The sequence below is a fragment of the Lutra lutra genome, chromosome 6 (assembly GCF_902655055.1).
Source record: "Lutra lutra chromosome 6, mLutLut1.2, whole genome shotgun sequence".
Classification (NCBI taxonomy): domain Eukaryota; kingdom Metazoa; phylum Chordata; class Mammalia; order Carnivora; family Mustelidae; genus Lutra; species Lutra lutra.
The window spans coordinates 152,136,245-152,193,667 of record NC_062283.1 but is presented as its reverse complement, the minus strand read 5'-3'; the positions used below and the strand labels follow the sequence as shown (position 1 = coordinate 152,193,667).

At 53.9% G+C, this 57,423-nt stretch overlaps 2 protein-coding genes and 2 long non-coding RNA genes across 12 annotated transcripts in view; 2 read left to right on the top strand and 2 right to left on the bottom strand.

Moving 5' to 3' along the window:
* The first annotated feature begins 14,478 nt into the window (after nt 1–14,478).
* GPR31 (G protein-coupled receptor 31) lies at nt 14,479–16,430 on the top strand. The gene has a single exon (XM_047735012.1). The coding sequence runs from the start codon at nt 14,629–14,631 to the stop codon at nt 15,568–15,570; it is 942 nt and encodes a 313-aa protein (XP_047590968.1). The 5' UTR covers nt 14,479–14,628; the 3' UTR covers nt 15,571–16,430.
* A 26-nt stretch (nt 16,431–16,456) lies between these two features.
* Nucleotides 16,457–19,323, top strand: LOC125103164 (uncharacterized). The gene is made up of 3 exons (XR_007128301.1): nt 16,457–17,815; nt 18,008–18,234; nt 18,362–19,323. It is a non-coding gene; the product is annotated as an uncharacterized LOC125103164 (long non-coding RNA).
* A 12,296-nt stretch (nt 19,324–31,619) lies between these two features.
* CCR6 (C-C motif chemokine receptor 6) lies at nt 31,620–48,233 on the bottom strand. Of its 9 annotated transcripts, none has more exons than XM_047734556.1 (4): nt 48,093–48,233; nt 45,956–46,145; nt 34,215–34,322; nt 31,620–34,115 (listed from the first exon to the last, which is right to left on the bottom strand). In XM_047734556.1, the coding sequence occupies exons 3-4, from the start codon at nt 34,221–34,223 to the stop codon at nt 32,997–32,999; spliced, it is 1,128 nt and encodes a 375-aa protein (XP_047590512.1). In that variant the 5' UTR covers nt 34,224–34,322; nt 45,956–46,145; nt 48,093–48,233; the 3' UTR covers nt 31,620–32,996. The 9 variants fall into 9 exon arrangements, with proteins under 9 accessions (XP_047590512.1, XP_047590513.1, XP_047590517.1 ...); XM_047734557.1 differs by lacking the exon at nt 48,093–48,233 and adding an exon at nt 47,133–47,510; XM_047734561.1 differs by lacking the exon at nt 48,093–48,233 and adding an exon at nt 47,133–47,510 and having other exon boundaries at nt 46,051–46,145.
* Nucleotides 48,234–57,361: 9,128 nt separating this feature from the next.
* The window catches only part of LOC125103209 (uncharacterized), a 4,648-nt gene continuing 4,586 nt past the window's right edge, over nt 57,362–57,423 (bottom strand). The window contains exon 3 of the long non-coding RNA XR_007128321.1: nt 57,362–57,423. This exon is cut by the window's right edge and continues 888 nt beyond it. This is a non-coding gene — a long non-coding RNA (uncharacterized LOC125103209).

The window sequence follows — 57,423 nt, the reverse complement described above, 5'->3', positions numbered from 1 at the left end:
ATCCCAGGATCCTGAGATCATGACTAGAGCTGAAGGCAGAGGCTTAACCCACTGAGCCACCCAGGTGCCCCCCGTTTCTCTTAACACACATTCTTCAAGTCAAACCAAATGCAAAACGCCTCTCCGTCTACGTGAGCTGTCCGCACGAGTTTGCCATAATGCAGATGACGCGGAAGTAGGAGAATCGGCGTTCGGTGCTACACAGGGAAGGAGGGACGATGTTACCGTCCTTCCCCATCGATGGTCCTGTGCACAAAGTAGTCACACATCTGGGAAACCTACCCGTGCATGCTCTCTCACCGTGTAAGACCCTGGCCACCACCAGCCACCACCGGGCTGCAGGACAGGCTCCTGCTGTGACACAGCGTGCTGAGGCTGCTCCCCAGGGTCTGATAACCAGCCCTTGCTCTCCTGGACCAGCCTTTCTCAGCACCCAGTGCTCCGTGTGGTATTCAGGCTGTCCGTGCTAGAGCCCTGAGATCTCTAGGACCGCTGGCCCCGGAGAAAGGTCCCCTGCAGAGTAGCTCCTGCCAGCCACATGAAGTAGGACTCACAGAGGAGCTCCTGGAGTCCCGACATGCCCTCACTTGGTAGTCCCAGATGCCCCTACAGCTCCGTACTTGCTGGGGAGCCCAGAGCTCGGCCATGCACACAGCCATGTCCACACAGCCTCCTCCCCCATCCTCTGTAGCCTCCAGCCACAGAGGCCTCTGTGGTACCCTCAAGGCTGTCCACCTAGGTTTCGGTCTGTCTGCACCCACCATGGCGTAGGTCTGTTGACTTACAGGCAAAGCATGGGTGTCTTGAATGAATGGAGCTAATCTTGTAGGGCCCCAAGTTACTCAAATATGAGATGGTCTAAAGCCTTGCCCGTCTACATCTGACACAGTGATGTGCCGTAGACTACGCCATCTCCAAACTCCTCCTCCTCCCAGTTCCAAGGCAGAGCACCCGGTAACTTTTCTTCTTCACTTTCTGATTTCAGGTTAAGGATATGTGATTTTGAAATAAGAATTGTTGGTACTTGAATGAGGACTGTGTTTAATTCCTGACCCACAGTAGACCTTATGTTCAAGGTCGTCAACGAAACAGTCAACTTAAGGCAGGGAATGATCGTGTCCTGCGCCTGCACACACGAGGCCGCCTCCTGAGAAGCCCAGGTGTGTGCGAGCGATTTGGGTGGCGTCCGGGGACAACGGAGGCGGGGGGGCTGCCAGACGCAGGCATGTGTCCGTGGAGAGGAGCACTGATGCCCGACACGAAGCCACGTGGCTTTCTCTCTTCTAGACCCAATGTAATGAGTCTTCCGTGTGTGCTGTCTGACCTTCCATGATTTCTCCTGGGAGAGTGGAAAGCCTTCCGCCTGGGTCACGTCACACACTCCTTCAAATTCCTGAAGTATCATTTGCGCTTTGTCAACACAAATTGAACAAGCCTGTTAGAATTTCTAGGAACAAGAAAGAGAGTTTTATCTGAGCCCCAGTGAGGACAGCTGCCCAAGGTACCCCACCTTCGCAGAGATCAGAAAGCTCCAGGGAAGAACACTTAATACAGAGTTAGATGTGTTTTGGGGTTTTTTTTGTTTTTTTGTTTCTTTCTTCATGGTGAAGAACATTCCAGAAAGCTGCAGACTTTATCTTAAGCATTTAGTATGTGCAGGCTGCCTGGCTCGGGTCTCATGGGAACTTGAAGAGGTTTTACTCTTATCTTTATATTTGAAATGCTTTTCTAAATGTCATATTTCCACTAAACAGATGCACAATGTGTGCCCAGGGCAGAAACAGCCCACGCTTTGAAGTCTGGTCGAGTTGTTCTGACCTTGGGAAACGTTAAAGGACAGCCTCCCTGGGAGCCCAGGAGCAGGGCCACAGACAGTAAAGCTGAAAATCTTTCTTTTATAAGTTTCTTCTATCAAAAAACACATTAATAAAAATCAATATGAGGGTTTGTGGTTAAAAAATAAAAGCTACAGAATCTAAATTAAATAGATGTAACTATATAATTTGCCCTTGATCCAGGGACTGGGAAAACCCAACGTGGGACTTGCTCCACGGCCCTGGGGTCACCGTAGGGAGAGCTGTGATACCACGGGATGACGTAAGGGAACCAGCACCTCGTTGTCCATCACCCCCAACCCCAGCCTGGAATGTACAAGAATTGTCCAATTTCTTCCTGGATTTCCAGCAAACTTTGAAATAAGAAAAAAAAAACAGCATAAACTAATAGGGAAGTGATTTGTGCCAATATTTGGGGGTGTTGGGAGCTGGGGCTTGAGCCAAAGCCCAGGTGACTATCTTCAGAGCAGGTGCTGCTCCGTCAACAGGTGGAACCAAACACAGCCACCTGCCCTTGGGCCCCACCCCGGAGCATGTCCTGCCACACTCAGTCTGTGCTGTGGGCCCTGCCCTGGAGCCTGTGGCGTGGACACACGGAGGGGCAGCCGGACTGCACAACACACAGCTGCCTGTCCCAACCATCCCCGGCAAGCACAGGCCACGGCGTGCCGACCAGACACTCGACGGGACAGTGTGAGGACCACCTAAGCACAATGTCCGGTGGGCACGTGCACACACACACACACACACACACACACACCATAAGTTTCTTTGTTGTTTTGTTTGTTTGTTTTTTTAAGACTTTATTTATTTATTTGACAGAGATCACAGGTAGGCAGAGGCAGGCAGAGAGAGGAGGAAGCAAGCTCCCTGCTGAGCAGAGAGCCCGATGTCGGGCTCGATCCCAGGACCCTGAGACCATGACCTGAGCCGAAGGCAGAGGCTTAACCCACTGAGCCCCCCAGGCACCCAACCCCCATCAGTTTCAAAAACCAGAGAGCGATGGAAAAACAGCCCCGAAACAGTGGTGAATAACCTGTCACCTCCTCTGCTACCCCATGACTGTGCTTATCCCTGAATCTGCTTCTCTAAGTGGTGCCCTGACCAGCGGGGGACAGGCTGCCGGACTCCCGCTCAGGACGTAGGGTCGGCTCTCCCTGGGGTTCGCTGAGGCTGTGATGTGCGCAGCCACTCCTCGGTGTCCGTACGTCTGTGTGTGTTTGGTTTTCCGTGGTTCAGTTCTAAAACAAAACTGCCGTGTTCTCACGTGGTCAAGTCACCAAGACAGTGTTGTGAGTCCTTCCACCGACACTTCGTCTGAAAAAGCCCAAAACGTACAAAACATCACAAGTGGCGTTCTTCTGAGAACCGTTTGAGGGTACGGGTTTTGTTTGTTCGTTTTAAACCCCGTTTTGCCCAATGTCAGTGTCGCTCCCCCGGCTTTCTTCCGGCATGACAGGTGGACGTTTCTCTGTCCCCTGACTTCTTTTTTTAACTTATTTTATTTAAATTCAATTAATACATAGTGTATTCTCAGTTTCAAGGGTAGAATTTAGTGACGCATCAGCTGCATGCGACACCCAGCGCTCATTCCACCACGTGCCCTCCTGCATGCCCGACAGACAGTTCCCCCTGCCCCCGGAACCCCCAGTTTGTTTCCTGCAGTTAAGAGTATCTCACCATTTGTCTCTCCTCACTTTCAATCTTTCAGTCTGGAGTGAGCCTCTTGAAGCAAAAGGATTGGTCTGTGTGTGTGTCCGTGTGTGTCTTTGTGTGTATGTGTGTGTCCGTGTGTCTGTGTGTGTCCGTGTGTGCATGTGTGTGAGTGTGTGTGTCTGTCTGTGTGTGTGCATGTGTGTGTCTGTGTGTGTGAGTGCATGTGTCTGTGTGTGTGTGCATGTGTGTGTCTGTGTGTGTCTGTGTGTGTGCATGTGTGTGTCTGTGTCTGTGTGTATGTCTGTGTATCTGTGTGTATCTGTGCATGTGTCTGTGTTTTTAATCCTCTCTGTCACCTATATCCTTTGACCCGCTCAGAGTCCCACGGCTCAGGGAGCAGCCAGGGGTCCGATGTGGGGCAGACAGGCCTACAGGGAGCAGAGGCACCACAGGGAGGAACGGGGACGGGGTGGGGCAGAGCTGCGCGTCCCCAGCAAGAGCTCTTGGTCTTGGGCCGAATGTGTCTGCAGAGCTTCAGGGTTCTGGCTGGGATTTCGAGCTACTGTTGACCAGAAAGAAGCAAAAGAAAAATCCTCATACAGGGCGAACAGAACCCCTCGGGTGCCTCGCAAGTTTAGTCCATGTCTGTAATGACGAGCGTTGCAGATACGCACAAATGTGCTCTAAGTCTTTGTAAGACGAGCCTCACTGACCCGCTGTCCTGGTGGAACAGTTTCCAACTCCGTCACGTGCAAAATCTCTAACGGAACACGGCGTGTCCCCTGAGGGAGGAACTGAGCTGTGTTTCTGATATTGTATCTATTTTATGTGAAAATATTTTAGGATTATAAAGATTATTTATATTTTATCCTTATTATTAGAAAGATGATGATAAAGATTGAACACTAAATTAAAAATACTCCACAAACTCAGAGAACGTCTTATTTATTTTTAAGGAAGGAGTCGTTGATGCGAGGAACAAATCTTTGGATTTCCCAGCTTAGGAGAAAACGGGATCCAAATGCTGCATTTGTCATGAGGGAGCAGTAGAGCCCTGAACCCCAGGGACGCGCAGGCAAGGGGAAGACGGCGAAGGGGAGAGGAGCGGCCGTGGTGGGTCATCCCAAAGCAGAAGAGAAATGGACACCAGAGAAGTGTGTGTGAGGTGCGGGACGGGAGGGGTCCCGGAACCGAGTCACACCTGAGGGCAGAGAAGGACAGAGGAAGCCGTGGGGAGGGGAACATGGGGGCATCTTGGAGACTGAACTGCATCTGCTCAAGTGTGATGCTCGTGTGGGTGAAGTTGGAGAAGGTCCTTGTCCTGAGGGGCCCGAGGGCGTCCTCAGTGACTCCCACAGGCTGCATGGACCACGCACCTGGGGAGAGAGCACTCGGCCCTGCCCTGAGCAGGGATGGACCGAGGTGACGTTCCACGGTCCTGCGTGAATTATGACTCTCGGTCTTCTCCGTGGCTTTGAAATGGCCCAGAGTAAAAGGTGGGAGGAAAAAAAGCATCAACACCAGTTTCATAAATACCAAAACGCAACAGCTAAGATTTAAAAAAAGAGTAAATGGATTTCTTGTAGGGAGGGGAAGGTCTGGGATGGGGCAGTGGGTGAAGCCCTGCTAATTCTTCTCATGAATCCCACAGGACCTCTTGCTTCTGTAAGTTATGTGCATTTATAATTTGATAAAAGAAAACTGTAAATATAGATCGGGTTTTAATTTCTTTACCATGCCAATAAAAGAAAAAATTATTTTTTTAAAATCAGTTTTGAGAGCCTACCTATGACATGAAAAATGAGAAAAATGTCAACATAGAGGGCATCTATAGGTTCCTTTTAACCCCATTTTTTAACCCCAATTTAAGTTTTTTCCTATGAGATATTTAAATCACAACATTTTTAAATAACATGTAATTACTTCACCTACTACGTTTATGCAAGACCAGTAAACGCAGATTCAAAATCATTCTCGCCAAAGAAACCAGCAGCATCACACTTTTCCTGACCGCAAAACAGGGGCCTGTGAATGCGTTCATGTCCTCTGGTGCATTTCTCCTCGGTGTGTGGCCTGGACTCAGCCACCTTCGAGAGAGGGCAGCGCAGAAGAAGAAATCCCTACCCGAGCCGGCCTCCGTCACAGAAGGGTTATCTGATCTGGGGAAAGTCACATTATATAGGGTTTGAACTCAGTTTTTAGTTCCCCTTTTAGGTCTGAATTCTCAAAGAGGGCCCCAGTCTGTGACACCAGTGGAGGCCACGGTGAGACGCGGGTGGACAGCCAGTGTGCTTCCACGAATCCACCAGCTACGGTCTCGGACTCGCCCGCTTGCCGGCACCCGGGGACCCGCCAGGTGTCATCCAACCCCACACGGTCCTACTGTGCATGACAAGCAGGTAATGGTGTCTCTTACAGATACGTTTCAGCAGAATCTCGTTAGAGCTTCGGCTAAAAATCTTCCTGTAAGACACAGACATTTATTACACGACAAGAAGTCACAGTAAAGATTTCACCTCCTGGTCATTATCGAGTCAGAGCTCTGCCAACCAGCACTTTCTAGATAGTTGCAAATAAATAAGAACGAATGTTGGTCTTGAAATTTTCTATCGGATGAAGACCAATTTTCTAACTTCTTGGATACGAATTGGTTGGCAATCTCTTGGGCCGATGCTGAGCGGGTCACTGAGGGCCAAGGACAGATAGAAGACGTGGTCCCCCGTCTCTAGGAACCTCAGGCACACCTGGGCCATCGAGCCTCAGTGACGAGGGGACCGTCAGCACACAGACGGCACGGTGCTGACCAGGGTTCTTCCTCTGCAAGGAGGCGCCGGAAGAGGCCTTGAGCTGAGGCGAACTCCGAAGGACGAGAGAAAGAGAACGTGTCCAAACGGACCTGCCAAGCAGGGGAGCTGGGCGGAGGACAGCCCGCAGGCCAGCCCTGCCTCCAGCGGCGCGTGGGATGAGGCTGGAAGCCTGGGGTGGGCTCAGACATGCAGGCTGGTTGCACCTGGTGTGGTAAGCAAGTGGCCACGTCCATCGAGACAGACCTGGGGGCTGCGGGAGCGGACTCTGGCGGAAGCACGAAAACACACAGGGAGAGGGAGAGCCCATTTAGAAAGCGTTAGTAACCCAGTCACACAGCCATGTCTACGCCAATGTTTTCCACATTTTACATGTGAATGAAAATTGTCTTCAGCAGAGTAATGGTCCCCAGGAAAGCCCACAGGCCGAGCCCCAAAACATGTGAATCTGTCACCTTTCCTGGCAGAGTGACTTTCAATTGATTAAGTCAGGGCTCTCAAGATGGGAGATTATCCTGGACCATCTGGGGGCCCCCCCTTAATCACCCCTGTCCTTCAAGGTCAGAGTCCGGGAGAGAACTTGGCCCCTGAGCAGGAGGGAGAGGCTTGAGGAAGCGACGCTCCCCTTCGGAGACGGAGGAGGGGCCACGTGCCAAGGAACACAGGTGCTCTGGGAGCTGGAGAACACAAGAGAGTGGACTCTCCACGGAGCCTCCGGAGGAAGGGGACCCCTGGCTGACCCCTGGGTCTTATTAGGCCCGACGGTCACACGCTGGTCTCCTGACCTCTGGCTCCATGAGAATTGTGGGCACCAGGTCTGTGGGGATCTGTGGCAGCGGCCCCAGGAAACCGGAAGCAGGAGGACGCCGTGTAAACTGCGCACATCCAGGCCTTACCCTCAGAAGCTGGAGAGGAACCGAAATGAAGAAAAACACTCCAGCGCCTTGACGGGGAGAACACAGGTGACGGAGGGACTGAGGTTCTGATAGGGAGGAGCGGCAGGGCCGCAACGCTCTGATTTGCAGCCAGAGGAAGGAGCAGTGCTGTCCTCCTACAGATGCGGGAGAAGAGGAGGCCTGACGCTGCTGGGAGGCAGAGAGAGGGTCTCAGAGGTGGCACGCCACGGTGCGGCTGCCCGGATGTCCCAGTGCAGGAGGCGAGGACTGTGGGTCCCCAGCGGAGCCCCAGAGGCCCGCTGCACCCACAGACCAGGAGCGGAAGGAGCTGGATCAGGCTGTTGGAGGCTCGAGGAGAGAAGAGGCAAGGCCAGGGCAGGCTCCGTCCCCGGGACTGCAGACGGGGCAGGAGGAGAAAGAAGAGTGGGCAAGGAACAGCCTGAAGACTCCCAGGGACCAGACGTTGTGGGAAGCGTGTTGCCAACAGTGTCGGCCGCAGCTGGGCGCTCTGGGCACGTGCAGGAAGGACAGAGACGTTAATTGGGAAAACTTGGCCCAGGTCAAGGTCAGGTCAATAAATCTCCGGGGGGTTCGGTTTCCTCACCTGCAAAATGAGAAGTTGGGTTAATTTCTAAGAGTTCACTTGCTCTAAAAAATGCTGTGATTCTATGATTTAACAGAAAGATCATTTGTAGCTGACGACGCCCACTGAGTAACAGTTTGAAAACGCAGTAGTGACCGTGCCTAAGGTGATCCCTGCGAACAGTTAGACTGACCAGATTATAACGTTCTTCAAATACTGGAAAATGGCTAAACTGTAGCCAAGATGTCTTAGTTTGGGGCGTAACTGTCTCCCCTGCTCCACTGAGGACCTCAGGCTGAGAAACGCAGCTGGTCCTGAATGGGGTCCACTGTGAACCTCAGGTCCTCCTCTCTCCCTGTATGGACAGATCCATTGTCCCCTGGAAGTTCCCTCTCTGCCTGCTAAGCGTCAGGTCAAAGGCCTCTTGCTCCCTGGCTTCCCCAGAACTGGGAGGACTCCTGTGTGAACGTGGCTTCACTTTCTGTTTGATTGTGATAAAGGGAGAAAGGTACTTGGTTGATAAAATGTGATTCTCTCAGGATTCCTTCCCCTCCAAGTCTGTGGGGACCAGCACTCGCGCACAGGAGGACGGCTCGACCGGCAGCTCAGCAGGGGACAGGCAGGCTTGTCACGACCTCGAGCCCAAAAAAACCGGAAAACGAGGGCTTCTCCCCCAAATTCACAGCTCTGCAGCCAGAGTGCAAGGACACAGAGAAGAGAAAGGCGGCGGCGCTTCTCAAGGATCAGGCTCTGAGAAGTGTGTTTCGTTCATTTTCATTTTTTAGAAGATTTTATTTATTTATGTTTGCAAGAGAGAGAGAGAGAACACAGGCAGGGGGAGGGGCAGAGGGAGAAGCAGACTCCTGGCAGAGCAGGGAGCCCGATTCGAGGCTCGAACCCAGGACCCAGGATCATAACTGAGCTACAGCAGACGCCTCACTGACTGAGCCACCAGGTGCCCCTAAGAAGTACGTTTTAATCAGAATTACAAACACTCCCATCCCTGTGTCTGCTCCTCTCTCACTGACAAAGCGTGAGGCCCAGGTGTCTTGTAGAATAATGCACCCTGAGGAGAAACTGAGACTCCCCCGCAAGTCACCGGAGGGGCCGCCTGGTCTCTCTCTAAAACATAAATTAGTAAAAACTGCACGTTGAATGGAGGCAAAGCCCCTTGTGAGCCGCGTCTAGCAGCACCGACTCTATCTTGTCCGCACGACCTCCTGGAAGGAAATTCTCTGCACGGCAAGGTTATAAATGATGTTTTTCCTTTTTGACCCTCCTGGTGCCTGTAATTTCTATATAGAAGAGATCATTTCTGTTATTAGAAAATAATCACAAATTTAAGGATTCAATTATTAGGTTGTGAGTTTGCACTGTGCTGAGCCAGTGCTGGGCGCCAGACGGAGGTCAGGGCCTGCGGCCCGCACGGATGGCCCGTGGGCTCCACGCCCCTCCCCCCATGAGGAGAGAGAGGACGTCTGTGGGACCAGCGTGTCGCCTCCGGCCTCAGGAAAACCAGAACCTGAAGATTGCTTCCGACAGGCCTCGCAGCTACAGACACGGCCGGCGCTGGCCTATCGCACCGAGAGGGAAAGAAGCCCGGAAAGGAGAAGAGCCAGTGCGGGGGGCGGGGGGCGCATCCACACCTGGGGTCCCCGCCCTGATCCGGGAAGGGCGTGGGTCAGGGATCGGGAAGAAGCGCAAACAATACTTACGTTGGACACCATTTACGTCTTTAAGATTTATTTATTTATTTGAGAGAGAGAGAGAAAAAAAAATACCCTGTGAGCAAGGGGCGGAGGGAGAGGGGAGAATCCCCAGCATGCCACACTGAGCGAGGAGCCCGACTCGGGGCTCCATCTCACCACCCTGAGCTCACGACCTGAGCTAAAACCAGGAGTCAGACATTTCACCGACAGAGCCCCCCAGCTGCCCCGACACCATTTACGATTAAAAATACATGTGTGGGGGCGCCTGGGTGGCTCAGTGGGTTAAGCCTCTGCCTTTGGCTCGGGGCATGATCCCGGGGTCCTGGGATCGAGCCCCACATCGGGCTCTCTGCTTAGCGGGTAGCCTGCTTCCTCCTCTCTCTCTGCCTGCCTCTCTGCCTACTTGTGATCTCTGTCTGTCAAATAAATAGATAAAATCTTTAAAAAAAAAAACAAACATGTGTGCCTCTGCTTGGGGGAGGGGGTGTCACAGCTCCTGTCTTTTCCCTTTTCATCGTGCTTTTCTGTGTTTTCCACTTCTACGCATCGAGAATACGTCAGATGTGCAATCAGGTAACATTCAAGATTATTCTATGAAGATGCTTTGGGGGTCGTAAATGGGACTCGACCGTGGTCAGGGTGCCCCAGATTTGCTGAATGAGCAAATAAATGAATCGTGTACTTTAAACGATCAGTCTCAGAAAAGTCCATTTTAAAATGCCATTTCTGGCTATGTTTGATCCTTTCTCCAGCAGCGGTGAGAGGACACCCCTGAAAACCTACTCCCATCCTCCAAGACTGCCCCAACTTCTGCTTTCATCCACATCTCCCTCTCACACGTCCGCTTCGCAAGAGTCAGGGGCTTTCCGTCCCGAACTCGAAACTGTTCCATTTTAACATGTGCCCAAAAAATGGTGAAAAATTAGTTGGGGGTTTTCTTGCTGTTGTTTTAGTTTGTTTGGCTTTTTTTTTTTTTTTTCATTCCGCTAGGAAGCACCTTTCTGCACCTGACCTGTGTGGGAGTTTGAGTATAATCATTCACAACTTTTTTTGTAGGGTTAACATTTTTCTACAACAATAACTTATATCCCTAATGATTTCTCTTTTTTTTACTATTTTGTTTATTTATTTGACAGAGAGAGAGACAGCGAGAGAGGGAACACAAGCAGGGGGAGTGGGAGAGGGAGAAGCAGGCTCCCCGCCGAGCAGGGAGCCCGAGGCGGGGCTCCATCCCGTGTGCGTGAAACACTGGTAACACTCACCGTTCATTCCGTTGCTGGCATGTGCGTCGCAGGGATATTCTGAGGTCGCCGAAATTCTCTTACCCACACCCTAAATTCAGACGTGCGCTCGGGACCATCACAGGACTTGGCCACAGTCACATGACTTCCTCCCTCCAAGGCTGCACTCCCAGCTCCTTTTTCTAAAACATGACCACTTTTCTCGGAAATGACCGTTGCTCCTGTCCCCGAAGGCTCAGCCTCCCAGAGTCTGAGGTGACAGTAAGAGACGTGAAGAGTCACCGAGTCTTAGACCGGGAGTCTTGCCCCGCTGGGGTAAAGCAGGAATTCCTTAGGACGGGGAGAAGCAGGGTCGTGGGGCTGGGCAGTCGGGTACGGCCCCGAGAAAGGAAAGTGGGACGCAGTGAACTTGTGAAATCCGTAGGACAGCCAGCAGCCCGGGCCGAGGAAACAACGTGCCGTCAGCGAGTCGGGACTGGGCGCCCCCAGCCATGGGCGCGTCCCGCATCCCTGACAACCCTATCCCCATCCCGTTTCAGTCGTACCTGTTACTGAATTTTATCACGCGTTCCTCACAGATCTGTGTGTATTCCTTGGCCTTTCCTGCTGGAAGATAAGTCCTCAAAGTCAGGAAAGATTTTGAACATCGTAAGTATTTGTATCCCCAGCACAAAAGGAACAATGCTTGATATGTTCTAAAAATTTTTTTTAAAAAAGTGTCTAATAAAGTATTTAACTTTGCCCAAAAAGAGGTGTTGACCTTTGGTCTCAGCAGCCAGGAGATCATCTCTGAGCCCTTGGAAGGTCATGCTTGATGGAGATATGATTTCCCTGGGGGCTTTGGGCCAGCCAGATGGTAACACTGTGATGAGGCTCGGGGCTCTGGGTCACACAAACCAGCCGGCCCTCCAGGACAGAAGGAGCCTAGGACAGGCCACATGGAAGCTCGGCCGCCCTGATGGGACGGACCTCGACGAGGCCTTTGGATGCCAAGGCTGCAGCTCCCCCCGCTGACAATGCTTGATTGGATACTGAGAATGTCACTCCATCCCTAATCCACGACAGGACAAAGGAAGCTCCACACTTATTACTTTCCTAGACTCTGTCCCATGCACCTTCTCCATCCCTCAGTGGATTCCAATCTATGCTTTTTCTATAATAAAATGAAACTCTGAAACTCTGAACAAAATAATGTCCAGTGAGTTCTCGGGTCCTTCTAGAGAATCATCAAAACTGGGGGTGGTGTTGGAGACCCCTGACTTAACAGTCGTGTTTGAGAAGAAGTGGTCTTGTAGGGACTGTCCCTTCAAACCCTGCCATTGGCTAACCTCGAAGCGACTGACAGGAAAATCTAATTTAGTCTTCCATCTGCTTATCCTCAGACATAAAAGAAAAACTGGAAAGGAAAAGGAGAATTAAAGGGTGTGCTGGTTTGAAGCACAACCACAATTTGAAGATTCCATTTTCATTTAAATTTAGGAACAGGCGTGTAAGTAAAGCATACATAAAAACTTCTCTTTGAGAAGAGGGAAGCTTCCTTAATGAGAAGAACATTGAAGAAATAGTAATAGTGATTGAAAATAGAGTTCCTGGGGATAATAAGATTTAATAAGACAAGATCCCCAAGGGAGAAGCTGATATAGTGTACCTTTAAAAGACAGGAAGTAAAGAACAATTCAGTCTCTTAGAAATAAGGAAGATAAATGAGTACTGAGAAAAAGAAGTAGAATTTTAAATTCTGTTATTTTTATTTCCCATATTTAAAAACAAAAATATGTAATAATTATTAATTTTTGTGTTGTCTAATGAGCTGGGCTATCTATGATTTAGAAGGTGTTTGGCACACGCTGAAGTCCGCAGTTACAGGGTAGCTCTGAAAGTCTGTCAGTGTCTTCAACGTGTTGTGAGGAACACATCTGAGTCACTTGTGTCCCTGAAGAGTTAGCTGCCAGCTTCCTGGGCGTCCTCCTGTGCCGACAGCGGTCGCAGAGATGAGGCAGATGGCCTCCGGCGACCCTCCCCGGGAGCTGGCTGAAGCTGTCCACAGTGAGTGTGCCGCTGGCGAGTCCCTGTCCACAGAAGGCATCGCCACGGTGGTGCCATTGGGACACTCCCACAGTCTGGATGTTTGGACGACTCTCCACAGGTACCTTCTTAGAAAACAGAGAGACAGGTGAGCCTGCCTGATGCAGAGGTGGGCAATGTGTAGGCCGGGGGTCCAGCTGGAAAGGAAAACTCTGGGTCAAATCACCTGAAATCAGGTAAATCAATGACTCTGGTGGGGTTCTGGAGATGCGGCCTTTTTATGACACAGAAGGGAACTGTGGCTAACTGGGAGGCAGCAGAGCTGTGCAGTCAAGACCCCCAGCTCTGGTTGGACTCGGGGCTGAGAGGATCCTGCTCCTGCCATTTGCTGAACTGTGACCTTGAGCAAAGAACGAACCTCTCTGGGCCTCCATTTCTTCATGCACAACACAGAGCTTAACACTGACCTACTTCCCTTCACTGCTGCCTGTGCCCCGCGATAGCATGGGCGAGCGCGTGGAGAGCCACACACCAGACAAACATGCAGCAAACCTTAGTAGCTATTACTGCTGAGACGTTTCTAGGTCTAAAATCTGGTATCCGAAGGGAAGACATCGGAGCACCCTTGATGACGGGCGCAGAAGGAAGCTCGATGCTGGGAGCGGAAGGAGTTTTATTGCCGTCACACGGACGTCAACAATGGCAGCTGAAAGTGCCCCAGCACACCAGGGTGCGGCGTGCAGGACTGTATTTGTAACAGAATCTCAGACACGCGTGACCCTGCAAGGGGCTGTCACCTTCACTTCTCACTCAAGACGCTGGAACACAGGCGTTCCTTTGGTTCCCCCAAATCACACTGCCACTAAGTGCAGAAACCAGAGGTGGAATGAAAAAATACTTGTCTCCAGAGCTCAAACCACACTAAACAGAACCAAGATAAGTGAGGCTGAACGGTGGGTCAGGACCCAGGTGAGTAGGGCTCACTGGTGAGTCAGGACCCAGGTGGGTGAGGGTCAACAGGGGCTCAGGACCCAGGAGAGTCAGGGTCAAGAATGGGACAGAACCGAGGTCAAGCATGGTCCACCATGGGAAGGGATGACTGAATTCATCTTGTATCTCATGACCTTGACTTTCTGGTGGAATCTATGCATCTTGGCCAGTCATCAACTTCATTTCTCTCAAGGCCAATGGAGGCTGACAGGTCTAGATCCTAATCCAGGTCTCATAGGAGGGAGGGGAAGCTCCTCAACAGAAAATAAAACCGGACAAAATAAAAGGACAATTGGAAAGTGGGCATCCGTGAGTGAGAAGACCGGGCCACCCAGAGCGTCTTCTGCGATGCCCAGGACCAGGTCTGGGTGCCCATGTGTGAAACGGAGCCCACGCAGGAGAGCTTCAGTAAGTGTCCCTCCTCTGGGGCTTCCCCACGAGGCATATGCAAGCTAGAGAAGTCTTTGGTTTCCATCCTGATCTACCCGTGTAAGGATGAGACGACGAGGCGTGTGGAAGCCACTCAGGCTCCACGGGCAGCAGCCGCGGATGCGTCCCTGTGCTCCCCAGACATCCCGGACATCGGCGCTCAGCGAAATGCCGGATGAAATCAAGTGAAACACAGTTTCCCCTTTTCAGGACAAAACAAAACAGAACAAAACTGCAAGGGTTTTTTCCCTCCTCTCTGATCCTCTTTTCCCAAACAAATTTTAGTTTGCTTTTGACTTCACCCTAATGCTGGTTCAGTACTTTTTCTTGCTGAGAAAATGCAGAACTCATACAGATACCCTGGGGCGGGAAAAGGCGCGTTTCTCTCATTTCGTGGGAAGGAGGCTCCCCGGAGCCCGGGCTCTCAGGCGGGATCCAGCGGCGGGGCCTCGCCATCGCCATGCCCGCCGCCAACTGCTCGGCGCCCAGCGCGGCCGTGGAGGTGACCGTGGGCGCGCTGCTCGTGCTGGAGTGCGCGCCGGGCCTCCTGGGCAACGCCGTGGCGCTGTGGACCTTCTGCTTCCGCCTGAAGGTGTGGAAGCCCTACGCCGTCTACCTGCTCAACCTGGTCGCCGCCGACCTCCTGCTGACCTTCTGCCAGCCCTTCCACGCCGCCTTCTACCTGAGACGGAAGACCTGGCCCTGGGGACGCGCGTCGTGCCAAACCCTGCTCTTCCTGCACGTCCTCAGCCGCGGGGTGGGCGTCGCCTTCCTCGCGGCCGTGGCTCTGGACCGCTACTTCCGGGTGGTCCACCCTCGGCTGAAGGTCAACGTCCTGTCCCCGCGGGCGGCCTGGGGGGTGTCGGGCTTCGTGTGGCTGCTGCTGCTCGGCCTCACCCACCAGAGCCTGTTCGTCTCGGAGGCCGCGTGCCCTGGTCCGGAGCCCCGGGGAGGCGCGACCTTGAGCCTGCTCTGGCAGGAAGCCCTGTCCTTCCTGCAGTTTATCCTCCCCTTCGGCCTCATCCTGTTCTGCAACGCCGGGGTCATCAGGACCCTCCAGAGGCGCCTGCGAGAGCCAGACAGACAGCCCAAGCTGCAGCGGGCCCGGGCGCTGGTGACGGTGGCCTTGGTCCTGTTTGCACTGTGCTTCCTGCCCACCTTCCTGGCCCGCGTCCTGGTGGCCGTCTTCCGGGGCACGGGCGGCTGCGGGGTCCTAGGAGCGATGGTGCACGTGTCCGACGTGGCCAATGGCCTCAGCTACCTGCAGAGCGTGCTGAACCCGGTGCTGTACTGCTTCTCCAACCCCGCCTTCAGATGCTCCTACCGCAGGGTCTTCAACACCCTCAGAGGCCGAGGCAGGGAAACCGAGGCCCCGGGGGACATCAGAGACTCCTACTCCTGAGGCCGGCCAGCCGTCTGGGCCCCGGGGGCACGGGAAGGGCGGGGATCTGAGCGCTGACGACCAGCACTGAGGGTTGCGGGGAGAGGAAACTGAGGCCGCGCCCCAAGGAGCAGGACCCACGCGTCGGCACCCCTGGGGCCAAGCTTGGACCCACGCGGTCTGCGGGATTTCCTTCTGCTCTTCTGCTCCATCAGACGGCAGAGCAGAGAAGCAAGTGGAGCTCCTTTCCAGCCACGACAATGCTGACCTGGAAGCAGGCTGCGGCCACGTTCTCATGGGAGGTGTTCTCGTGGGTCCGTCACGGGACCAGGGAGGCTGAGCCGTGCTACCCTCACTCTGTCTGGTCTCGGTGAGTCGTCCGCTTTCACTGTCCCGGGAGTCTGCTCCCCCTGCCACTGCACAGACCTGCGCTGGCCGACCCGGGAAAGTGGCAGGCGGGGCTCGAGGCCACGTTCGGGGGTGCGCACCTCACGGGGATCCCCGCTCGGCTCTGCCTGGCACATAGTGTTTCTAGTCTGTAACACTTCGCTTCGTCTGCATAGACGGTACATGATGCCGGAGACAGCACAGTTCCCTAGTCTATTATAAGAAACACCTTCCTACTAAATTTCTCAAAACTGCTGAGAATGTCTCTCTTGAGGTCTGAATGTCTAGATGCTTTTGAAACTCGCTCGGCTTCCTGGCTCCAAGAAGTCACCGTAGTTAATGCCTCGCAGAGAAATGCACAGTGCCAGGCACCAAACTGCACGTGAATCGGGGCTTTCCACCTGACGGCGGGGCCCACCTGCCACAGAGGGGTCCCCGGGGACCTGCCCAGTCCTGGGAGGCCAGGCAGGGCCGGGGGCCCACCTGAGCCCAGCCCCGGCTCTCCTGCCACGGCCGCATGGTCTCATGTCATGCTCTTAAACGATGCCCCACAACGGGAGCTCACGAGGGTGACAACAGTTTGAAAGTCTCCTTCCTGACTGCTTTGTCCTGTTCTCTGTTCAAACCTGGCCCCAGAAGGGGCGCCCCAAGATGCTTAGCGGAAGGACAGGTCTAGTGTGTGAGGAGGCCCAGCCCATGGCCTTCCCGGGACCTGCACCTGCCTCGTCCACGCGGACAGACCCCGCCTTTCCCCGGGCCGCCCCATGACCTTGGTAATAAACAGGGTGAAACATGGTGCCTGAGGCCAGAAGAAACGGCAACGCTCCCTCCTGCTTGTTCGCTTGTTCGGAAGCAAAGTTACGACGCGAGCGGGTCCCCGCTGCTGTGCTCTGCCGAACACGGTCCCCAGAGAGCAGCGAACCTGCTTCGTGAGCCTGGCTGCTGCTGGCTGGCGTCAAGTCCCCTCCAGTGAGTGGACGTCAAGCGACGGCCTGCAGCTGCAGCCGGACAATCATGCGGGAGCTTCGGATAAAGTTCTCTGCCCTCAACACCGTCTACATCGCGTCCGTATTCTTGCCGTGGGCTCAGGGCACGCGCCGTCCCACATGACGCTACTTGTTAAAAATCTAGTGTTTAACGTAACCCTTTTCCATGTCATGATAAACTCCCCACAGGCTTTCTTCACTCGATCCCCCGTAATCTGTCCAGATGTTTCTTAACCGTTTCACCGAAGACAGACACTGAGAGCTGGTGCCCTCTGCTCGGGTAAATCAGGCTATGAGGCCACAGAGCCTGCCGGAGACCTCGCTGCGGCCCTGCCCACGCCGGCCGCCTGAACAGGCTCCCGGCCCAGTGCCAGGCTCTGCCGAACCTTCCCAGCAGGGCTGTCTCCGGGCTCCTTGCCAGGCGAGCCAGCTTTGTCCAGGAGCTTAGCCGTGGGCTGCACTCCCTCCCCCCAGTCCCTGCTCATTAGCCAGGCGACGGGGGGCCTTATGCCAGCAGAGCGCTGGCCCTCCTCCTCTCTGCTCCTGCCCACCGGCAGGTGGGGGACCCAGGATCTCTCAGAACACCCTGAGGCTTTGGTCAAACTCAACTTTCTGACTCGGTCAGTCTGGGGGGTGAGCAGCCGGGGCCGTCTGCCCGGGGTGAGTAGCCATGGTCAGGGCCCTTGGGTCGGCTCCCCGCTCTGCCACTCTGAGCTTTGAGACCTGGGACAAACCATGCAGCTGCTCTGAACTTCCCTGGTCTGTGAAACGGGGGTGACAGCACCCGGCCTGTGGGATTATTATACCGGGTGAGGAAGATCATGTATGAGCCATTGAGCACGGAGCCTGGCGAGCCTCAGCCTCCCGTTCGGGTATGACGCTGCCGTTTTCAGGTGACCGGTCTAGTCCCTCGACTTTCTTTAATCCCTGAGCAGACAGTGTGCCCTTTGGGGACACAGCAATTTGCCTGTGCACCGCCAACACGGGGCCTGAAGCGGGACAGGCGGTCAGTGACCTGGAGGTCGCAATATTCTGCTAACTCAAAGGTTTACTAGGATTCTTTCTTTCTGGTATGTCCTTTCCAGATCTTCTGTGAGGCTTCCGTCGGCCCCGAGCGTGATTCCACACATCTCTGGGAGGGGACAACGTCTCTGTCTGTCGTCAGGTTCCGGGTCCAGTGACCCCCCCTCTAAGGACGATTCCCTGGGATCATGTCCTGTCACTCCCCTCACAGAAGCCTCAGAAAGTTGTCTTCTTGAAGACATACGGGGAGGAGGGGGGATCTTGTCCTTCTCCAAACTGTTTTCTCTGAGTAAGGAAATGAGTCAGAAGGAAAGTGTGGGCGGGCAGCAAACGAGGGGCCCCAGAACCACAGTGACTTTGCTGTCAGCAGCGAGTTTTACTTTCTTTTCTCCCTTGACTCGCTTCTTCTAATGCAGCAGGTGCACGGTCTCGTCTGTGAGTCTGGCAAATCTCAGCGTTGTCCGGAAGGATGGCCAGCAGCCCCAGTTCCAGTCTGAGCGATGGGTTTCTTTCCCTACTCAGAAGGGACTATCAGTGTTTCCAAATTCTCTCAACGTCATTTTTTCCCCTAAAATCCAGTGGGCCACGGATCCCTCTTTGGCTAAACAAAGCCCCCCAGGTTCGGGAATACTCGGAGCTCTGCCTTACTCCCACCCACCCTTCCTGGTCCGTCCCCTGAGTCGGACCCTTCCTAAAGCCCCTGACCACACCCCCCAGCACCCCACACATTACCCGCCCCTCCCCACCCTGCAGGCCACCCGCTGGTGCTCACACCTGCTTTCCCCTCCTCATCCCCTCCCTGAAGCTTGGAAACTGTCCACTTATCTTTGTGTCCTCAGCACTGGGCACAGGGCCTGGCACACGGCAGACACGGACTATGTTTGTGGAATCAATAATAAACACATGAACAAATTAACCTGATTTAAAGTTAACAAATTAACTTTCTTAATCATCTAATGGGCTTTATTAAAATATACTTTGGAATTCTGGATCCACGGGCAAACTTAAAATATCTTTAAAGGGTATTCTAGGAAGACACTAATACAGATGAAAACATGACGACTGGAGAAAGCTTGTCCTCTGCACTTCCACAGTCACCTCTGCCACTGAGTCAGACTGTGATTTATTTAGGGCTCGGGATCATGAACTGCGTATCTCCCTGCGGGTTGGGTCAGCGACTGTCAGAGACTCCTAGAATACACCACCAGTGTTTGTGGACTCCCCGAAACCGCCAGCCTTGCACGCCCCCCTCTGTATGTTGTACATCATGTGAGATTTGCCATCTTAACCGTCTTGTCACGGTGCAGGGACAGCAAGGATATTCACACTGAGGTGCAGCCATCACCACCGTCCATCTCTAGAACTTTCCATCTTCCCCAGCAGGCGCTCTGACCCATCCAGCCGTAAGCCCCACCCCCGCCCAGCCTCTGCTGCACACCGTCCCCCCCCGCACCTCCCCCCCAGCCCCCCCCACCCCCGCCTCCCCCTTTCCGTCTCTGGGGACAGCCCCGCAGGGCCCCGAGCAGAGCAAGCGAGCTAGGACACAACTCTGTCTTTCTGCTGCGGGCTCACTTCCCCGGCGCACGCGCTCCCAGGCCACAGCGCGGGTCAGATTTCCTTCCTCGCTGCGGTGGATGGGGTGGTCTGCTCGTGGGTGCGGCCTGCGTTGCTTCCACCTCTGGGCCCTGCGCGGTGCTGCTGTGACCGCGGGTGCGCACGTCCCCGCAAGACCCGCCTCCAGCCCCTCCGAGTGCGTAGGCTCCAGGGCGACCGTGGGATCGTGTGCGTGTCTATCGGCCACTCCCGGAGGATTCGCCACCGCTGTCCGCACGTGGCTTCTCCACTGCACAGCCCCACCCGCACGCTCAGGGTCCCGGCGCCGCCCCCTCCACCCTGGCACCTGTTTCTGGGGCAGGTGCCTCAGCTCCAGCCTCGGGGTGCGGAGCGGACGCGTACCTCTGACCAGAAGAATCCCTGAACCTCAGAGACCAACAGGAAACCCTGCCCCGCGTGCGCGCACGACAGCCAGGCCTGCGCGGGGCTCGCTGGGGGCCTGGGATCTCACACCGCAGCCTTCCCAACGAACGCACCGGCCACAGGACCGCCCCTGTGAATTCGGTCAGAGCAGCCCTCGCCTGGATGGAGAGGCCACGGAGCCCAGGCCCTTCCGCGCGCCCCAGCGCTGCTGAGCGGCCCCCAGCACCAACTCCTTGCCCTGGGCTCCCTGCAGACGGCCCGGCACCGCTCCCCCTGTGCCCGCGGCATCCGGCTGCGGCCTTCCAAGCCAGGCCCCAGCGATGCCCCTCCTGTACGACCCCGGCGGCTCCAGCTCCCCTCCTTCACACACGGTGTGTGAGGGTGTAGACCGTCTACACTGCAGACAAGCGCGCTCTGTGCTTCCGAAACACCCTGCGGCCCAAAATAGTAAACGCACCCGCAGAGTCGCAATAATAACCCCTTTCCGTTTGCAAGACCTGGGGGTCGGCAAGGCAAGTCCTGATTCCCCGTTTGCAGCTGAGCAAGCCGCGCCCCACGGTCGGCAGTGTGGCGGGAGGGCAGGTCAGCGGTGGGCCAGACGGTGACGGGAGCCTGGGCGTCCGGCAAAGGTCGGGGGTGATGGTGTTCCAGGACCTTCTCGGTGTCATGCCTTCCCCTTGGGCTTTCATTGCTTACTTGTATTTTGATTTTTCTCCTCCCCGGAGCGTCCCGCTAACCGGCCGTCTGGGAGGAGAGACGCGGCATTTGTTAAGTACCGCGGGCTCGCGATTGCAGAACATTCCACAACTGATTCGCCAGTGCGGCCCCGCTGTACCCCCTTGTGTCCCCTTGTGAGCTGGCATCAGTCCCTGCGAGCTGTGGTCCTCCACTGTCCCCGGTGTCCCCCTGCGGGCAGGCCCAGATGCGCTGAGGCAGTGCAGAATTCCCTGAAGGTTCAGGCGGAGAAAGTAGGGAGAGAGAAGGCCGAGCTGGGCAAGGGGAGGACACCTGGACCTGGGCCCCCCGCAGAGGCCCCGAGCACCCACTTGTCACTAACAAAGCTGTGTGTGCACCCTGTGGGCAAAGGCTCGGGAGAAGCCAGCCTGATCCGCGGACCCGGAGGAAACCGAGAGAGGCTTTGAGCGATGAGCTTTGGTCACCAGAGGACAGCGGGAGGCAAGCCCCTGGATTTCTAAGGAACCGACAGGGATGCGCTCGGGGACTGGGGCCTGAGGGAGCAGGACACTCCGGGATGAAACCCCAGCTCCTCCTCTTGGGCTGCTCACGTGCAGCCAGGGGGGAGCCTCATGCTGGCGGCTCTCCTGCCTACAGACGGGAGGACAGCCTCCGGGCCCCAAGCAAGCCCCTTCCTTCTCTGCCCGCTCAGGGCTCCCTGTCCCAGCCTTCTGGAACCTGGAGTCCTTCCCACAGCTGGCTGCCTCATTCCGCCTGCCTGCGAGGACCGCGGGAGACGGCAGCATGTCCCCGGGAGGGAATAAGCTGACTTAGAATTCAATAGTACTAAGACGATGAGGTGAAAAGAAAACTTAGAAACACCAGAGACGCTAACCGAGCCCGGCTCCACGGCTTCCCTCTCCTGTACTGTGTTCACAAAGTACGCCACAACATGAAATGGCTTTTTAGTGTCCTAGTCAAGGATAGCAGCAGGAATATTTGGCCCAAACTATATTCTTTTTTATTTTTTTTAAAGATTTTGTTTATGTATTTGACAGGGAGTGAGGGGGAGAGAGAGAGCGCACAAGCAGGGGGAGCAGCAGAGGCAGAGGGAGAAGCAGGCTCCCCGCTGAGTAGGGAGCCCGATGCGGGGCTTGATCCCAGGACCCAGAGATCATGACCCGAGCTGAAGGCAGCCGCTTCACCGGCTGAGCCCCCCAGGCACCCCTCCAAACTATATTCTTACTTTTTAAGTTAAACTGACTGAATACAGCACAGTGGGAATTGGGGCAAGAGGCTGGGTTCCCAGTGTCATGAGCATCCCAGTTACCAATTCCCTTCCTTCCTTCTGTCCATCTATCCGTCCTTCCCTCCCACACCCCAGGTGTTCCGGCCTCTCTCCCGCTGGCTGGGGAGATCAAGGGGCGGCATTTCCAAGCTGCCCCGCAGGCCCGCCTCCCCAGGAGTGCTCCTGGCCCCAGACTGTGGCCGCGGAGAACACCCGGGAATCTTCCCTCTGTCAGTCCATCCGGGGAAGGAGACAGAATGCTTTCTGCATTTTCACTCACAAAGGACGGTTGGCCCTGACGGGTCACTTTGAATCCGGGGAACTGAGCCATGATGTTCCTGCCACCATCCCCACTTGGTGTGGCAGCAGCTTCTGAGAACAAGCACGCGGGGGAGACTGATGCAGGGGACGGTACAGGGGACGGCACAGGGGGCAGCCCGGTGCCCCTCAGATCCCGCAGCCCCTGCAGACAGGCTCCAAGCAGGGGCCAGCCAGCATGTGTGGCGGGTGACCGTGCGGGGCAGAGGAAGAGAGAAGCAGCAGACCCACACCTCAGAGGGTCCCTACACAGGCATCACCCCCAGATCTAGCAGTGGGGGCAGGGGGGTCCCGGGTGGGGACTGGTAAATGACTGTAACCAGCTTCCCAAGGCCACGTTTCAGCCTACAGACAGATTTTCATTGGCTCAAAAGGTATTTTTACATTTTCATATTGTGTGTAGTTGGAACAGCAACAGCACATTTTTAAAAGTCTGGATTTCCAGCTCTTCTTGAAAACCGGAAGATCTACCGGGCTTGGACACTAATTCCCCACGCGTCCGTCAGCAGGGGTGCGGCTGGGCCCACGAAGTGGAGTGTGCGTACCTGTCCCATGTCCACTGGCGTGTGTCCTTCCGGTGCCCAAGGATGCCTGCCCTGTGGTCCCTCTTCTACACTGCGCTGTGTTTCAAACAGTTTCCCAGTGTCCTTTGCTCGGTAAGCGTGGTGGCTGACTTTCTTGGTCCACTTGGCCAACCATGGTGGTCAGTGTTTCGTCAGATGCTAGCCCGGTGTTATGTGAAGGTGCTCAGTGGGTGCTGCTAACATCTGCAGTAAGGTGTCCAAGAGTAAAGAATATGGGCCTCATGAATGTGGTGGGCCTCATCCAATCAGGTGAGGGTCTTAAGAGCCCGAACTCTGAAGGTGCCTCGAGACTGGGATTGGAACTTGCAGCCTGCCCGCTGAGCTTCAGACTTGCCCGTCCCACAGCGACGCGCGAGCCACATCCTTGAAGTAAACACCCACCCCCGGGTCTGCGTACCCATCTCCTGCAGGCTCCGGCATAGTCTGCAGCCCTGAGGGACAGAAGGAAGACGGACTCTCCACCCCGCTGCCCCACACTCCCACGGAATGGAGCAGCGATCTTAGTGACATCTGTCAGCACAGAGCTTCGGGTTCACTCTGTCCCTTTGTTTCAGCTATGGTCACCTCCAGCTCCCCGCTGACATCCATATACCTGTACCGGCTTTAGGACAGTCCCCAGTCCCCAGAGCTCACCATCTGGTTTCTCTTCATCATCAAGCCAGTGGTCCTCATGCCACGGTCACACTACGCTAGGTGAGGCCACGGCTCGTCCAGCACCGCTAAACACAGAAACTGACACGGATGCGTCTTTGTTTTCAACCTTGGGCCTGAAGCTCCCTCTGCTCTGTGACCAGCACATTCGTATGAAGCTTTTCAGATCCTGCCAGAGCAAGAAAAAGAGCCAAACCTCCCCACGAGCCTCCCCTCATTTCACACCCGCGTGAGAGAGAACCACCAAGTCTGAGCTCAGCGCTTTTTTCAGTTAAAACACACCAAAGGCATATTTAAAAGTTAGAAACATTTCTAAACTTAAAAAGCACAGGCAGCAGGGACCCCCTGTGAGCCTGAGCGGGAGGCCGGGGTGCCAGCGCGGCACACGTTCTAGAGAAGATGAACGTGTCTCTGGGAAACGATTCCTCGAGGCCGCCGGGAGCGTGGCTCCGGGGAGGGCGTGAGATGTGGGCTCTGGTTGCTAGCATGCCAGCGGCTCTCAGATGGAGGAAACTCCCCAACCCTTTCATGAATCATCGTTCTCATTTTCACTAGAACCCGGGCGCGATCACACTTCTGAGATTGAAGACCGATGAGTTGCATAACAAACCCGTTAGTAGAATTCATAACCCGGGACGCTCCCGCGATTATGTTATCTTACCCACAACACACGAGAAGCTATTAAAGCTTTTGTTTGATTCCAAAACATGGCATTTCTTTGACTTCAAAAACCAGCATAAAAAAATTTAAGAGCGAGCTGTCTAGAAAAACGCACTGCTTACTTCTGTTATACAAAAGCAAACACTCTGCAGATAAGGGGAGGAAACTGTGAAAATGGCCTAGTGCCATTCCCTGTAAGCTGTGCTGACTTAGTAATCTCATTATCTGAGAATTAAATTCCCCACTTGACATTTAAGTGGTGAGGAGTGACGATGAAAACGAAGAGGAGGGGCGCCTGGGTGGCTCAGTCAGTGAAGCCTCTGCCTTTGGCTCAGGTCATGATCTCAAGGTCCTGAGATCAAGTTCCATGTTGGGCTCCCTGCTCAGAAGTGAGTCTGCTTCTCCCTCTCCCTCTGCCCCTGCCCCTGCCCCTTGCTTGTGCGCGCGCTCTCTCTCTCTCTCTCTCTGTCTTTCTGACAAATAAATAAAATCCTGGGGGGAAGAAAAAAAAAAGAGGGTCATGAGCAGAGAGGGAGACTGAGTCTGCCATCCTCGGTGGGGGGGCACGCGGCCCGTACAATCAGGACCCCCGATATCGTTCAGACCTCAGCTTTGCATCTCCTGGTGGGAAGGGGCTTCCCAGGCACTGGAGGTTGTGCCCACCCCGCTCCACATCCCCTGGAGAGCTGCTGGCTGCCTTCGTAACCATAGAGACCGTCAACAGCCCGGAGAAGCCCAGGGTGCTGGAGCTGCCTGGTGAGTGGCTGGCCCAAGCGTGTCCTTCAGTTGGCAGATACCGATTCTTTAGCACCCAAGGGGGGGTGTCCAGGGGAGAGCAGGAAGCCACATCAAACCTACCAAGCCACTTCTCTGTGAAATATGGCATTCAAAACAGGTGTCCCACGTCTGTGCTTGGCTTATTATTATTACTAACCACGGCTTTAAAACCAGAGGGTCAGGAGTGTGCGAGACCCACGAGGGGCCGTGACCAGGGGCAGCTATGGGATACAGGGGAGAAGCTCTCAGACCAATAATCAACCCACTGCAGACGTCTTTGCCCCCTTTGTGGAAAATGGCAGGGCTCTCTCTGTCCACAAGGCCCTCGGGGGCTCTGCCCCGCCAAGGTTGGGAGGGGGAGGAGAGCGGGGGAGGAGAGCGGGGGAGGAGAGCAGGGGAGGAAGGTGGAGCCTGTGGGGTGGGAAGCGCCCTTTGGGGGAGGGGGACCGCCAGGCCTGGGTGATGTGCCACTTGGACGGGCTACGCCCTGTAATAGTAACAATAAAAGGCAGGTTGGCTCAGACACGGTTAATGTCTTGCTCACATTGGAGCGCGGAGGGATGCACCGGCCAGTGGGACTTCTGCCGCTCCCAGGTCACCCAGGATGATGCCCACACTGGTACCCAGTATCTCTGGCTAGAACAGAGTCAGCTGGCTGAAGGCGGTGGGGTGTGTGGTGTGTGCCACAGGGATACGTCACCTGTAGCCCACAGAGAGCTTCGATGGGAAGGGACCAACAGCTGATGACAGACTATCAAGGTCATGCACATTTCCATAGTTGAGACCCCAGAGACCCCGATCCTGGACTTGCTGGTGGCCACTGCGTGACCCTCTCCACATGACTGAGGGACGGCTCCTTTGAGAGGCTCTTCCCAAAACTGAGGCTAGGCTCCTGAGTCCCCCTTCCTCCGTGGCACTGGCAACCTTTGACAAGGGCTCTCCAGAGGGGTCCCGCGTACATCTCCCATCACACTGCACAGACCAGGAGCCCTAGGATCCTCCATGCATGGAGACTCGCCCAAACGCCACGCTACTCCTCTGTTGTCCAAACAACTGGGGGACAACAAACCAGATAGCCCCAGAATTAAGAAAGCTAACAAAATGAGGGTTTAGTTTAAGAATTTTAGAATTAATTTCTGGTAAGAGATTATATCTCTTCCTTTAAAAAAAAAAAGACGATTTTTATTACTTTAGAATACCTAAAAAGTGTCCTAAAATATATACTTTAAAGTATGTATAGATACTATATTTTCTAAATCCTTTATAAAACATATGCATACACCAGGACCAAAACAAACAAGCAAACACCGGAAAACCGAAACAGAGGTAGTCACATAACAAAATAAGTAAATAAATAAATAAATAATAAAAAAGAGCCGATCTACTATTACATGAGTATTAAAGGCAATTTTAGAAGTGAACTGCGGCAATCCAGCAATCAGATTTAATCTTAGTAATTATCTCAAGGGTTTTCTACCCATTGTAGAGGATCTAGTAAAAGGGTCTATTCATTTTGTATTTTTTTTTCTGTAAAATAGATTTAGTCACTGCAAATAAACGTCCTCCTATTAAAAATAGCAGATCCGAAGGCGCGTCGCCTGTTTCTGCGCGTCCGCACTCACGGGGCGCTGTTAGGTTCCCCAGAGTCCCCTTTTTCACGCCTCCTTCCCTCAGGACGGACATTTCCACTGAGTCTGCGTTGCCTACTTCGTTCCTTTTCCGCCAACCCGGAAGCGCACCCCTTGTTGTGCGGGGGCGTTACAGGCTCTCACGTGCCTCAGAGCTACGGTGTTACTTCGGCGGGGCGGGGGCGGGGCGGGGGCGGGGCGGGGGGAGCGCGGGGGCGGGGCGGGGGCGGCGGCGGGGCGGGGGCGGCGCGGGCGGGGGAGCGCGGGGCGGGGCGGGGCGGGGGCGGGGCGGGGGGAGCGCGGGGGCGGGGCGGGGGCGGTGGCGGGGCGGGCGCTCTCACGCGCCTGCGCCGTACAGAGTCGGCCGCTTCCCTGGAGGCCGCTATGGGCGCCGCCCGTCAGGGTCCGCCCTGCTCCCCCGCGTCCCCCCGCGTCCCCGCCGCGTCCCCCCCCCCGCGTCCCCGCCGCGTCCCCCCTCCCGCGTCCCCGCCGCGTCCCCCCCCCCCGCGTCCCCGCCGCGTCCCCCCCCCGCGTCCCCGCCGCGTCCCCCCCCCGCGTCCCCCCGCGTCCCCGCCGCGTCCCCCCCCCCGCGTCCCCGCCGCGTCCCCCCCCCCGCGTCCCCGCCGCGTCCCCCCCCCGCGTCCCCGCCGCGTCCCCCCCCCGCGTCCCCGCCGCGTCCCCCCCCCCGCGTCCCCGCCGCGTCCCCCCCCCGCGTCCCCGCCGCGTCCCCCCCCCGCGTCCCCGCCGCGTCCCGCCGGCCCGGGAACGGAGCACCGCGAGTAAGCGCGCGCGGGGGACACACGGTGGCGTCGCAGGGACGCGCCGCGCCAGGACGTCGCCGGTTGCGGCCGTCACTCTTCTCCACTGGGTGTCTTTGTCTTTGAGTGTAAACGTTATGTTTTCGAGGACTTGAAAAAATTACTTTAAAGGCCTTTTTTTGCTTTAAGTTTTCGGAGAACGAGAGTCTGAGTTGGGGGAAGACAGTTGGCGACGAGCAAAGTGAAGGCGCCGCGGACTTGCCGGTCCGCCGAGGGCCGGTGCGCGTCCGTTTGGTGCTGAGTCGCCGGTCGCGGCCGCAGTAGCCGGAGGATGGACAGGGATGTTGCTTAGGGCGCCGCTGGCCTGCGGTCGGTTTCGCGGGACTGAGTTTCCGAGGCCAACCGGACGCTTCGGGACTGTTTCCCGCAAGACGAGCAACTCGGCCGCTCATTGCCCGGAGCCACGGGGGACTAGTCAGGGCGCGGAGGGGCCGAGCGGAGCGGGTGGGGTTATGGACTCGGGGAGGGTGTGTGCCACGGTGAGTGCTGTGAACTGTGCAACCCGGCGACCCACACACCTGTACCCCTGGGGCTAATAATACATTATATGTTTATTTAAAAAATTAAAAAAAGCAAATGGGCAATAACAGGGACTTAAAAATTTAGATCCTAAAATAAAGGACAACCAGAGGACTGGAAAAAGAGGAATAACATAATGGGAACTTTTTTTAAGTTATTAATGTCCCAAGATATCTATTTGTCTCTATATTTTTATATAACATGGAAGTAATTTTATTTATTTATTTAAACATTTTATTTTATTTTTTTCAGTAATCCAAGATTCAGTGTTTATGCGCCACACCCAGTGCTCCGTGCCATACGTGCCCTCCATAATGCCCACCACCTGGCTCGCCCTACCCCCACCTTCCTCCCCTACAGAACCCTCAGTTAGTTTCTCAGAGTCCACAGTCTCTCATGGTTCTTCTCCCACTCCGATTCCCCCCATCTCACTTCTCCTCTCCGTCTCAGCATGTCTTCTGTGTTATTCCTTATGCTCCACAGTAAGTGAAACCATATGATCATTGACTCTCTCTGCTTGACTTATTTCACTCAGCATCATCTCCTCCAGTCCCGTCCATGTTGCTACAAAAGTTGGGTATTCATCCTTTCTGATGGAGGCATCATACTCCATAGTGTGTATGGACCACATCTTCCTTGTCCATTCGTCCATTGAAGGGCATCTTGGTTCTTTCCACAGTTTGGCAACCGTGGCCATTGCTGCTATGAACATTGGGGTACAGATGGCCCTTCTGTTCACTACATCTGTATCTTTGGGGTAAATACCCAGTAGTGCAATGGCAGGGTCATAGGGAAGCTCAGTTTTTAATATCTTAATCTCCACACTGTTCTCCAAAGTGGCTGCACCAACTCGCATTCCCACCAACAGTGTAAGAGGGCTCCCCTCTCTCCACATCCCCTCCAACACTTGTTGTTTCCTGTCTTGTTAATTTTGACCATTCTGACTGGTATAAGGTGATATTTCTATGTGGTTTTGATTTGAATCTCCCTGATGGCTAGTGATGATGAACATTTTTTCATGTGTCTGTTGGCCATTTGTATGTTTTCATTGGAGAAGTGTCTGTTCATGTCTCCTGCCCATTTTTTGATGGGCAGATTTTCTGTGATTATCTGTTTTTTGAGTGTAAACTTTAAAGGCTCGCTGCACCTGCTTGAAACCCTGCAAAGGGTCCTGAGCCTGCGCGGGCCTGCGGATGCCACATATGGCCACCAGGGGGCGGCAGCGCCCCGCCGAGGAGCCGGCTGCAGCCCTGCCATCTCCCTGGGGCCTTAGTCCTGGAAGGTTCCCCTGCCCACACGCCAGGCTCGGGAAAAGGATCCCAAAGTGTCACGTTGAACTCAACCCAGTTAATCTCTCAAGAGGAGGCAGAGGAATGAAAAGTCCTTATTCGAACAGTAACCCTCTTTCCAAATCCAGTGCTCTGAGCCCGTGGACTGAGAGCGCGGATGCCCGGGGGCTCCTCCATGGGACATGGGAGAGAATCTGCTGGGCTGTCGTCCTCCACCACGGGCCTCAGCGGAGACCCCACCTCTCCCTGCGCTCTGACTCCCGCCGTGGCTGCAGGAAGCCCGGCCTCTGTCCCTTCCTCCCTCAAGTGAGCTGTCCAGCTGCCCTTGCTCTCCGGCTGGTCCTTTTCTGGCGTCCCTGCCCCTGTCTCGCATAGTAACAGAATTACTGTGTGTTCATTGTTTTTCCAGGGAGGTGGGCACGCAGACAGCCAGTCGAGGACTTTTCTCCAGCTTTCTTCTACCTGCTAGCAGCCCCATAGCTAAGCAAAGGCCAATAGTTTGAGAAGAAGTGATTTCCACAACTTTCAGATTGTCCCATGAAACACCAGGCCACCTGCCACCTGCTTTCCCCTTTTCCTTTTTCTGTTGGCTGGGATGGAAATGTGATGGGGGGAGCTAGAGCAGCTCCTTTACACCAAGAGGACAGCCTGGAGTTGAGGACGATAGCATCCTCCCAACCCTCTTGGATTGTCTACCTGGAGCCAGAAGAGAGTCTGCATGACTGTGGAGTTTATGCTAATTGTGTATTAGCGTAGTTTGGGAAGGCACCGTAGCAAGATATCCCAGAATCCCTGGCTGCAGAGGCCACTCTGACCTCGGAAGCAGGAGCACCCTGCTTGCACACGGGGGCGGAGGGGGGGTGTAGAATAGGGTCCCAGGGGCACCACAACCAGCGCCTTCTGCTGCCACAGCTGCCGCCACGCCACGCCACGCCCCCCCACGCCTCCAGAGGAGGCGGGTTTGGGGAAACCCCCATGGCACTGCGCGGACCCTGAGGCTGGGACCCAGCAGACCGGCTTCTAAAATCAGGGCACTGAGCCCTCCCCAGAGAAAGTGCTGCCCCCAGGGTGTGGGAGGGTGCTGGGGCTCAGTCACCCGCAGGTTCCATAGTGGGCGTGGTCTGTCTTTTCTCACTTTCATTCCATGGGGATGTGCATCCGAAAATCTGAGAAACTGGGGTGGAAATGGATATTTGGAACACACCTTATATGTTTATATAGGAAAGGAAGGGAACTACCTGGGGAAAAAAGATAAAACTCTCAAGTATTTGAAATTAACTTTAATATGAAAAGTTGCTCTCCCTGCAGAAAACATGGTTATGGGCTGGATTGTGTCCCCCGAACTCACATGCTGGCGTCCTGGCCTTCTGTTCCTCAGCCTGAGACTGTATTTGGAGAGGGGCCTTCACCGAGCTGATGACAGTAAAATGAGGTCAGGTGGGTGGGTGACGGGTGTCCTTATAAGATAAGCAGGTCAGGACACACACACACAGAGGAGCAGAGAGGGAAAACCCAGTGAGCACACAGGGAGACCGAGGCTGTCTGCATGCCCAGAGAGAGGCCACACCTGCCCACACCTGCCCACACCTGTCCATACCTGCTCACACCTGTCCATACCTGCTCACACCTGCCCACACCTGCCCACACCTGGACCGCAGATTTCCAGGCTCCAGGACTGCAAGACAGTGAGCGTCTATGGTGCCAGCCCTGGGTCTGGGGTACCTCATCAGGGTGCCTTCCCAAACTAAGACACTAATATACGATTAGCATCTCCTCTGTAGTCATTTAGACCAGATTCTCTGTGCCTACACCCCAAGAGTTCCTGGACTTCGCACATGATGTCAGAAATCTTAAAGGGAATTGAAAATCTTATACTTTTCTGGCCTCATTTTAAAACTAGCCTATCTGTTCAGAAGCAACTAAGAACGCAGTGTGCAAGGTGACAGTTAAACACCTGCCATCTGGGTGTGTCATTTGCAGGTGACACAATGCCCAAACTTTCACCTTTTTCGAGAAGTACGAAGTATAGGAAAATCTCATTTATCTAAAAATAATTGATCAACTACTTTGTACGAGGAACCAAGAGAAAACGTCTTCTGGTCAGCACAAGCCGCTGAGATCATATTTGGACACACACGTGAGTGTGTGACAAAGATAGGCCCGTGTATACAGTTAATTTATTAACAACAGACTGACAAGTCCTGAGTCACCGCCCCTGGGAAGACAGGTCTGACCAAAGAACATAGTGGAATGGGGTTTGCAATGGGCAGAGCACAGGTCACCAGCAGGCACACGCAAGGTCCAGTCAGAGCCGGACGCTGGGAGGAGATCTGGGGAAACCAATGAAAAAAAGATACCAGAACCGTTAAAGAACCATCTGGAGCCCCTTAATAACGGACCAAAACCCACACAGTTCTGTGTCTCCTGAGGGCATTGACACGTCATCACACCAAACAGCAAGAAACAATGATGATATTGGACAAAATAAAGTCTGTATCCTACTTTAGAAACACTTTTATTCAGTACGGCTGAAATTAAATGGACTGTTGCATAAAGAAGCTTCACTTATCTGAAAATTCAAATTATACAGAAGAGCTGATTTTTAGCTGTGTCACAGCAAGCGAGTTATTTCCTGCTTAGAGACACAAACTTCTCTCCCTACATCCTCTGAGCGCATCCGGGACCCGCAAGGGGCATGCAAGTAGGCCACCAGGCTCTGAGCACTGGAGCCCACGCTTACAGCCTGGGAGGACGGCCGACCTAGATGCCCTTCATCAGCTCCCGGGTCAGATCCCTGATTCTGGAAAACCGTTCCTACTTCATGCACCAAAGACCTTCATTTTGCAAAGCCAAAATGATGTTTGAGACATACAGACTCAGAACCCTGAGATGGCACTTTGAATTTCATACAGAGATGCAGGTCAAGCTCATGAGAACGACAGAAAGTTTCAGATTTCTCAGTCAGTTTCTTTGTAACTCACGTCTTTGTAACTCACGTACCTTCTAACACATGCTTGCATTTTTGTAATGTGGGGTTTTTTTTTTTCTACTTGTGTTCATATGTTTACAAAGCACTCTCAAAGCTTGAGTTCTAGGAACTTTCTAGAAGTTGAAGACAGTTGTTAAAATCGGATTCCAGGATCAACCTCAGACTTTGGGTAAAAACCAAAGCCAGCAGCAGAGAGGGAAGGAGCCCAGCTCCCTGTGGCCCCTGATGCCCTTGGCTCCAGGGGCTGCTTCTGCTTCCGTGGACGTGGGACCAAAGCCCTTTCTGTATTGTCTCGGGGAAGCTTCCTTGTGCTTTTTAAAAGAAGGTAATTTAAACACCTTACATTCTAAACTGCACTGTGAGCCCCAATTTCACTGTGATTTGTCTGACAATAGTCACGAAGCCCTCTGTGTGCTGAGTGTTTGCCATTCGATTGCGGCTCGTGGAGCTCTGCCTACCCGACTTTCGGAGAATCGGCGACTGCAGAGAACACTTCCCCGGGGAAATAAAGCAAGCCAGCCCTTCCCCGACGGCCTGTTACCACCTCGTCTTCCTTATCCTCGGTGACAATGGACACCCGTGCTCATCCAGCCACCGTCCATCTCCCCACGCCGTTTGGGTGGAATGTTTCACTTTCTGCCTAAGATGAGGGGTGCAAGGGCTCTTACGTGATATTTTTCCATCTTGGGTTTCCCAACCCTGTGCATTTTGCTGTGATCAGGAGAGGTCGTGCTCACAAGATGCTTCACGAATATTCCTGGAAATGTCTGATTCGTAGTCCCAGGGGTCCATTTTGGAGAAGGCCAATCGCAGGGGACCCCCGGGGGCCCCAAGTACATGTCCGCAGTCCCCCAGACCTCGGGCCTGCTCCAGGCCGCTCACATGGTGAAGGACGAGGCGTTCTCGTTGTCCACGGTCTCACTGTTCTGCCTGGAGACGAAGCTTTCCGAGTGCAGCCTGGAGCAGGAGAAGCCCGGAGACTTCCGCCGCCTCCGCACACACCACAGGTCCTTCACGATCTTCAGAAAGTAGCTCCTAAACTTCTGTCCGATGAAGGCATAGAGCACGGGGTTGAGACAGCAGTGCAGGAAGGCCAGGACCTCGGTGATGTTGGTGGCGTAGCCCAGCAGCTTCTGGCCATGGCAGGAGCGGTTCATCCTGCCCAGCTGCGCGGCCGTCACCAGGAGCACCATGTTGTGGGGGATCTGACAAGCCAGGAACACCAGCACCACCGCGATGATCACGCGGATGGCCTTGTGCCGCTTGGAGTTCTGGGCCTGCACCAGGGTCCTGACGATGAGCGCGTAGCAGAAGGTCATGAACAGCAGCGGGATGGAGAAGCCAAAGAGGAGCTGCAGGCCCAGCACCAGCAGCTTCCACTTGATGGGGTCAGAGCCCTCGTGGTAGCGGGGCTCGCACACGGTGCTGTCCTGCACGTGGTACTTCTGGTTGAACACGAAGGTCCAGACGGAGATGAGCACCGACACCGCCCACACCAGCAAGCAGATGGCCCGGCGGTGCGCCAGCGTGCGGGACCGCAGCCGGAAGGACTTGGTGGCCTGCACAATGGCGACGTAGCGGTCCATGCTGACGCAGGCCAGGAGCAGCATCCCGCAGTTGAAGTTGACAGCGTAGATGCCCTTCATCAGCTTGCACGTGGCGTTGCTGAACACCCACTCGCCAGTGGCGTGGCTCACCGCCCAGAATGGGAGGGTGAGGACGAACAGGATGTCTGCGATGGCCATATTCAAGAGGTACACGTCCGTCATGGACTTGGCTTTCTTGTAAAAAGCAAAGGTGACCACCACCAAGACATTGCCCAGGAGGCCAAAGACACAGATCAGGGAGTAGGCCACGGGCACGAAGAGCCCGGAGAAGCTCCGCACATCCTGCAGGGAGCACACGAAGCTGTCACCGTCAGCTGAGTAATCCGAACTGTTACCCGACCCAAAGTAGTCCTCGCTGAAGTTGAAGCCGGCGCTGAAATTCATCACCTCCTGGAAGGTGAACGAAGGTAGAGTTAGCTGTCCTGTGACCTGTGGGGAGCCACGACGGACTGACATGACACTCCCGGCCAAAATAAAACAGACACTCACCCCACTCATCGCGGTGCTTGTTCTCGGCAGGAGGGGCGGGCGTGGATGGAAGGGGATGGACGGTCAGGCCCTCTGGCTCACCAGCGGAGATAATGGGGGGACGTGAGTCTAAGGAGGAAAGAAAGCAAGACACTCTGTGAGTGAGACAGGCATTCCCAGGGAGCCCAACAGTTACGGGCTGGCATTCTGTTTCCCTTGGACACAAAGAGTACATGACATGCTATTTTGCAGGAAAATAGTCCTTTAGAACAAGGGTGGGCAGCCTCTTTCTGCAAAGCGCCAGACAGTAAAATATTTTAGACTCTGCAGATCCTGTAGTTTCTGTCCCAACAACTAGAACCTGCCCTGGTGGCTTGAGAGTGACACGGACAACTTCACACGTGAACGGGCTTGGCCTGACTTGGCTATCATGGCTACAGTTTGTCAAACCCTGATCAATGGCATAAAGAAGGGAGATGCCAGCAAAAGTACAGATTCCGATCCGCACAGAAATCTTGGTGCAAAATGCAATTCAATGACACTTAGCAGGATTCCGGTAAACAAAATCTGCGGGACTGATTGCGTCTAGAATACTTACGATTCACAGCCCTTGCCTGTAAATAGTATAGAGTGGGATTCCATGGCTTCCACCCAGCTGGGCATGTGAGAATCCCTTGTAGAGTTTTTTCAAGTCTGAACGTGAGAGTCATTCTCAAGATACACGGAATAGGACCCCCTGGCTTGAAGGGCAGCAGCAACGTACATATATATCTCTTACATGACACAGGTATTACCTTCGTGCCCTCGAGCTAACCAGCACCAGTCTGCCGGGAAGACCCATCATCATTGTCAGAAACCAGACCGCGGCAGAAAGGTTAGAGATGGTCAGTGGGCAGGCCCCCTCGGTCCTTGGAGAATGCGCATGGGGCCGGCAAAGGGATGGCAGAGAAGGTGAGCAGGTGGAAAGGAAACGTGAGTGTTGAGTGTTTGCCCCTCCACGGTGGGGCCGATCCCACTGGTTCGAGGTGACATTCACCAACTGAGCCGCACACAGCAGTGATGTGCGGGGAATGCCCAGAGGGACGACGCACAAGAAGTCCCCGAGATGAGTCAGGACCGAGAGGGGGCCCCGGAAGGAAGGACTCGGACAGCGAGAAGGAGGAGGAGCGCGGAATGACAAGCCTCGGTGCACAGGTGGAGACTCGATCATGCTGCACCACTCGGACCTCACCTGTGTGGTCAGTGTCACTACCTGACATCTGGGGAGGAAGTCAGTATGACCCAGACCTCAGCCTGAGGACTCTCTGAACACACTTCTCATATCACTTGATTCTCGCTGTGTTGTTGACGCGATCACAGGTCAGGGGGCCCAAACCCAGTTTCCTCCCTGACGTCTGGAGCCATCACTTGGGAAGCAAGTACTTGCTGCCTCTCAGCCGTTGCTCTGGATGTGACACTAGGGGCGGGGCCAGGGGGTGGTCATCTGTGCACGTCTGCAGTGACCTACAGCTGTGCCTTCTCACTGAGGGTTTCAGGGCATGCAGAAAAACCACAGCATAAAGGCTTGGTGTGGCAAAGCCTGTAGCAGACGAACACGTCCATCTGAGTATCGATGGGACGTGTCAATCAAACCGGACTGCGAGATTTATTCTGCCAGCCATGATGGAGTCATGGAAAACAAGTATCCCCTATTGCATGAAACAAACAGAAACACCTGGAAAATACATGAAATAACAGTTTTCAGACTGTTGGGTAACTGATGTCCCAAGACTGTGGTCTCTGACCAGAAGAGAACAGGAGAAGTGAGCGTGACCTGAGCTCTGGGAAGCTCCCAGCTCCCATGAAAGCAGTTTCCAAGTGCAGAGCATGGGGACAAGCTGAACAGGGAATGGGGACCTCGCTGAGGACACAGGGATCAGAGTTCTGGGAGGTCAGGGCAATATGAGGTGCGGGAGAGGAGGGAGCTACACACAGAGAAAGGGGAGCTGCAGAGAGGTGTCGCTGAGAGGAAGCAGTTCAAGAAGAGTGTGAGAAATGAGAGAACAAGAAATCCTCAGAGCCCTCGTGGGCTAGAAAGAATTCTTTCCCACAGAAGGCGGAACAGCACCTTCTAAGTCCCAGGGGATTGGAGAGCAGCCTCAGAACAGCACTACTGGAGGAGTGACACTCCTAAAATCACCTACAGTGACTGTTACTCTGAACCTGCCACAGCAAAGCTTGAAAGAAAGTCTCAGATGACCCATCTGATTCCAGTAACATCACTACATCCCAGAGCAAAGCCCCAAATCATTTAAAGACATGCCATGAAATGCAGCCTTCAGTCATGTAAAATTCATGTCAGGCATCCAAACAAAAATTTCTAGACCACTGGAGTCTGAATGTGCATGCGTCCCCGAAATTCATATGCTGAAGCCTAATTCCCAAGGTGGGGACATTTCGAGGTGGTGCCCCCCGCTGCCACTCATGAATGGGATTTGTGTTCTTTCAAGAAGAGACAGCTTGCTTCCTCTGTCTGCTCCCCTCCTCCTGAAGACTGAACTGGGGGGTCCTCACCAGATACTGGGTCTGGGTCACCTGGATCTTGGACTTCCCAGCTTCCAGAACCGTGAGAAATAAAGGCATCCTGTTCAAGCTACCCTATCTGTGGAAATCTGCTACAGCCTCTCACACTGACCATGACACAGACATTTGAAGAAACAGGGAAACATGACCCATAATTGACACGAAGAAACAAGAATGACTGAGATAACAGAAAAAGTTGGTAATGACTATCCATTGATCTAGATGCCCTGGAGGGTAGAGGTAAGCACCCTACAATGAAGAAAGTGACAAAAAATATTAAAAAGACCCAAATAAATATTCTATAGATGAAAGACAGAACACGTAACATGGGAAAAAAGCACTGATGAGGATTAACAGATGCAAATCAATTGTCTCCAATGCCCTAGCAATACTTGGAACGTTTGGCAATTGGGACGGAAAAAAATTATAATCGCATCAAAACCATGAAGAAAATACTGACGAGGACATCTTAAATTGTTACAAGATCTCCATGCTGAAGGCTATAAAACATTGCTGAGAGAAATTAAGATCTAGGTTACAGGAGAAGTGCATCAGGTTCAGGATTAAATAATCCAATAGTGATATGTTGGTTCTCTCCAAACTGATCCACAGACACCACATGATCCAAATCAAAATGGTGTCAGGGTTTCTGGAAAAAACTGACTGGCAGATCCTGCAATGTATATATAAATCCAAGGGACTGAGAAGGGCCAAAACCATCTTGAAAAAGAATACAGAATTCTAAGATTCCTACTACCTGGTTTCAAGACACACTATGAAGCCACAGGAATCATGGCAACATGGTGTTGGAAACAGGATAGATGCGGAAATCAATGGACAGAACAGAGTCCAGAAATAGACCCACACATCCATGGCCAACGGATTCTTAACAAAGGTGCCAAGGTAATTCCAGAGGGAAAAACAGTCTTTTCAATAAATGGTGCAGGGCCAATAAGGTATTCATGCATAAGAAGTCGGTCTTTTCTTTTCCTCATGCTACAAACAACAACAAAAAACTCTAAATAAATTATAGTTCTAAATGTGAGCGCCAATCATAAAACAACCAAGGAAAACAGAAGAGAAAATCTTTGTGCCCTTGGAAATGGTAGATGTCTCATCTAAGCTGCAAAACGCATGAGCTATTAAAAAAATGAAATAGAAAATTGATAAATGGAAATTGATCAGAATTTAAGGGGCGCCTGGGTAGCTCAGTCAGTTAAGTGTTTGCCTTCGGCTCAGGTCATGATCCCAGGGTCCTGGGATTGAGCCCCATGTCAGGCTCCCTCCTTGGCAGGAAGCCTGTTTCTCTCTCTTCCTCTGCCTCTCCCCCTGCTTGTGTGCATGCAAACACACTCTCCATCAAATAAGTAAATAAAATCTTTTCAAAAATTTTTGTAATTGATCAGAATTTAAAACTTCTGTTTTTTGAAAGACACTTGAGAAAAGTAAAAATAGATCATGGAATGGGAAAAAAAAATTGTGAACTTGTAATCTGATCATGGATCATATCCAGAATATACAAAGAACTCTTACAACTAAACGTCAAGAAGGGACAGGCAAAAAATGTGAAGTGAGTTCACCAATGGAAATACATGGGTGGCAATTCCATATGAGAAAACTTGTTCAATGTGATTAGTCATTAGGGAAATGCAAATTAAAAGTGCAATGAGATACCTTTTCTCACCCACTCGATGGCTGAAAGTCAGGGGCAGACAAGACAGGAGGCAAGGATGGAGACATGGGAGATGGCCAAGCAGTCAGATGGCCATACTGAGAAGACCACAGGGTGATGTCCTATAACGCTAAACATGCACTTACCATATAAACCAACAGCTGACTCTTACGTTTTTAGCCAAGAGAAATGAAAATGAAAGACTAATACTTGAACGTTCACAGCAGGTTTCTCTATGACAGCCCTGGATTAGAAAAACAGAGGCTTCCATCAGCAGGTGGACAGATAAGCAAATTGTACCATCTCCGTATCACAGATCACTGCCCACCAAGCAAGAAGCAGAGTCCTGATGTACGCGCCAGTCGGGGGGGGGGGGCGGCGATCACAGAGGCATTTGGCTGGGTGAGGAATCCAGACATACAAGACCAGGCACAGCATTATACCATTTACGTGAAATCCTAGAAAAGGCAAAGCAAGAGTGGTGAAAGTCAGGTCCATGGGTGTCACGCCTCAGAGATGAGAAGAGACCGGCTGAAGGGGGCACAGGGACCTTTCTGTGGTGACAGAAGTGTCCCCTGTCAGGATCGTGATCTTGCTGGGCATTTGTCAAGACCACTGAATCAGATACTTCAGGCTGGTGATATTCATTGTACATAAATTAAAACCCAAGAGAGCAAATCCAGTAACTGCACAAGGGGGAACATGGCAGAGGGCCACAGAGCTGCTGGAGGGAGTGCTCGGTGGGAGCCGTGGCCGGGTGCGTGATCACAGAGGGGACAGACGGCATGCCAAGCCAAGGGGGGCCATAAGGGCGTCCCATGAGGTGGGCGGGGGTGGGGGGGGACATGACGACGTTCGGACCATGCGGAGGCTGGTGGCCATGAGGGCTGGCAACAGAGCAGCTGTGAAAGGGGGCATCCTCGTGCGCTCCAGACTCGGTGCCCAGCGGGAACCCAGCGGGAACCCCGCTTCAGAAAAATGGCTCTTTCAACCACACTCTGACCTATAATGAGTTCTGATTTTATGTTTAATTCCGCTCAACAAACGTTTATGGGCTGTCTGCGGAGGATGACACGGGGCACAAAGATGAGTCACACGTGAGCCGCAGCCCAGAGCCTCTGGCAAACCGACCATTGTAAAACCGCGCAGCCCAGTGGCCGCCCCGGGAGGCCCAGGGTCCGAGAGGCCGGCTCGTGGCCGGTGTCTGCCCGGGCGCCGGGGAGAGAGGTGCTCAGGCCGGGCTGGGGGGCACAGCGACTTGTTTGCCTGCTCCGTGTGAACCAGTCGCAGTCTGGACAGCGGCGAATCGATGCTGGTAGTGGTTAAGAATCAGCGTTCTTGAGAGAAACACCATCGTCAAGTTTAGGGGATGCCAGTCACTCGTGTGACTGGAAATAATTCAGCGTGCCCCCAACCACCACCGTCACCGCAGATTCATGCAAAATGTGCTGAGGAAACCGTGCTGGTGACATACTGGCATCCGGGCCACCACAAACCCTAAGGAAGCCCATACGTGTTTTGTGCAAGTAAATCACCTCGGGTCCTGGGTAGCAAATGTCGCCTTTTTAGAGAAACACGTTCTGAACTTCTTTGTTACAAACACTGAGATGGTAAAGTCATGAAGACATTTTTGACCTTCTCCACTGAACGGAGGGGGATATACTGTCCTGTCTACCCGGGTTGGTGGCCGCCGCCGGGGACACGTCCGTTCTCGCTGAGCCAACAAACCCACAGTCGAGAAGCTTCTGGACATGGAAGGCCTTGCCCCACCTTGTGTTTGAAGCTCGTCTCCCCCTCGTTCTCGCCCTCTCTAGCATGTCCTCGCTGTCACCAGCGCTCCTGCCAGCTCTTACTTCGAAGGCAGCAGATCACACAGAAGTGCTCCAGGGCTCAACCGATTTTAAAACCTAACTCGTCCATCGTTGAAATTCGGGTATTTCCTAAGTCACCATCTGTCCCACAGCCGGGAATACGAACACTCGTCCAGAACCAGTCGCTGTGAAGAGAATCTGTGGGACAAACTGTTCGGAATTGTCCCCAGGAGGAAGTCAAGCCTTCTGGGAAGAAACCGTGACGCCGCGCTTAGAAACGCTGCTCTGTCCCGCCTGGCTCTGCGGTGACGAGCCTTCCTGCCCGGAGCCCCGCCGCTGCCTCAGGGACCCAGGGCCACCGTCTGCCTGAGCCTCGGCCCCTCACAGGCTCTCGCCCCCTCGGGCCCCTGGGGTCTCCCGTGCAGCGCACCATGGCGTGGCACCGAGGGTGATGCGGGAAGCAGGAGGCCCAGGTCCAAGACTGAAGCCCGCGGAGTCCAGGAGATCGGACGGCGGAGGAGCTCCCAGAACTCGCCCGCCGGGGGGAGAGGGTCCGCGCCCTGGGCCGGTGCCGCAGGAGGCTGGCGGGGGTGAGGAAGGGCGCGGGGGGCCGGGGCGGGAGCGCTGAGTGCTCAGCGGGAGCCTGCAGGGCAGGGAGGCCAGGGGCACACTGCGAGTCCACGGTTACACCTGCCATCTGCCAGTCCTCGCGCCGTGCCGTGTGATGTAGGGGACGACAGCCAGTCGGGTGACCGCCCAGCAGAAGACCCTCCCTGGCACCAGGCTGGGCTCTGTCCCCAGCCTGGCGCTACCCGCCGTTTTCATGACTGTGAGTGACAGAAGCAGAGGAGGCAACTCATCAGGTCTGAAGAGGACGCGACGCCCGAGACGAGAATTATTAAACTGGACGACAGAATCCGTGTGGAAGAACTCGGACAGAATCAAACAACCGGTCACATGTCAAAGGGTGAAATTCCATGGGGAGAGTCAGAGGTTCTGTGCTTGGGTTTCAATGGTCAGTTACGCAGGTAGAAAATGAAAGTTTGGCAGCTGGAGCCACGGGAAGAGTCTCACTGGCTCGTCACTCCACCGAGAGACGGCGGGGTCTGCGCGGCATGAGCTACACGCCACTACGGAAGGTCCCGTCATCCACGTCGTACTGCCCCTCGATCGCAGGCTGCTCGCACACTCACCGACAGACACGTGCTGCTCGCACACTCACCGACAGACACGTGCTGCTCGCACACTCACCGACACACTGCTTGCACACTCACAGACGTGCTGCTTGCAAACTCACTGACAGACACAGGCTGCTCGCACACGCTCACCAATAGACACTCTGCCCCGAGAGACAGGGTCAGTGTGTGAAGTTAGCAGAAGCAGGGCCCCAGAGATCCCCACGCCTGGTCCCCAGAACCTGGGGAAACACGCCTTCCCATGCCAAACGGGACTGCGCATTTGAACCCTGCGATGGGGAGACAACCCTGGACTGCTCAGGTGGGTCCTGTGTCGCTTCGAGTCCTTAAGAGCGGGGATCTTTCCCAGCCGCGATGGGAGAGGGAAGAGAAGGGATGGAAGGATGGAAGGGCTCGTCCATCGCTGTTTTGAAGACCAAGCGGGGGGTAGGTTCTGGGAGCTGGGACCGCCCCCCACGGCCTCCGACACCCGACATGAGGAACGCGGCGCAGTCCCACAAGCACAAGGAGCTGAATTCCAGCCGCGATTCTACCAAGCGCAGAGACAGGTCCTGCTTTAGAGACTCTGGAGGGAACACTGCCCTGCCAACAGCTCCCGCAGCCTGGTCGGACCCGGCCCGGACGCGTGACCCACAGAGCTGTAAGGTACTTGTTCTGTGTGGTTGGAGTGACTTTGTGATGACAGCAGTAGAAAACTAAAACTCTGCTCCCTAAACGCATCCTGCTAAGATTAATTTGTTTGCTTTTTAGGTCAAGTCAGTGAAATTCTGAGGTTTAGGGTAAGGTAGGTGAGAGTTCCACCCACCCTGCTCCGGTCAGACTTACGCAGTGATTTTGATTGCGTGATGGGCAACAGGAGCGACGGGAATCAGGTGAGGCCCAGCGGCCAGGCGGGAAGAAGCGACCGCCCACTGCGCATGTCAGCGCTGGTCACATGGCCTGAAGACAACGACGGCTCAGGCAGAATGAAGTCATCAAGTAACCTGCAGGGTTGTCACATGAAAGAGGGTCTCGCCTTGCACTCCCACGAGCGGAGGTTACACAGACAGACCGTGGCCTAACATCAGAAGAACAGCTGGGCCTTTGAGTGAGACCGGCCCGGGCTCCCTCGGGAGATGCATCTCTGTCAAGCACGGTGAGTCTTTCCTGAAAATGAGGTGGCGAGGGCTGCACCGGACCCACTAAGTCAGCATTTCTGGCAGTAGAACTCTGGAAAGGAAGGCTTACAGCCCGCTGCATCTCCGCCTTCTAGCTGGGGCTCCAGGGACCGTGAACCCGGACCGGCCCTCCTTGGAAATACACTAATGGCGTTTGCCAAAGACAGAAACCTGGGGGTCCCCATTGAAACATCTAGATGAGCTTTTGAGCAGACTATACCTGGTACCCACATTTCTGACTACACATGAATGGGATTTGACAGACTAGGAGCTCTGTCCACGGGAGGACGGGAAGCAGACACCCAGGGAAGTCTTCTCTTTGCAGGATGGGTGGGTATCAACTGGGACCTTTGTGACATGTTTTCACACACACTTTCCACAACACCTCATGTTAACGGCTTACTGAAGCCTGTTTTTGGTGAGCCGTGGCGGACGGTTTGGGCTCCTCCGGGAATGTGCCTGGTGCTCCCCTGTGTCTTCTGCATCATTAGAAAAATGGGACGTTGGCGAGAGCCGTGGGTCTTGTGGATGTCTGCTTTGACCACTCAGCTCTTGGAGTCCACACAGTCCACATTATTCTCACCCATGTTCATGTGTGGTCAAGGGACCAGAGAGCGCTGGACTAGACCAGTCTCTGAACGTGGTTCCCAGGAAGGCTCTGGGCAGAAAGAAGGGGGAAGTGGGAGGGAGATGGCTCTGTGGTTGGTAAGTTTGGGAAATGCCACTAACTGCCCCCCCCCTTGGACACCGACACAGCAGCTTCCTAGCGGTTTCCTTGCTCCTTCAGCACCTGCTTGCACGAGCAGTAACAACCTCCCAGACACCCCCCCCCCCAGATTAGAGCCTGGAACTGACTCCTGAGTCGCTCCCTTCTCATGGGTGTGCTCAGAAATGAACTTTCATTAAAAGATACACCTTTGTGGGGCTCCCTTTCCTGTTTTAGAGGCTCATGATGATAAATTAAATCTCATGAGACCTTTGCAAAGTGTTATGTTACTTTAAGAAAAATTCAGTGTTACTTAATGAGAGTCACATTTTTAAAAAATAATGTTGAAAATGTTAACGTATATTTTATTGCAGTAAGAGAGTGACTTCCTGTAGGATTTTTGTTAGATACCACATGCAAAAGAGTCCCAGAAACTAATGGGTAATTGACTGAGTCATTCACAAATGAAACGAATGGGGTGCTGGAGGGGCTCAGTCCCTTGGGCGTGCAACTCTTGGTTTTAGCTCAGGTCATGATCTCAGGGTCATGGGGTCCAGCCCCTTGTCGGGGCTCCGCACTCAGCCCAGAGCCTGCCTGAGAGTCTCTCTCTATCTCTCTCAAATAAGTCTTTAAAAAACCAGAAATCTGATACTATGTGTCCTAAAAACCAGACCAGCCCTGGAAGCCAAGGAAAGGGTGGCAGCCCACGCGCCACAGTGGAGAAGGCAGGCAGCGGTCCACGTACCCCCAATGCAAGCGCACCCCCCCAACTTGCGCAGAGGAATCCCACCGCACCTCTGTTCTTTGAACTGAGGGCCTTGGGAGTTCCTTAGTCACCTGACCAGGGGCAGGTGGGACACATTTCAGGTTCTTAGCAGCAAGCATCATCGCTGGGACCAGCTAACTGACACACGCTCAGGCCAGTCATGCTCTGTGGGGACCAGGAGTGGGTGGCGGCAGGCAGAGGGGCCGCAAACGGGAAGTAGGAGCCCCTAGAGAAGAGACAAGGTCTGGAAAAGCAGAAGGGGCACCAGCACACCGACTTCCACTCCCGGTCCTCCGGCCAAGGTTAGAGCCTGCCCAGGAAAACTAAATCTGGGGAAAACATTAATAAGACATCAAAATATTATCAGCAAGGAAAACTGCTAAAATTTTCACTGAACAAGTTGAACAGTTAAAATTGAATGGAAGCAGATTTTAAATCTGTGTTTACTTGCACAAATAGCGATGGCCCACAGGATACAGAACAAGAACTGAACAAGCGTGCGTGTGTGCGCACACACCTGTGTGCACAAGTGTATGAGTGTAAATAGGTTGTGTGTGTGCATGCGTATGTGTGCTGTGCACGTGTGTATGTTCGCGTGTGCACGTGTTGTGTGTGCAAGTGTGTGTTGTGTGGATGCATGTTTGCACATTGGTGTGTGCACGTGTGTATATGCATGTGCATGTGTGAGAGCACCGTGGGGGTGTGCTACAACGGGGGGCATAGTCACGATTGCACAATGGACACCAGGGATCACTGCTCTACATCTCTTATCTCTTTTAACAAAACCCTTGAAGTAGACACTGTACCCATTTTTCAGATGGAAGACAGGAGGGCTGTTCGCTCTAAGCATTCTAACCCACTTTGTCTTCACGGGGTCTTCCTGAAGGACTGTAAACACTCTGGGGAGCTCAGATAATATGTATATTTTAAAACTTTTTAATTGATATCAGAATCTCCTGTCCTGCAACTGGAGCTACTCAATAAATGTACGTTTTCTCAGCTCACCTGAATCATGGGCACATAGATAAGCGACAGCCAAGCTGAAAGTCTAGGCTGGCTCCCTTCTGCTTTCAAACAAAACCAGTTAAGACAGAAGCCAGGAGGTTTTTTCTAGTGATTTGTCTATAGGTTTGTAATTTTTTTTTCTTTTGGTTTTTCTGCTTCTTCGGACGCTCATTTTATATTTTCTTTTTTGTTTGCAGAAATCATACTTTCCTCATTGTAAGAAAAGCTCCAACGCAGACCTTGCGTTTACCTCTTCCCAGTGCTGATCTCCACAATCTCTGTTTCTGTTTCTGCTACAGGGCAGTCTTTAGGAGGGATCTGGAGCAGACCCTCTCCAAGACCATCACACACTCTTCTGTGGTCATGAGACACTCACTTGCTAATCATTATGGCATTTGCAGCCATTATCAGAGTTTTTCTGAGATTCTCCTGAATCTCATAAGATTCAGGATATGATATGATATGAGATTCTCCTGAATCTCATAAAAATAAAAATTTCCACCCCATCAACTTCTCTTAAACACCTTACAAGCCTCTTCCGACTCGATCCCCAGCTGTCCAGAATGCACACCCACTACCTTCCATCGCACAGATCACATTGGGCATTGGTTTCAAAACATCTCTTAGCTTAGTTTTTCACTCTCCAAACTTTTTATGTTAAGTAAATGACTGCATCTCACTCAAGACCACTGCCCTGCGGGTATTGAACTGTCTGAAGAAGCAATGCCCAGACCGTGCCCCACGCTCTAGAGCAAGGCAATTGGGATAAATCACTCACTGTGCACTTGGAGGCAAAAAGGAGATTTTTAAAAACACAGTCCTGTTCCTAAAGCCAGAAAGACAACGTCTGCAAAACCAAGGCTGTTTATCAAGTGCAACACACTCACCAGGCCACTGTCCTGGGATTCCTGATGCCGCCCAGGCGAGGGTGTCAAAGGAAGGAAGATGCTTTTGAAAGAAGCAAGGGCTTGGCCGCGCTCACCTTAGAAATGCCGTGGCCCGACGGGCAGGGTCCCGTTACACCCGCCCGGCGATGCTTCACGTCCCCGCTGTGATTCTCTCGACAAGTCGCAATTTCTAATAGCCATTAAGAAAAAAAGAGTGGGAGACCAGAACCGGCCAAAAGCAAATTTGCTGAACTACCACTTCCTACTTAAAAGTAACGCCTATTGGCCCACATGCAGAAGGTTAACCCTGTGTGTGCTGCGGGGCACCAGCTGATCATGTGACTCCCTGGAAGGCGAGTCCCACCCGAGGGGGAGCCCAGGAGGCGGGACTCCTGGGTGGCTGTGCTCCTCGTGGTGACTTCGAGCTGCGTTTCCACTCATGGCCACAGTTTGTGCTCAAACCTTCTCCCTGCCACCCCCTACCCCCCGGGGCCTGATCATCTCCCATGATGACACTTTGGACACTTTGCAGGGTGCCTGGGAAGGTGCAGATGAGTCTGGAAATGGGTACATGTGGCTGTGGTTAGGGCAGCTCCTGGAGCCCCTGCGCCTGGATTTCCCCGAAAATCTGTGCACCCACAGATCAGTTCCTGACCCTGCGGGGATGCCCCAGTTCCTTCCTCTGTCAGATAACAGCCGAGTGCCTCTTGCCTCGGCGTGTCCTGGGAACATGAGGTCGGTCCCTGTGGAGCAGGGAGGACGGCGCTCATCCCATGTGAGCTGTTGTTGTGTGACTGGGGCATAAAGACAAGTCCCGAGAAGCTGGGCACGTGCCTTTATGAGATGGCAGGTGACAGAGCTGAGTACGCTGTCGTTAGAGGTAGCAACTCATGATTTGCTTGGGGAACTCATTTTTAGGAGTGAGTGATTTAAAAAAACAGCAAAAAAAAAAAAAGCGAACAAGGAGAAAGAGCTCTGGAAATCAGAAAGGTGTTGCTCAGCACAGAGCGCTGCTGTGACTCGAGTCTCAGGAAACACCAAAGGTTTTGTAGCAAAGGGCCCCAGAGAGCACTGCGAGCCAGAACCGGACCAGCTGGGGCTGCCAGGCCTGCGGAGCAAGCATCTCTGCCTCCTCCCCCAGCTCAGCAGGACTCCCCCTGCTCCGCTCCGGACTCACCCTGCGTGTCCTGCACGGACACTAGTCAGCCTTCACGCCTGCCTGTCGTGCCCTGAACCTCGCCTGTCCCCGCGTCCGGGTGAGCATGAAATGTGGAGCCTGGTCCCTTGTCAGCTTCTCTTGGAAACTGGCTGACCACGACAGCTGCTTTTCCTGGCAGAACGAACTGTTCCTTTTGTCCAGTTGTCCTCTGTACCCCCCCCCCCGCAAAACAGTCTGCTTGTCCTCTTTCTTCCCCTTTCTCCGTAGAAGAAAAGCCTTTTCCTCTTTGATTCTGAGCCATTCACAGGTCTTATGGCCATGGGGACCCCCACTGCCTTCTGAATAAAAGTCCCTCCACACCAAGAGGTGCTGCTCTTGGACAGAGCTTAAGATGTCCATCGACGCAGCGAGCCTGTCCCCTCTTCTGTGAGAGAGGAACACCTCCGTGTGACTTCCCTCACTCTCCCTGCCCTGCAGAGGGCTGATGGTCAGGGGAGGGAGCTCCTCCTTGCCCTTCTTCCCTCCCTTACCTCATCCCCCCCTTCACCGCCTCCCCCAACCTCCGAGGTTCTGCTTCTTGCTGTGGGTGGAAGCTGCTGGAAGGGCTGCTTTTAGCGGCCCCAAAGACCTTACAGAGGAAGACACAGGCCCCCTGGGGAATTGGGGACACATGCATCCTGTGCTCTCTACTGAGTCCCACAAACATCCCCTTTGATGGTCTCCTTGGGCGGGCAGGTGGGGAAGTGGGCCCTGTCCGGGCAATTATAGCCCTCGACTCGGTCTGCCTAAAAAAAAAAAAAAAAGAAAAAAAGACAGAAAAACAGATCTGATTTTGCTAAGAAACGCCCCCCCAAAAAACAGAAACCGGGGAAGCGGCAGGTTGAGGAAAGGGCCATCGTGCGGCCTCTCGGAGAAGCCGGGGGCGGGCCCGTCAGGGCTCTCCTGTCGCCGCCGGTGCTGGCCACGCTGGGGACTCACATCAGGCCTGGTGCTCGCGGCGATCTTTGCCCCAAAACCCCTTCGGTTCTGTCGGCAAATCCAAACCAGACACCGTCCTTAGGGAGCTCGGCGCCATTGTGTGCTCATCTCTCTAGAATCAGGCCAGCATCGAACCCCCTGAGCGCTCAGCCGAGGCGGCCGTCCTCACACTTAAACCGGCGCCGCTCACTTCTCAGCCATCAGAGCCGCGTGAGCCTCGGGCGACACCGGCCGCGGCGCGCATCCACAGGCGCCATCTCCCCGCCCGGAGCCCGGCCCGAGGGCGGAGCGCTCAGCCGGACGCCAGCCGCGGTTCGCAGATGATCGCGTGTCCGGGAGCAACCGCTTCGCAGCGTGCGGCGGTCTGGGGTGCTGCACCGGCCCGAGCTTTCCAGCGGCTCCTGGTTCTAAGCGCTGGTCCCGCCCGGGGCCGGGCCAGAGCCCTTTCGGCCGCGGACGCTCGGGAGCGCAGCGCGCAGGGGAGGCTCTGGCCCCGGGCACGCGTCCGGGAACCCGCCCCGGCTCCGGCAAGAGGGAAAAGGTTAAAAGGAAAAGCAGGTACTTGGGAAATGTGTGTAATTATGAATAAACGATTTCTTAAATTATAAACATTACAAAATCCTAAATAATGTCCATGATTTCAAGCAACAATTGTGTAAAGAAAGTTTTTCAGTCAAGTGGACTTCCTCACAGTCTGCCTTGAGCTGTTTCCTTAAGGGAAGACAAAGGATTCAATAAGCTTTACGGATCCTTTCAACAAGACGATTGACGCCCAGACCATCAGGGTCGACCCAGGGGCCTGAGGCTGCAACGTGGACGCCCCTTCGGCAGCCCCGTAGGCCCTGGGCCCCGCTGCTCTAACTCCGCTAGCCGCCGCGCAGGTGCGGAACAGAGTCACGGACACTGTTTCCAGAAACACGCCTGAGCCTTGCTCCAGCGGCCAGTGCGCGGGGTGGCTGCGACCCAGCTGACCCTGGTGCTCTGCGTACGTCTTGTGACAATGGCAGGGAGGAAGCAGCCACTTTCCGCTCTTGTATTCCTGATGCGGGTGTGCTGCTCGCAGGTGAGAGTAAGATCCAGTTTCCATCCTCTTGAATCTAGGTAGGACCTGGCGACTTGCCTGACTGGTAGGATAGAGGAGAAGTCGTGATCTGGGATTTCTGAGGCTGCACACGGGGCCTTCTGGGATGCATGCTTCTTTCTGGAACCCAGCGGAAACCACACAAGGAGAGGCTGGGTGTAGGCGGTCTGGCAGAGAGCTCCCGCTGGGACCCCTGCCACCAGCCAGGCCAGCGGGACACCAAGCAGCCCACTAGAGCCTTCGGGTGACTCTGGTACCAGCCGCCCCTGACTGAAACTGCACCAGAAGCATTCAGCTGGGCCCGATCAACCCCAGAGCCACAAGAGATAATAGTAATAATAACGACAACAACAATAATAATCATTGTTCTGAGCCACAACTACAGGTGCTTTGTCAGCAAAGAGATAACAGGAATGGTTCTCTACTTTTCCTCACGCATGCTAGACCTTCTCTGAAATCATAAAGATGCAAGAAAAATGTTTCAAAATCAAAATAAAACATACATTTTTTTAGGAATGATGGAAGGCAGGGAGGGAGGGAGAGAGGGAGGGAGAAAAAGAAAGGAAGGAAGGAGGAAGGGAAGAGAGAAAGGGAGGGAAAGGGAGAGAGGAAGGGAGCAGGCAGGCAGACAGGCAAACCACCATTCCTGAGAAAGGAAGCAGTTACAACGGGTGCTGGAAGTGCGGAGCGGGAGAGGGAGGGAGTGAGAAATCTAAAATCGTGACATTGTTGGAAAGGTAGGAGTGGGATACACCGGAAATCAGATCTCAGACTCAGCAGTGGCTTGGATCTACCCCTCTTCTTCCATATAGAATTAAGAAAATGCTACTCAGCAAATTATGTCAGCAAACTCCCCAGTTAGGATAAAAGTGCATTTTACAGGGGGAATTACCAGCTTTGCTGACATCTCAGATTTTAGAATTTACAAAGATTTCAAGCTGTATAGCCTTCGTGTTCACTGCCTGCTCTAGCTCTGGGCCTGCAGAGGTTTGACTCTACTTCCTAAATTATCTGGCCTGAAAATTGTACTCCTAAAAACCACTCCAACCTAATCTGCCTCCTATAAGTTCATATTTTTAGATAACTACCACATGCATGATACTATGTACAGATACGTGGTGCAATTTATTTCCTGACTTTAAGAAACTTACACAGCTGGAAAACAGAGAAAAATCCCTGGTGTTAGCTACACTGCCGTGTCGGCAAGGCTGAACGTGCTTCATCATTGAGAAGACGGTATTGAGAGGTGGAGCCTTCAGAGGAGGGAAGGAGTGTGTGCTTCTAGCCACTACACCGGTCTGAGCAGTCTTTGTGAAAAAGGAGGGGCTGGCGTTCAGCCAAGGAGCAGGGGGTACGGAGGCAAACAGCACCAGCACAGAAAGCGCAGACATGAACTGGAACATGAGAACAGATAGAAGGATGGGACAGCAGGGGAGCTTTGCAGGTCGTGGAGTGATGGGAAGCAAGTTCACAGAACTGACTGGAGAAGAAGTGATACCACAAGGGAGTCATGGAGGGGAGGGAGGAGTCGCTGGTGGTCCAAAGGCCAGCGGCCAGGTGCTTTGGGTTCATACCTTGACATTTCCCTTATTCTGTGTCATTAACCCTCACAACAAGGTAGTGTTGATGTTGTCAAACTGAAACTCCGAGAAATAAAGCAACTTCCTCAAATGTATACGCTTAGTAAGGTGAAGTGCTAAGGCACAAGGTCACATCCTCTGATCCCAAAGTTCACGCATGTTTGGGGGATATTGTGAAAAATTAGTAAGAAACAAGACAAAGAAGGAGTTAAAATGATCCCAATTTTTCCATCTCAACAGGACAGGCAGCTAAGAACTGGGAAGTTATTTCTAAGTTTCTAATATGTTCCTGTGGCGACATTCCAGAGACTTGTGTGAGGGGAAGGAAATCCATTTCATATCAGGCACAGAATGCGCGGGAAGGAAGGTCTGTGTAACCGGTCATTATCGACGTGACTTTAGATCCGGCTCAGTCACACGTTAGTCGTCTTTCAAGTCAGTCTCTGGGGTCTGTCTCCTCATCGAGAAGGTAAAGAGTGAAGATTTCTCAAAGATGAGCGAGTGTGCGCTGAAGAGCCGTGGAGTGCGCGCCAGCCGCGCGCTCGCCCCGCCGTTCCGCACGGGAGCTTGTAACGGAGCTCAGAGGTGTGGACAGCAGGCTGGGAGCGCGTGCTGTGCTTAGGGGCGGAAGGACAATTGACGTGAGGACAAAAGACCGGAAAGGAGTGGCCAGAGGAATTAACACACTGTTCCTGGGGCGCCTGGATGACAGTCGGTTAAGCGTCCAACTCGTGATTTCAGCTCGAGTCATGATCTCAGGGCCCTGGGATAGAGCCCTGCGCTCTCTCTCTCCCTCTCAAGTTAATAAGTAAATCTCAAAAAAAAAAAAAAAAAAATCCACAGAGTATCCTGGGGCAGGCGAGGCAGGAAGTGCCGAGAAAGGAAAGTGAGGACTGAAACCTGACGCGTGTGACCTCCCGAGGCCGCAGCACCCTTTGCCGACGACTCTCAGTGCGCGCGTCCGCGGGAGGCCGGCTGCGGGGCTTTCGCAGAGACGCTGCTGCGGGGGCGGAGGCCGCAGCCGGGCCGGTCGGCCGAGAGACTCGGAGAAAAAGCGTGAAGCCGCAGAGAGCAGCCGACGCGGGTGAAACTTTCATGACTCGGGGGTGCCTGGGGGCGCAGTCGGCGGAGCCTCGGATTCTTGGTTTCAGGTCAGGTCGTGATCTCAGGGTCGTGGGATCGAGCCCCGCAACGGGCCTAGTGCGGAGTCTGCTTGGGATTCCTCTTCCTCTGCCCCTCCCCCGCTGCTCTTCATCTCTCTCAAATAAATCTCTTAAAATGCTTCATTCTTCACCCTCGGGGTCATCAGGCAGCACCTCTGACCCTCACACAGGCCCCCCGGGACCCAGTCCTGGGTTCAGCGGCAGGGCTGGGGGCAGATACAGCCCTCTGCCCAGTCCCCCTCCCCAGCACCCAAAGCTCCAGGCCTCTGACTCAAGTTGTCTGGTGCTCCGCCCTCACACACAGCCACCGTTGCAGAGGACCCCTGAGCCCACAAGGACGGGGCTCAGCCTTTCACACCAGCACTGACCTCCTGGTCCTCCTTATGGGGCTGCCAGGCTCAGGGTGGCCGACCACGCTGGCTGGGGGGGGGGGGGGTGTGGAAATTTCAGTGCCGAGAGCAGCACAGTCCTCATCACCCAGGTCCTCGTCACCCGGGTGTCACTGAAGTCCTGGCAGCAAGGATCGGGACGGACGAGCCCTCTGGCACAGTTAGTAGGGCTGGGTGCCTCCTTCCCGAGCAGGACAGGCCTGAAAGCAGGACACTGAGAAAGGAGGAGGGAGGCTGGTTGGACCAGGGGCCGGGGGCCCGGGGCAGGGGGCTGCCCTCCACAGGACCAGCACTCGCTGGCCTCACTCTCGGGGGTACCAAACAGACACTTGGGCCAAAAGATAGGAAGAGGAGGAGTTCCAAGGAAATCAGGCTGCCCGCTCAAGGGGTCTGGGAAAGCTAGGGACGGGAAGGCGACCTAAGAAAGAGCTCCTACAGGAGCCCTACAGGTCCGGCCCCCCGCGTGAGAGTTTGAAATTGTGTTCCTGACTCTTTGTGCAAGGCGGCTGCCCAGCTCCTCAGCCATGGGGACACACGACGCCTCACGCAGGACGTTCTAGACACATTTTGTGTCCAGCACAGCCGCTGTTTCAGGGATGAGCTCACCCGAACCAACATCATCCTTATCCAACGCCGGATCTCTGGAATGGGGGCAGAGAGAGAGGTTCTAAATCGTCGAGTCGGCCTCATGACAGCAGCCGTCTCTACGACATTTTGTTCGAGGTCCTAAATTTAAAGTTCTAACTCTGACCACAATGTTCTAGACACAGAAAGTGTGAAAAATGATGAGTTTTTATAAGTAAAAGTGAGAAACTGTGACAAAACTCTGATCAGAATATAGGCTGGGAGGGAATACATTCAAATGAGAGCCCTGGCTGCCTGGGGGCTTAGAGAGAAGGACTCCGGGCTTTCCGCACATTTAACAATGAGATACATTGTTTGCATAATGAAACAATTTCTAAGAACAGGGAAATCACTATTACAGCAACTATTACACATATCACTGCTGGAAAAAAATCACACCTTCGAGATCTCTCCTGACCATCTTCCCTGCCTGAGTGTTCCTGTAATGGCAATTTCTTTGTCAGTTTCCAGAGCGGCGAATGTGCTATTTTGTTTCAAATGAGATGCAGGAAAAGCGTTGGAATGTTGGACACCGGCCCGCTCAGCACAGGAAAGCAGAGAACACGGTATTTTTGACCGAACGAGACAGTCAATAAATAGCTCTTAGAAGCTCTAAAACTAACTTCCAACGGGACTGGTCTCTCAGACTCAAAAATATCACAAAACTTGGGGTGCCTGGGTGGCTCAGTCCCTTAAGTGCCTGCCTTCAGCTCAGGTCATGGTCCCAGGGTCCTGGGAGTGAGTCCCACATGGGGCTCCCTGCTCCGAGGGGAATCTGCTTGTCCCTCTGCCTGCTGCTCCCCTCCTTATGCTCTCACTCTCTCTCTGACAAATAAATAAATAAAATCTTTTTTTAAAAAAATCACAAAACTCTGCGCTTCACCAGATTACAGAACGAGGATGACAGAAGCGCCACCTTAGCCCCTGTCCCACCAGATCGGGAGCTCAAAGGACACCATGGCCTGGCATCCGACCTCGAGAGCCACCCACTCGTCTGGAGATGCGATCGGGTGCCCCGGTGTCAGCCACAGCTTCTGAAGGGCATGGGGGAGGAGAGAGGCGAATCATTGCACCTGGGGTCACTAGGTCGGAAAAAGCTCAAACTGACAAAAAGACCAAAGAAGACTGACTTAATTTATCGTGTTTTCATTTAATGAAACACACAAAGCAGTGGGCAGTGGCTTAATGAAACATGTTTATCCCCCAGAAAGAAATCTGGGAGAGAAAACAGGGACCTCCGAGCAAATGATTCTGATGTTACATAAACCCACAATAAAGTCTCAAGGCGCCTCCCTTGAGCCTGTAAAGACAGCGGCGCCTCAGTTCCTCACAGCGCTCACCATGCATGACAGGGGAGGGCGCCCAGCACAGGGCCTGGGAACCCCCCTGATTCACTGTGCTCCCGTGACCCAGATTCAAGGCCTGCAGTGTCACTCTAAAGGGAACAGCCATGCAGATTGATACAGGCGCTACAGAAATGAGAAAGGGTAACGTCAGGAGGGACAGTCACAGGCTGCTCCCCACGACCTCCCCACAAACCCACCCCCCACACATCCACATACACACACCCCAATGCAAACACCCTGTGCACGTCACGCGCACGCCCAACACAACACGCTCCCCACGGGTGAGGCTCCTCTCTCTGCCTGTGGATCTCCGGGGCTGAAAATGCAGCTTCTGACCCGGAAAGCTGGCTGGGGCCTGGGGTCCTGCAAATACCGCGCTAGAGTGGGAAGAGTCTCGGGGCCTCAGTTAAGGGCTCAGAACCTGAGGTTCACGAATCTCACCGTCCGCTCGCCCCCTGGAACTTCAGACGCAGGGTGGGGGGGTGCACTGAGCCCACCCGGGGCTGGGAGCAGCACGGAGGGCTTGCGACCTGGGAGCCCAACGCGGGAGAAAGGTGCTGAGCGGGGGTCCCAGAGGCCATGCCCACCCCGCCCCCAGGACACCACACACCCACGCGCGGGCGAACCTGCTCAGAGTAGTTGGGACCCTTTCCTGGATGAGGTCCTACCGCACCCAGGGCCACCACCGTGGTGGTGCTGCCAGCCCCGCCCTGCTCCTAGGTGGCCGCACCCCCCTCGCAGCCTCCACGTGTCACCTCGAGCTTCTTCTTTGCGTCTCTTCCCCCCTCCCCAGCCTGCCCTGCCTTCGACACCTGCGTTCCCTCTCCATGCGGTTCTCTTCCTCCCCACTGCCATCTGCACATTCTGCTTCCCAAACAATGTCTGGAAGGTAAAAAGGAATGTATTTCTTTTGGAAACACTCAGTCGCCCCAGGGATGGAATCCTTTTCAGATGGTGAAACCGTGCATGGCCATCACGTCCCCTGAGGGTGGGACGAGACACCAGAGCATCCGCCGGTGTCCGCTCTGCCCACTCTTGCTCTTGGAAACGTGCCCTACGTCACCTGTCAACTAAGGCTGATTGTGTACAAATCCGTATTTTAAGATTAGAGACCTGATCCATGAGTTTCCTGCTCAAACAGGTCTTCCAGGCACATCGCCGTCGTCCAGCCCCAGCTCCGTGCCCTTCACAGCCCCCAGTACTGGTGCAGCCTTTCCCCTCTGCAGCCATGCCCCAAACTGCACCCAGAGATTGCTCAAATACTCGGGACCTTTTGCTTGTCTACACTGAATGACCCCAGGGTGAGCATATCAAGCTTGTTTGGGAATTCTCCATCCCAGCTTGCACTGGAAGCCAGCCCATCAGCCCGCTGCTCCCAGCCTCTGACCCCAGCAGGTGACCTTTCCTCTTCCAATAAGCTCTGTGCTGGGAAACCCAGTCGCCAGCCTCTCGGAACTGCACCTAAAGTAAGAGCCAGCACCTCCGAGTGTGCACCCGAGGGTCTCCCCGGAGAGAAACACTCACAGGCTTCAGGCTATGGGCTTTGTGGTGTTTGTTTCGGCTGCTGTCTCTTTTGGGGTTCACTTCCTCTTTCTCAGTTTGTCTTAAAGAGTCTATTATTAGATAAGAGACCTCCAGATAGAGGAAAGCTCGCAAGGGTTAAAACACTTAATAAGAGAAAACAGAACGCATGATTAAAGCAGACATCCCCCATATTGTCATCTAAATACAATTACAGTATTTTTTAAATGACATCAATGCAGGAACCCACAACACGGTGAAACTCATTGCCACGCGTTTGTCACTTTCGCCTGGAAGGCGATGTTATCACAAGAACACCTTCCCATGAATCAGAGCTGGGTGCGTTCTCTTGAACCAGACCCAGGGGTGCACACATGTGGATGTCCGCTCACACCCAGCCTCACCCCCTCTGCGGACCGGGCCCCAGGCTCGCCTGCCCCTCCTCCCGCCGGCTCTCTTCTCTGTCCTCACGGGACTGGCTCCTGCCCCGTCCCCTGCCTTTCCTGCCCTTCCACAGCAGTCCGTCCCCCCACCCACCCCTCGCAGCCTCACACCTGCTCCACACACCATCCAGGTGCAGAAGCACCAGCACCTGTCCTGGAACACAGCCCAGGGCCCACGGTGCGCACTGAGCCAGGGAGACTGTGTTGGGCCTGGGTTTACAGAATCCGCATCTCTCCCTCACGGCTATGGCTCATACGGCTGACTGCCCTCAAAACGGGGTTCCTTGCCAATGCGACAGGCTTTCAAGGTACAAGCCGCCAGCCTCGGGTCCCAAGCACCTGAAGGTCGTACTTAACATCTTCATGAGATAGAGAGCACAGACTCCGGAATCGGACGAACCCGGACTCAAATCTCTTGGCCCCACACCGATCCTGAGTGCTTGTCCTGAGTCACACCTGCGCCCGGGACTGCCATCAGGACTCCCTAAACTAAATGTAAAGTCTCTAGAACAGCGTGCGGCTCCCAACAGGCCCGATACAAGCCCGAGTCCTTCTCCGTCCCCAAGCCACAACCAAAGTTGTGTGAATAAGCGATCGGCCAAGGTCCGACTCGATGAAGCGGGCCCTGCAATGTTTGCTTTTACCTTCGTAGCCTGAAACCGTGACCAAGACGGCGCAGACGCAGTGTTTTCTGAATTCCAAAACAAAACAAAAACTCACCAAGGACAAGTCGCTTTTTGTTCTGCAAATGAGCAGCCACTGAACTTTCCCCTTAAATTTCAGATTTCTTAAATCTGTAGATCTCTCCTCCCGGGTGGAAGCGGCCCGGCCTTCTCGGTGCGGCGTGAGACAGCAGGTGGGCTTCGCCTCTCCAGGGTCCCCCCACGGTGGACGGCCTAATGCTCACAGCTCGGCCACCTTCTGAGCGACTACTCTCGCTCTGTGCCCACGGGCCGGGCGGTGGGGTGAACTCCCTCACCACAGCGTTTACTCCGCCGGCACGTACTTCAGATCACGTAAAGGTAACAAATGAGGTGCAGGAAGGAAGACAAGTGTACACAAGTAGGTCACTCGATCATTTCAATTTTACCTATAAATTCTTTTTGTTTCAGAATTATTAGTCTGGGGACTATTTTTTTTATTCTTGGAAATTCCAAATTAATTAGAATGATTATAAAGTTCTC

What these genes read in the sequence shown, in the direction of transcription:
- GPR31 (XM_047735012.1), top strand. Translation starts at nt 14,629, where the DNA reads ATGCCCGCCGCCAACTGCTCGGCGCCCAGCGCGGCCGTGGAGGTGACC.